The sequence below is a fragment of the Trifolium pratense genome, linkage group LG4 (assembly GCF_020283565.1).
Source record: "Trifolium pratense cultivar HEN17-A07 linkage group LG4, ARS_RC_1.1, whole genome shotgun sequence".
Classification (NCBI taxonomy): domain Eukaryota; kingdom Viridiplantae; phylum Streptophyta; class Magnoliopsida; order Fabales; family Fabaceae; genus Trifolium; species Trifolium pratense.
In genome coordinates, this window is record NC_060062.1 from 57,906,494 (window position 1) to 57,962,873 (window position 56,380).

Sequence of the window (56,380 nt, forward strand, 5' to 3'; positions counted from 1 at the left end):
AACCCATTTATAATCAACACTTCATAAGCTATTTCAAAATTGTTTCCTTTTTCTATAAATAAAATCACTACTTATAAATAACTTCACTATTTTTATTTTTTAAAAAACTACATTTTATTATTTCTTTAAAAATAAAGAATTAATTTCTAAAATTAAGATGCAATTTTATTAAAAACACTATCAATTTTTAATGATATTAGCTTCAAGGTGTATTTTGTTATTATTGATTTTAAAATGATTATTTTTTTACATTATTGATGCTTACATTTTAAATAAAAGATTACATTTTTAAAAAAATTATCGGTTCATTTTTAATGATATATCACTTAATTTTATATTTATCGATTCAATTTCAACACTGTGAAATTACCTTTTCTTTATGTTAGTTATGACTATTTTTGATGTTGTTGATATTATTTATAATTTAAATAAATGATGTTATTTTTAAAAAAAACTATTTTTTATTAGGGATCCATTTTTATTATTTGTCTCGGGCCTCCAAAATCTCAGAATCGGCCTGATTATATATATATATATATATATTCAATTGCTTGATTCAGAATCGACCAATCTGTTATAAGTGAATGAGAAATATTGCTCGTAACAATAGCACGGGTTCCCATATTCCAAGTGTAAATTAACATTTGCTGTTTATGGTGATTTGATTGCAACATATTGCTGGGTTTGGTGTAATCATTGGAGGCAGAATTATTGTCTTGTTCTTCTTATTCTGAAAAGATTTTGACTCTCACGCTATTGTTTTGGTTCAATCATCAGGTCAGGTATATAATTCATGAGGAAAGGGATATGATATTGATGGATAAGTCTTTGTGTCCTACAAGCTTTGAATATTTTGTTCCATTTTTACCTTTCTTTATTATTTATTCTGTTAATTATTTTTATTCCGTATCTTGTCAGGGAATATTCTTTTTACTAGTTACTAAATATTATCTGGTTAATTAATGTTTAGTTTCTATGTATCCCAATTTAAAGAAAATCTATAATTAACCTATATACAAAGTAAAAATGAAAAAATAATAATGAAAATGGAAAATTGTTCGTGAATAGAATTTTTTTTTTTGTTTTTGTTGAGGATAACATATATACTCTATCCGGTCAGGGACGGATCCAGACATAAAAAAATGGTGTGGCTAAAATTAAACACTTGTAATATAATTTTAAAGTTGATGTCGCACCACCATTTTTGGCTCATCTACAAAATCACTTGGATAAAGCTCAACTATTCTCAATAATTGTGCACATCTAAAGCTCCAAATGACAATGAGGGACTCAAACTTGGTGAGTGGTGGCTATGGGGAGGGTGGGTGATGAAGTTGATTGATGAAAAGGGAGAGAAACATATATGTTTTGTGTTCACTACTTCAATTGAAAACAATTCTTTTTTTTTTTTTGGATAAATTGGACATTTGGTCTTTTAACATATTTATTGGTTTCATATTGGTCTCTTAATGTTACAAATTGGCCTCTTAACTTTAATTTTGTTTGTCATGTTGATAATTTTCGTTAGTTTTTCTCAAAAAAAGTTAACTTTGTTTTATGTTATTCGTTATATGTACGCATAAATGATTTATTAGTTATATTTGTAGGCGTGTTAAGAAATATGATTACAAGTTCAGACATCTTTCTTAGACCAAAGATAAAGTTAACGTTTTTTTTCAGTAAAATTAAAGGAAATGATCAATATGCCAAACATAAATAAAGTTAAGCGACCAATTTGTAACTTTAATTAGTTAAGGGACGATTTGTAACGTTAATTAGTTAATGGCCCAATATGAAACTCATTTATGAGTCGTGCTAAACAGTACTCGGGAGCACTTGTTAAACATATTAAAAGAGGAAATCAAAGATAACTTTGTAGTAGTTTATTTTTAAAGTATTAAACACACAAAATACAAGATAAAATTTCCTTATTAATGTATTTAACTAGTATCCGAAGACAATATTTAACACAATATATATCTATATACATATTTATAAAAAAAAATATCAAAAAATCTGGTGTGGCTTTAGCCACACCAAGCCCCTTAGTCCATCCGTCCCTGTATCCGGTTTTAAATACAAGTAAAAAGTTATGAAACAAACCTGTGAGCTTAACTCAATTGATGTGACATTGTGTTATATGCGCACGAGTCTGTGTTCAAATCCCGAATACTTCACGTATCTGTTTTTAAGTTAGAATTTCTAGTCATGAAACTATACTTGAAAAAAAAAAGGTTATGAAATAGAATTATAGTTGGATTGTTGTGAAAAATTAATTTTTAGATTTATTAAATAATAGATGAATTTGGTCTATATTATAGATCAGATTCATTTATTATTTATTTTTTTACAAAAGATTCATTTATTATTTATTGTATCTAAAAAGTAATTTTTTGTTTATTTATACTTAAAACTGTAGGGAGTAATTGTGTTAGCTTGCATTGATGCTATGGGAAGACCCCATTTATATAGTGTTTACAATAGTGAAGCCAAGTCAACCTTTACTTAAGGCGCAAGTAACAAGCTTGCCAAGGCCAGGCCCAACCAGTCAAGCCCATAGGCGTGCGCGTGAGCTTACATACTCCTAACATATGCTCCCCTAATCTGAGCATTGTCTAATTCAGATTACAACATATCAAAACTACAAAACAATATGCAATTACAACCAGCTATAGTACACAAACATTAAGCTAAGCATTGGAGTTGGTAACATCACACACTCCAAGTTTAGATCTCAACTTCACAAAAGACTCCAGCTTGAGAGGCTTGGTCATAATGTCAGCAGTTTGTTCACCTGTGCTGCAATGTACCAGTTCTACTATACCTTGCTTTGTCAAATCCCTTAAGAAATGATATCTCACATCAATGTGCTTGCACCTGCCATGCAATATTGGGTTTTTTGACAATTTAATTGAAGAGCTATTGTCACAGAAGATGGTATTTGCACTTGTCTGCTCTTGCCCTAGTTGCTCCAATATCTTCCTTAGCCATACAGCCTGACAAGCACAGGAGGCTGCAGCTACATACTCTGCCTCAGTGGTGGACAAGGTCACAATTGGCTGTTTCTTAGAGGACCATGAGATTGCACCAGAGCCAACCTTGAAAATGTAGCCAGATGTGCTTTTCATGTCATCACTATCTCCTGCATAATCAGAATCAGTCCAACCTTCAAGCTTAATCACAACCTCTCCACTTTCATAAAGAATTCCATACTTCATGGTTCCTTTAAGATATCTGAGAATCCTTTTTGCTGCAGCTAAATGGATCTCTGTTGGCCTCTCCATATATCTTGCAATTAAACACACTGAATAGCACAAATCAGGTCTAGTGGCTGTAAGGTACATCAAGCAACCCACTATCTGTTTAAACTGAGTAGAATCAACAGTTTTTCCACTTTCATCCTTGATTAATTTGGTCCCAGGCACAATAGGGCTACACACAGAGTTACATGAATCCATGTTGAATCTAGTTAAGATCTCAGTGGCATACTTTTGCTGATTAATGAAGATTCCTCTGCTGTTTTGAATTACTTCCACACCAAGAAAGTACCTCATTTTGCCTAAGTCTGTCATGGCAAAATTGTCTTTCATGGAACTCTTGAATTCACTGACCAAATTATCATCATTTCCTGTGTATATTAAGTCATCAACATACAAGCTCACTCTCAGTATCTTCCCTTCAAGTTGCTTCACAAACAAAGTATGTTCATGTGAGCACTTTTCAAATTTTTCTCTACTGAAGTATGCTTCAATCTTGCTGTACCATGCTCTTGGAGCTTGCTTCAATCCATATAAGGCCTTTCTTAACTTGTACACTTGATTTTTCTGACCAACTTGATACCCTAAAGGCTGCTCACACTAGTGCAGAAAGGGGATTCCACTACCGGCCAAATAGGGATTCCACTACTGGCCGCGGCCGGTAGTAAATACACTCGTCGTTGTAAGTCAATACTTTCCACGACGGGTCTTTTTATACCCGTCGTGGTATGTCAGGTTTCTACAGTATTATTAATTAAATTTATGAGGATTCCACTACGGGTATTTACAAATACCCGTAGTGGTATGTATGAGATTCCACTACGGGTATTTTCAATATCCGTAGTGGTATGTATAGTTTTCATTTTTTTTTTTTATAGTCTGGGATTCCACTACCGGTATTTGTAAATACCGGTAGTGGTATGTGTGGTTTTAATTTTTTTTTTTTAGAATTGAGGATTCCACTACTGGTATTAACAAATACCCGTAGTGGTATGTATTGTTTCCAGTTTTTTTTTTTTAGAATCTGGGATACCACTACGGGTATTTAACAAATACCCGTAGTGGTATGTATTGTTTCCAGTTTTTTTTTTTTAGAATCTGGGATACCACTACGGTTATTTAACAAATACCCGTAGTGGTATGTATTGTTTCCAGTTTTTTTTTTTTAGAATCTGGGATACCACTACGGGTATTTACAAATACCCGTAGTGGTATGTGTGGTTTTCATTTTTTTTTTTTTAGAGTCTGGGATTCCACTACCGGTATTTGTAAATACCGGTAGTGGTATGTGTGGTTTTAATTTTTTTTTTTTAGAATTGAGGATACCACTACGGGTATTTACAAATACCCGTAGTGGTATGTATGGTTTTCACTACTGATTGTTATAAATATCAGTAGTGGTATGTTAGTTTTTTTTTTTGTTTTTTTGTTTTTTTTCGTTTTTTTTAATTCCTGTGCCTGCATATTAATATATGGCGCCCTTCCGGCGCATAAATTATACGTTCTTTTAGTAGGTAATAACGCAAAAGAAAATTGTCATAATTTCGAATATTATTTTCCACAATTCATTGTCAATTCCTAACAAGTTACACATTCAATACATTAAAATCACAAAACTTAACATTATCACTAATTATATCTATTCTAATTCCAAGCATACAGCCCCCTAATATACACAAAAATCAAAACTAGCTCTATCCAATTCCAAAACAGCAACTCAAACTACCAATTCCATGACAGTCCAAAACAGCAAGTCCAAAACAGTGGGATCTCAAATTCCTCATCACCCTGCAGAATTGGTTAATAACAGCAAGTCCAAAACAGCAAATTCCTCAAATTCCTCATCACCCTGCAGAATTGGTGATGAGGAATTGGTTAAACAGCAAGTCCAAAACAGCCCCCTAATATACACAAAAATCAAAACTAGCTCTATCCAATTCCAAAACAGCAACTCAAATTACCAATTCCATCACCTGATCTGCTTCCAAGACTCAAACTAAAGCTAATAACCAATTCCTCATCACCCTGCAGAATCTCAAATTTGACAGAAAGTGTTCAAATTTGACAGAATCTCAAATTTTCTCTTTTTTGCATAAAAATAAACAAGTGTAAACTAAAATTGCTGCAATGTATTGAATAGACCAATTTGCAAAAACAAAGTTCAAATAATGAACTATTCTATAACTCACCAGATAAATCTTAACCCTCCAATAACGACAAAAAATATGTTGACCAACGTAATCGCAATTCATACATCTCCTCAGCTGTTAACTCTTTTGGGTCATTAAATACCTACAATAAGTAAATAATAATATAAAACTATTCTTGACTCGGTTATAAAAAATTATTGATGTATAAAAAATAAAAATTATTACCTCCATCCAAGAATCAGTTATCTTAGCAGTGACAATGTCCAACATATTTTTCATTACATAGTATCCACAGTCATTTGAATTATATTGTTTCCTCGCCTACAAATTATATATAGTAACATTTGATCAAAAAATACCACACTTACTTATCAAAAAAGTAAATATATATAAAGTTAGAATACCACACTTACTTGTGGATAAAGCCATACGGTATTGTTCTTTCTATTGCCATTCGCCATTTGATCAACCGTAAAAACACTAATTCATAAGAAAAAAAAGCCGCATAAAATCATATAAAATTTGTAATAATTTATGTTTATAGTATATAACCAAAACCCCTAAAGTATAAACTTAATTACCTTGAAACAATTTTCTCCATTATTGGATTAAGTTTCCAATGTAGTGAACAAATAACAACCACGGTATTTATCTTTGGACAAAGTATTATCAACTGCCAATGTCCTCTGTACGCGTGCGTGGAAGAACAGTATTATATTGTTAATAACTATGAGTTATAAAAAATAAATAAGTATTAAAAAAATACACAAATTCATACAAACTTACCCATGGTTAAATGGTAATAATTGACACTCTTTCTTTTCATTTTCTAACTTATGCTGGATGTATTTCTTGCATTTACTTTGAGATATTCTCTGATCACTTTTTTTCCCAGCATCACCAACAATGTTCAGAAAACTTGGTTCCAAAATTCCATATACATTTGTGGTGTTGTTTTCAATGCATAAACGATGAATGTACCTGAATATAATTTTAAAGTTAGGAGAGATATATAACATATTAACAGATATTGAGATAGTAGTAAATAAGAAAGTACACTTACGAGCACCAAACACTTAGAGTACTCATGTCGAGCCAAATAAAACCCACCAACAACTCTCTTATACACTTGCAAGACATGAGAAAATTAGTACACATTGAACAATGAGTTAATTGTACATCCAAATGATCATCACCCTTTTTCAGAACCATGATTAACAATTTCTGAACATCGTCCATGTTATCTTCAGCCTCTGCTACCGGTGCAAGAGAACGACTTCCTTTTGCGCTTTCAGTGACAACAACCTCCTTGAGTTCATTTTGCATCTTGACCGGTGCAGGAGAACAACTCCCTTTTGCGCTTCCGGTGACAACAACTTGTTCAGCACAAGCTTCAGGTACCATGACTCTATTATTTGTATCAGAGGTTTGGGATAAACCCATGGACTTTAGTGTCTCCATAAGAGAATCTTGCATCATCTTACGCTCTTGCGCCAACTTTTCCTCAAACTTAGCTTCCAAATCTGCTTTAAATGCTGCTAGTTGCTCTTTGACATCTATACCTTGTCTTTGACGTGAAACCTTTGATCTTCCCCAGTAAGTGGTAATGTTATGTTTTTTTCCAACACCACGAACACTACCACCATGCTCAGGTGTTCCAATGGCTTCTGTTAGGACATCGTGACGTCCCGTTGGAACAAAGTCACCCTTTTTTGAGTCTTCAACAATTTTCTCCTACAACATGCACAAACAAAGTCACAATATAGTAAATAATTGTGTTACTTGAAGCAAAAGCATGATTATAATGTTACTTACAATTTTCTCAGCAACTTTTTTTACAGGCTCGGATGTGAATTCTCCCCCTTTCTTTTGTCGTGCTCTCGTCCATGTCTCATAGCGTTCCGGTGGAGATGGATGACGATCATCATCAGTTAAGCCAGAACTATCTTTCGATAAGGATTGTCTCTTTTCATTGATCATCTGCTCCTCGAGCCTCTTATACCCGCCACGGGATAATACATGTGGGTAAACATTCTTTGCATGATTCTCCCTACCCTTTTGACTTTTTTCCTATTATAAACTCAAATAATTAGTAATGTAAAAATCACATTCAGCAGTTTCAACAGACTTTTTTCCTATTCTTTGCAAGATAGTTTCAGAATCACAATCACAAAATCACAAAATCACAGTTTCAGCAGTCAAGACAGTTTCACAGTTTCAGCAGTTTAGGCAATGTTAAAGACAGAATCAGCAATTTTAGCGCGGTTTTAGCGCAGTTTTAGCGCGGTTTTAGCGCAGTTTTAGGCAATGTTAAAGACAGAATCACAGTTTTCAGCAGAAAAATGAAGTAAGGTGTTAAAGACAGTTTCAGCAGAATCACGGTTTTAGGCAATGTTAAAGACAGAATCAGCAGTTTTAGCGCGGTTTTAGCGCAGTTTTAGCGCGGTTTTAGCGCAGTAGCAGCAGTCAAGACATAAAAATCACAAAATCACAAATCACAAAACACAATATTTAACACAGTAGCAGCAGAAGCAGCAGTCAACACAGTTTAATGATTTTGAAATTACACTAACCTTAAAATCAGAGGTCTGTCGATACTTCACAAACTCTTCCCATATATCTTTTTTGATGTAAGGATACTTGACGTATGGAGGAACGTCATCTGGTTTGGGGTCTGTGATATAAGTTCTAGTCAACCGTGATTTAAAATCTTTCCATCGCTCCCCCGCATAGTGAAACCATATTTTCTTAAAATGATCACTCTTTTTTGCATCATCAAACTCAGGTATAACAAAAATAGCCTATAATATTTACATTAAAAAATTTGGTGTTAGCATAAGATGTATTTGATATGATAATAAAATATAACAAAATGTTGAATTTCAAATACCTTAATATCTGTCCACATAGCATTCTTTACTCCTTCAGGTATATGTTTCCACAACTCTTTCGCAATACTGCATCTTTCTCGAGTAAGAAGTGCTACGTAACTCTTAAAATGGGAGGCATTGTTACCATAACACTCTCCAGTTTCTAGATCAAACTGGAGAGGGATCTTTATACCCGTTTTACGAACGTTTTCAATTGCTTTCAACATAGTGGGACCTCTAACACTTTTTTTATTACTTTGACTAGTTTCAGCAGAGTTGTCGGTTGAATCAGCCATATCGTATCTGTTTACACAAAACACAAAAAAATGAATTAAGCATAAGACACAAAAACTGAGTTGTTGGTTAATAGCAATAACAACCAAAAAATAAATGTCGCAAATTAAAATGTCTCAGCACAAAACAAAAAAAAAAAAACTGAATTAAGCATAAGACACTTGCAATATAAATGTCGCAGCACAAAACACAAAAAACTGAATTAAGCATAAAACACTTGCATAAAACTGAATTAAGCATAAATGTCGCAGCACAAAAAATTCAATAACAATCAAAACAAATGGTGTTTTATTACTATGTGTTACAAAACAAGTGGTAAAAAAATGCAAATAGTGAAAGTAATGTCTAATCCCATATTCCTTCGTCATGATCTAAACGAATAGCTGCATGCACATCATCCTCTTCGTTTTCTTCAATGAAGGTAGGCACATCTGTTGAGAAAGGAGGAATTTCGGAAATATCAAGCTCTTGATTTTCATAACTACCATGCACATTTTTTCCTTGTAGAACCACCGACCACCGTTCATTAGAAGGATCTTTGACATAAAACACCTGTTTTGCTTGGGATGCCATGATGAAAGGTTCGTCTTTATAAGCTAACTTGCAAAGATCAACTAGTGTAAATCCTAATTCATCAATTCTCACACCATTGTTGATATCAATCCATTTGCATTTAAATAAAGGCACTTTAAACACAACGTAATCAACCTCCCAGATCTCTTCAATCACCCCAAAGTAGGGTGTAGATGCCATAACCGGATTTTTATCTTTGGAACTAGAGAAGTGCATGGACTCTGCCACAATCATAACCCCACTATTTTGCATGGTACTGCGGTCATCCTTTGATTTTGTATAAAAGGAAGTTTTGTTAATATCATATGCACTCCAAGTCAATATGTTACATTTAGGCTCATAGGACAACCACTTTATTGTATCGGAAACACTATCATCTTGGCAGACCTTTTCTTTAAACCACTCTGAGAATTTCTTATTATGCTCTCTTAACACCCATTTTTCATTCATCTTATCGTGCATTTTCTTTATGATGCTTTTGTGAGCAGACAAGTAAGGTTGAACTTCATCAGTGTTATTCAATATATACAAATGCGCTTGAAGAATTATATCAATATGCATGCTCTTGACATTTAAACCTTGCGTGCCCACACCGTCACATCTTCCATCATGACGAGACTTGGGAACCCCTATAGCATCCACTTCTGACAAATAGTTTGAACAAAACTCAATAGCTTCTTCTGCAATGTACCTCTCAACAATCGAAGCTTCCGGACGGTGTGGGTTTTTTGTATACCCTTTTAGGATCTTCATGTATCGCTCTATTGGATACATCCACCGTAAATAAATTGGGCCACACAATCTAATCTCCCTTACTAGATGAACAATCAAATGAACCATAATGTCAAAAAATGAAGGAGGAAAATACATCTCCAATTGACACAAGATAACTGCAGCTTCGTTTTCCAACTCGTCTAACTTCAATGGATCAATTGCTTTACAACATATTGCATTGAAGAATAAGCACAACCTGCATATAGCTTTCCTAACATTATCGGGCAATATCCCACGAATAGCCACAGGTAGTAGTTGTTGCATCAAGACATGACAATCATGAGATTTTAAGCCGATTAATTTGAGATCTTTCATTGATACAAGGCTCTTGACATTTGACGAGTAACCATGTGGCACTTTGATACTTTGTAAACACTTGCAAAAACTTGTTTTCTCGTCTTTAGACAAAGTGTGACACGCGGGAGGCAAATATGTCTTGTCATTGATTTTTTGTGGTATTAACTCTTGTCGTATACCCATCAAATCCATATCAAGACGAGCATGTGCACCATCTTTTGTCTTGCCTTTAATGTCGAGAAGTGTTCCAATTACACTATCACATACATTTTTCTCCACGTGCATCACATCAATACAATGTCTTACATCAAGACTAGACCAATATGGAAGATCAAAGAACACTGACCTCTTTTTCCATATACTTTTCACAACAGGCTGCTTTTTCCTTTTGACACTTTCACTTTCGGCTTTTGGCACTTTCGCTTTTGGCACTCTCCCTTTTGGCTTTTGGCACTTTCCGAAGACAACATTAATGTCTCGTTGTCGTTCATAAACTTCCTCTCCAGTTAAGGGCGTTGGAGCAACACCATTCTCTTGGTCTCCGTCAAAAGCTTTTCGCAATCTACGATATGGATGATAACGATTTAGAAATTTTCGGTGGCCAAGATAAACAGTCTTCTTTCCATTTTTCAGTTGCTTATAACATGTTTTTTTTTCACATATGGGACACGCATTATGCCCTTTAACGGAATACCCAGACAAATTGCCGTATGCCGGAAAGTCGTTGATGGTGCAAAACAACATGGCACGCATGTTGAACTGTTCACCAGAATACGAATCAAAAACATCCACTCCTTCCTCCCACAACACTTTCAAATCATCAATTAGTGGACTTAGATAAACATCTATGTCATTTCCTGGTTGTCTTGGGCCTGAAATCATCATCGATAACATAATATATTTACGCTTCATGCACAACCAAGGAGATAGGTTGTAAATCATCAGGAGAACAGGCCATGAACTATGGTTAGTACTTTGATTACCAAACGGATTCATTCCATCAGTAGCAAGTCCAAGTCTAAGGTTTCTCGACTCTTTGCCAAAATTTGGAAACAAAGAGTCAATTTTCTTCCATTGCAAAGAATCAGCTACATGGCGAATTTGGCCATCACATTTTCTCTCTTCTGCATGCCATCTAAGATTCTTTGCGTCATTTGCATTAGCAAACAATCTCTTGAACCTTGAAATTATTGGTAGGTACCATACGACTTTCGCGGGAGGACCCGTTTTGGTCACCTCATCATCACTAGAATCACCATCTTTCTTTTTGTAGCGAGACGCCTTACATGTCGGACAATGATTATAGTTTACAAACTCTTTTCGGTATAATATACAATCATTAGGGCATGCATGTATCTTTTCATACTCCAAACCCATTGGACACAATACTTTTTTCGCCTCGTAATAACGATTTGGCATTACATTACCTTCTGGAAGCATTTGTATCAACAATTCAAGCAATTCAGTGAAACTTTTGTCGGTCCACCCATTTTTTGCTTTCAAATTAAACAATTTTAACACCGCAGACAAACGGGTAAAATTTGTGCATCCCGGATACAATGGTTCATCCTTGTCACTGCATAAAGTTTCATACACATGCGCCCTCTTAAACGAATCTTCTCCAATATCACGCATCATGTCTTCTAGTCGATCATCGATATCCACACTACCACTTTCTCTATGGGACACACTTGGCGTTGCTACTACTTCACCGTGCCATATCCATTGTGTATAATTTTGACAAATCCCGTCACAAATTAGATGATTCATGATTTCTTTCTTAGTACGTTTTGGTTCTTTATTTGCACAATTTATACACGGACATAGAAAAAGTGGAGGAAATTCAGGAGGAGGACGTTCTAGTTCAGCATTACTTTCCGCAAACTGTAGAAATTCCATCACTCCATGTCTGTACTCAGTACTTAATCGATTAGCTCTCATCCAACTACGGTCCATACCTACGTTTCGAAATTTATGCATTCTAAGTTAAAGGAATGACTAGGTTGTTACTATTGCGAAACATTCTCTCGCCCCATTTTAATAAAAATTCATAGCCTATAACAGAATTTGCATATAGCAGAATTTTTACATAGTAATTTGAATTGCATCTAAGTTTATAGCTTCTATATATGTTTTGAAATAGAATCGGTACCTGTAGATGAGACCGTGATTGAACCTTCTAACTTCAAACAAAGAGGACAACACCAAAAAACAGCAACACCAGCCCCTAAACAGCAGCAGTCAACACGTAGGAGCAGCAACCACCGCCTAACACAGAAAACAGCTCCACCCCTGCAAAGCACAAGCATTGAAACCCTCAATTCATACATGATCTAAGAATCAATTATGTATTAATTCTACCTAAATATAAGTCAATTATTCAACCAATAAATACCAAAAGCAGACTATTATGTGTTAAAGTGAAAAGTAACTTTACTTAAGATCACCTTTGAATTCAACTAGTGGAAGAAAAAAACACAAAACCCTCCCAAAATTGGGTCACTATCAGTAACACATAGCATCAGGAAAAAAAAACACTAACCATTTTCTTTGTCACATAACAAACATTAACATAGAAAGACCAGAAGGAAAATTATCCTTAACTTTCTTCTAATCACATGTTGTCTATTTTCTGTTTCTGCTTAATACTTTTCACTTCTTTTAACCATTGTTTAGCTAGAGATACCATAACCATAAACAACTTACTAAGAGATGAAGAACAGGAACCCAAAACACATGAAAACGAATATCCAATTTAAAACCTTCACAATTTAAAACGTGAACTTAGAATATCCAATCTTCATTCAATGCTACCAAAATGTACTGAATGAGAAAAATGCGTGTTTTTCTTACCAGCAAATAACCATAAACAGAAAAAGAATGAAAACGAATACGAATGAAAACGAATACGAATGAAAACAAGATCAACCATAAACAGAAAACGAATGAAAACGAAAACGAATGAAATTTGGGGGAAGTTTGATTTATTCATACCTTTACCGAATGAAAACGAAGAGATTTGGAGGCGATTAAGCGTTTGCAGGTTCGTCGTTCCGTCTAGGGTTTGGAGAATGAAACCGCGAATGAAATTGGGACGATTGGAGATTGGAGAGATTGGAGAATGATTGGAGAACGATTGGAGAGTGTTTGATTTGAAGAAATTGGGACGATTTGAGGAACAAATTAGGGAGAACTAGAATTGGGACGATTGGATTGGAGAGTGTGTTCTTCTTCGCGTTTGCAGAATGAGGGAAATTGCGGGAAGAATGAAAAATATAATTAACACTATTAGGATTCCACTACCGGTGATAAGCTAGATCGGTAGTGGAAAGTGGGAATATGAAAAAACTAATAACACTATTAGGATTCCACTACCGGTGAATCCTAGATCGGTAGTGGAAGATAATTAAAACAATTTTGCACGTAATTACGACATTGCCACCGTGTCTACTTTCCACTACGGATTTAGCAAAGCCGGTAGTGAAATCCCTTGTCTCTGAACTTTCCACTACCGTTTTCAAAATATCAGTAGTGGAATCCTTTGGTCAAATGTATTTCACTACTGGTATTCACATACCGGTAGTGGTATCTCCAAACCAAAAGTCATTTTTCTACTAGTGTCAACATATACATCTTCACTAATTTCTCCATGTAGAAAAGCACTTTTGACATCAAGTTGATAAACTATCCAACTTTGGAGGCTGCAATGGAGAGTATAGTTCTTATGGTGTCCCATCTAGCTACAGGAGCAAAGACTTCTTTGAAATCTATTTCATATTTCTGAGAGTATCCTTTTGCTACAAGTCTTGCCTTACACTTTTCAATCTTTCCTTTCTCATTCAACTTTGTCTTATATATCCATTTTACTCCAATTTTCTTACTTCCAGTTGGTAACTCAGTTAGTTCCCATGTGTCATTCTTTTCTATGGACTCAATTTCTTGATCCATTGCCTTCCTCCATACCTCATGTTTCACAGCTTCATCAAATGTTGCAGGGTCATCATTATTGCAGAATACAGCTAGATTGTGCAACTGATCTTCTTCTTCAATCTCTTGACCAGTTACATAATCATTCAGATATCCAGGTCTTCTGATTACCCTAGGGGGCAACTCCTCTTCTGATTCATATTGCTCATCACTTTCACTATCTGGTACAGTGACATTTTGAGGATCTGCTTCAACATTTTCACCAGCAGCTGGTTCTTCATCTGTTTCATACACCTCATTTTCACTGTTCTCATACTGAGTTGCTTGAGCTTGAGAACTCTCACCCCAGTTCCAGCCCTTTGATTCATCAAATACTACATCTCTACTAACTATGATCTTTTTGTCAGTTGGATTGTACAGTTTATAGGCCTTTGATTCTTCACTCACTCCCAAGTGAACACACTTGATGCTCTTATCATCTAGTTTCTTCCTTTGTGCATCTGGAACATGAACAAATGCCAAACATCCAAATACTTTGAAATGTTTCACAGAGGGTTTCAAGTCACTCCATGCCTCTTCTGGAGTTATATCTTTTACTGACAATGTAGGACTTCTATTCAGCACATACACAGCCCACTTAACACTTTTTGGCCAGAATTTCTTTGGCACATTTTTGTCACTTAGCATACACCTAACCATATTCATGATTGTTCTGTTTTTTCTCTCAGAAACACCATTCTGCTGAGGTGTATAAGCTGTGGTAAGCTGCCTTTTGATGCCTTGATCTGTACAAAATCTGTTGAATGCTTCAGACAAAAATTCTCCTCCTCTATCAGTCCTTAGAGTGAGAATTTGACAGCTAGATTCCTTTTCTGCTACAGCTTTAAATCTTTTGAAACTTTCAAAAGCACTTGCCTTGTTCTGCAAGATATCAACCCAGGTCTTTCTTGTGAAGTCATCTGTGAAAGTGATAAAGTATTTATTGCCACCATTTGAAGCAGGGTTGATTGGTCCACATATGTCAGAGTGAACCAATTCTAATTTCTTTGTTGCTCTCCAATTCACTTTCTTTGGTATTATCTCTCTATGTTGTTTGCCTGTCATGCAATCAGAGCAAACTTCATTATCTTCTTTCAAGTTTGGCAGGCCTTTCACCATTTCTTTCTTAACCAAAGTATTCAGCCCTTTGTAACTCAAGTGACCATATCTCTTGTGCCAAAGTAGAGAGTCCATTTCATTGGTAGTTTTCATACACATAGGGACAAGTACAGTTGCATTAATCACATACATTCTATTACCAGACATTTGAGTTGACATTATCAAGCCTCTTTCTTCATGAAACACTTTGCAAGTATCTTTCTTAAACACAATGGTTAAGTTTTTCTGTTGTAATTGGCCTATACTTAGCAGGTTGTTTTTAAGCCCAGGTAGATAATACACTTCACTGATGACTTGAGTAATCCCTCCAATATACAACTTCAATTTTCCTTTTCCCATAACATTCATTCTAGAATCATCTCCTAATCTAACAGATTCTCTAAATGTATCATCAAATTCAAACAGCCATTCCTTATTTCCTATCATATGGTTGCTGCAGCCAGAGTCAAGATACCATACCTCAGTTTTTGTCTGAACTGTTGAGTTTTGCTTAGCCATCAAAAGAACTTCTTCATGCTCATTGAATTCAGCAAAATTGGCATCAGACTCTTCCCAACTGGGACACTCACTCTGATAGTGGCCCAATTTATGGCACTTGTAGCACTCAACATTCTCTTTGTTGCTACCTTGCCTTCCTCTCCCTCGACCTCGTGAACTACCACGACCGCGGCCTCTTCCACGCTCACCACGCCCACCACCAGTTACTTTCAAAACCTGCTCCTCATCTTTGTCACTTTGAAACTTCATTCTTTGTTCTTGAACAATCAAGCTGCTTTGTAATTCATCAATTGAAAGGCTTGTCACATCATTGGATTGTTCAATTGAACAAACGACATAGTTGAATCTTGATGTTAGTGAGCGCAAGATCTTTTCAACCACATCCGTTGTATCCATTTTATGACCTTGAGCTGTCATCTTGTTAACAATGGAAAGAGTTCTTGCAAAGTAATCATTGATTGATTCATTGTCTTTCCTAGCAAGAATCTCAAAATCACGACGAAGAGCTTGTAATTGAGCACGCTTTACCTTTGATGAACCTTGATACTTTGTACGCATTGCTTCCCAAATGTCACGTACAGTTCCTTTTTCAAGAATGGTCTCCATTATCGTGCGATCAATGGATTGAAACAGGAAGTTTTTGGCCTTGAGATCACGAAGCTTACTCTCATCTGCAGCACGTTGTTGATCCGCAGTTGCCATGAGAGGCGCAACTGTAACTCCATTCTCAACTACACTCCAAAATTCCTTTGATCGGAGAAGATTCTCCATTAGCATCGCCCAATGGTCGTAGTACCCATCGAATCTTGGAACACTAGGCTGCATGTAATTGCTAGATTCAGCCATGGATGAAGGAAAGAAACTGATTTGGGAACAAAGAAGATGATCAAGGAAAGAAAATGGTGTAACGGATTTGTAACGGTTTTGTAACTAACTATCTTTCTTGAAAACTGTGTTTCAATGTTCAATAGGTCCTTGGATTAAGGCCTACTGATACCACTTGTAGGGAGTAATTGTGTTAGCTTGCATTGATGCTATGGGAAGACCCCATTTATATAGTGTTTACAATAGTGAAGCCAAGCCAACCTTTACTTAAGGCGCAAGTAACAAGCTTGCCAAGGCCAGGCCCAACCAGTCAAGCCCATAGGCGTGCGCGTGAGCTTACATACTCCTAACAAAAACTAAATGAGTGTATATTACTAATTTAGTGGAAGCAAGTTGCAAGTTGGAAGTTGGATATTCTTTTTTCCTTTTTGTAATGAAAACAAAAATTCCTACATTTTCAACGGCAAACAAATTTTAGTACGGCAAGCAGCCACATATTAACTTCTTGGAGCATTTGTTTGGAGAAAGAAACAACATTTTTTTCATCGGGAAGTTGGTAAATTCAAGGGAGGTGATCGATAGTATCAAGAGAATATCTTAGGTTTGGTTAATTTACATGGAGCGCAGAGATAAAATGTTCCACTTTAATTACCAAATTACCAATTGGTTGTTAAATTTCTACTTAAGAATTTATTGTCAATTTTTGTTTTTAAAATTGGATTCAATGAAAATTAAAAAAAATATGGTAAAATTTAGATATTAGAGAGGATTAGGTCTTTCAAATCTCTTTATTTACCACTTGATAATTGCATTTAAAGACTACAATAGTGTTACATTTTTATATTGAATCTATAGTAAGAATGTAATTTCCCTTTTTATAAACTATATATTCTAATAATATACTCCCTCCGGTCCTTTTTATAAGGAACAATTTGGAAAAAAAATTTGGTCCTTTTTATAAGAAACAATCATTAAATTTATTCTTACAATTCCATTTCTACCCTTATTAAATTGTATCTATTCCAAAGTAATGCATTAATTAGAGTGACATATTCCCTAAGGATAAATTAATACGCCAAGGTTGGTTTTGGAATAGATTGTAAAATTTTAGAATTTTTATTAAGAAAGATGAGGTTTCTTGGTATGTGTGTTTTTTCCAAATTGTTCCTTATAATAAGGACCGGAGGGAGTATAATTGTAGCAAATCAATGTACACTAAGGGCCCGTTTGAATTGACTTATTTATTAGTTTATGCAAAATCAAATTACATTCTTCTTCTTCTTCTTTAAAGTCACTGTTAGAGTCATCCCATCACTAGTGCAGAAAGGGGATTCCACTACTGGCCAAACGGACTTTCCACTACTGGCCGTGGCCGCAGTGAATGCTGGCGTCGTTGTAAGTCCAGACTTTCCACGTCGGTTCTTTAAATACAGGTCGTGGTATGTATATTTCTTCTTTAATTATTATTTAAAATTTTGGACTTTCCACGTCGGTTTTTTCAATTACCCGTAGTGGTATGTATGGGATTCCACGTCGGTTATAATGAATACCAGTAGTGGTATGTATGGTTTCAAACTTTTTTAATATAAATCATGGGGATTCCACTACGGGTATTTACACATATCCGTAGTGGTATGTATCAGTTTTTTTTTAAAGAATTGGGGATTCCACTACGGGTATTTACGCATATCCGTAGTGGTATGTATGGTTTCCAGTTTTTTTTTTAAAGAAATGGGGATTCCACTACTGGTCATTGCCTTAACCCGTAGTGGTATGCTTAGTTTTCACGTCTGTTTATTATAAATATCAGTAGTGGTATGTTAGTTTTATTTTTTTTTTTTTCATTTTTTTGTAGCTTCCTGTGCATTAATTATATCGTCTACACTTTTCCGGCGCAGAAATTATACAACATAATTTCAAGTCACTGGTAGCTAATAACGCACAACAAAATTACTAGTAGCTAATAACGCACAAGAAAATTGACATAATTCCGAATATTATTTTCCACAAGTCATTGTCAATTCCTAATTAACAAGCTAACAAAGTTACATTCAACACATTAAAAGTCAATACTTAACATTATCACTAATCGAGCACAGCAGAATCAAATAAAATATGACAGACTATATATTCAACTCAGGAAACATCATATGGCACCTAGGATCCAAAAGGGACTTCCAAAAACTATGCTATTTTTCACCAAAAGGGCAAGCCTCCAACTTCTAGCTGTATGTACATCGTGATGACTTGAAGTTGAAACATGATTCGGGCAACAATCAAAGTCCGAGGGAGTCGAGACAAGAAACCACATAGCAACATCTTCAGTTGGTAGATACACACAGGTCTCTCTTTGCTCTGAGTGCCAGAAATTTCAGCCTTCTCCTCTATGCTAGCATAGCTCAATCCCAAGCCTTTAGTTTGCAAATCAAACAAGCTTATTGGAAAGAACTCACTAATTGGATATTTTGAAGCAGAGAAGCTTGAAACACAATTGAGCTTGGTAATGTCCCTGAGGAAAATATTGAATATGATATGAATGTGATATTAAAACTGAATGGCCAAATTAAAAATTTGTTACACTTTTCTAATTACTTCTCCATTCTCCTTATTTTTAACAACTATTATGCTAGGTCAGAGGTTTTTTCAGATAAGAAATTTGAAGATAGCAGTGACATATTTCCTGAGTCTGAAAATAGATTTGAAGACAAAATGCAAGCAAAGTAATGCAACAAATATGATAAAAAGATGGAGATTGCAGATAGTAGCTTTTAAGTAGAAAACACTTCTCCCTATACTCTCTATTGCAGCCTATGATGATTGCTTTTTAATTTGAACGGTTCCCATTCCCATCTAAATGGGACCCTGTTCTTTCTTTTGGGTTTGATGCTTTAAAAGAATTATAGCCAACTTTGGCAAACCAATTTGTGAAAGTTCTGTGAAATGGTGCCAATTTACAGCTCCAAGTCAATCTAGTGAATTATGTGACTATGGACAGAACATTAATTCTTGCTTCTTAATAATATAAAATCCTCACAACAATCCTAAGCAAGATTATAAACCAACTTTTATCGAATTATATGTTTAAAATAATTAAAATAATGCTAATATAATAGGACATCTCTTCAAGGTAAATAAAGACAACATACCATAAACTGAATTCTCCATAGATGTTTCGGCCTACAACCAAATGAGCACACCTTGGAACCCTCTTTAATTCCACAATGCCAGGGGACGTGGAACCATCAGCTGGAATGATGAAGTACTCTATCTTTTCACTGAAAAAATGTTATGAAGGGGTGAAAAGCTATGTTGTATGACCACAACCAATAAATATAAATATTTAATAACACTAGCAGCAAATAAGTTACAAACATTAATTAAAGAATAATACAGTTTTTTAGTGATCAACAACTGGAATAAATTTTACAATTACAGTGGTCTAACTCATCAATTATGTCTAGAAAATTAAATGCAATGAAATTTGGGAAGCTTTGTTTTTTGTACTAACTCTCTGGTTCCCAGGGGAAGGAGCCCCATAATTCAGAGTTCGGTCACGAGGTAAGTAAAGTCTGGCCAATTGGCAAGCTTTTAGCCAAGAAACAATTAGTCATAATATCCAAGTAACAAAGTTTCTCCAATATTCATCGAGAATTTCTGTGATAAGCACAAGCTCTACATGAGCAGATATCCATGGTCTCTGCTAAAATGCAAACACAGAAGAAACCTATCTGTATTGTTTAACAATCATATTCACTACAAATTAAAAACTTATAATTCTGAAAAGGACATAAGTGTCTTTAAGGAGCAAGAAAAATCAAAGAGAATGCGTTAAAATCACCTCCATGTTGAATTCATGACCCACCCTTGTAGTCTCCCACTCTCTCCAACAGAAACAAGTCGGTTAGCTTCACAAACCAAAATACAATGTAAATCTTCAACAGCTTCCAATGTTGCCAAAACTGATACATAACCACTTTCTACATGAACAATCTTCAAAGCATTCTTCTCGGAGCAGACTGATGTGCATGTTGAGCAACAACAATCAATTTTTCCTTCCCTGGGATTAAACAATATTTAGTTACTCTATCTACAGTATTCCAATTTATTACATATCAATTCAAAGCAGAAAAAAAAACAGTTTGCAAGTTCGCATTGTAGTAAACAACAGATTTAAAGGCTATACACGTCCTAGTTTACACTAACACGTCCTAGTTTACCTAATAAACCAAATTGAAGAAAAAAATTTAAAATATGAATTGAATTTAGGTTATAAAAAAATGAAGAATAGAGAGAAAAAGGGATTGTTACCGCAGATTGAAGCTTGTTACCGCAGATTGAAGCAAATTTGGAGAATGATAAAGGGGTCGCCGTCTAGGGTTTGGAGAATGATTGAAGAAATTGGCGATTTGGGAATGAAAATTGGGAAGAAATTAGGGATGATGGCGATTTGGGAAGAAATTGGGAAGAAATTTGGGAACGATGAAGAATGAGAATGAAGAATGAAGAAATTAGGGACGACGGCGCTTTTGTGTGTTCTCGCGTTCGCGTAAGGGATGGGAGAATGAAGAATGAGAATGAACAAATTAATTAATTAATGAACACTAATAGGGATTCCACTACCGGTGAATACCAAATCGGTAGTGAAATCCAATTAAAACAAATTTTAATGTAATTACAACATTGTCACCGTGTCTACTTTTCACTACTGATTTAAGAAAACTCGTAGTGAAATCCCTTGTCTAGGAACTTTTCACTACCGGTATTAAAATATCAGTAGTGGAATCCTTTGGTCAAATGGTTTTAACTACTGTTATTCACATACCAGTAGTGGAATCTCTTAACCAAAAGTCATTTTTCTACTGGTGCATATAGCCATCAAAACCTTCTTCTTTGGGAGTTTGCTCCTGGGTTTCTCGTCGTTTACTTGGAAGGACACCTTCCCCCTTAAAGCCCAACAAGTTTTGGTGTGCGTTCTGTTTGGTCAAATTGTTCAGTACATGGTAGGTAAGTTTGACATGACCCTAAGAGAGAAATTAGTTTTTAGGTGTTTGCAAATATAGGCACAACTTTGTTTTTAGGCGCGCACGAGAATATCTATGAACTTTTTAACCGACCCACATGATGGAATATCGATTCTCTGATCAACAAATGTTACGGTGTATGGGTGGCGTACGTAGGAGGAACACATGCATGTGTGGATTTGACTGTGGGTTCGTCACTTGTGAGATTGAGGACTGGGGTATTTAATGTGGGATAAGCAACCCTCAAAGCTGAAGCAACATGGGTAAACATGAGAAAACATGTTTTGGCAATCATAAGAATTTTATACCATTTACTTTCTACACTTTTGCAAAAAGTTCAAAAGGTCATGCATAGTAATGTTCTGTGATTCCTTGGCCTATGAACGTTGATTTTATAAGGATTAGTTTTGTCATTCAAAAATGGTTAGCAGCGTAACTTATTGCCAGTTTGCCCTTCTTTCATGTGTAATTATATTATATTTATTAATGATATGAAAAAGACGATATTTATCTTTAAAAATATAATAATTCATGAATGTGTATTTTTATATTAACACTACTACAAAAAAGAGCTTTAATAGCGCCTATTTAATAGCGCTTATTTAAAAAGCGCTATTAAAACATAGAAACGGAGCCTTATAATAGCGGTTTTAAGATGAGCGCTATTAAATATTTGAATCTAGGTATGCTACAATAGCGCTTTTGAGAAAAGCGTTATTAAAGCCGTCAGCAAGGAACTCTATAATAGCACTTTTTAAAAGCGCTATTAATTCGGATATCCTATAATAGCGTGTTTTTGCATAAGCGCTATAGTAAAGCAAATTAATAAATTAAAAAACTGTTATGGCTGGGTGTCGAACCTTTGACCCCTTGGTTGATGAATAATAAAAAAAAAAACAGATCAATTTTTTTTAAGAAAAAACTTATCTCCTACTCACACAACTGCATCGTTCCTACTCACAGTTCCTTGGTTCCAACTTCCAACTCTCCTCTTTCTCTACTCTAATTCCTGATCAACGCCATCTTGTCAATCCTCCATCTCCACCTTGCCGTCGAACCCTAATTCCTTATACCCTCGTTCAACCTCAATCTTCGTCGAACCTTATGTCCTTCGTTTCGGCCCAAAACACCTCCATCGAACCCTAAATTTCGCGATTCTCAGTATACCCAGAACGACAATTCTCTGTGTAACAACCTTATATAGTTATATCTCAACATTTTCATTGATTGGGTAACGACAATTCTATGTGTAACCCACTGTTTTGATTGGGTTTATCTTTTATTTTAATTTTAATTTCATTGATTCATATTATATGGGATTGTTAATTGTTGATTTGATTGATGATGATTGTTAATATTAACCAGTATTACTAGTATTTTTTAATTTCAAGTTGTGTTTGTTTTCTTGCCATTTGAATTGTGTCTGCTGCATGTTTATATTGTGATTTTGCTGTTGTTTCAGTGGTGTCAGAGGAGGTGTCTGCTGTTTGAGGATATTGTTGGTTTGTGCTTTAATTGGTTTGGTATGGCTGTGTGTTTTTGTTGGGTTTGGCCGAGGGATTGTGTCTTTTCTTCGTGTTTCCTTTAAATTGTTACGCCTCGGTTTGGTTTGATGTATTGTGCTTCTTGATAATGGTTGAAATAGTCATCAAGCTAATGTTAATGTGGCAGCCCTCTTTGAGCTTGATTCATTCCCCAATTGTTACTCTTTTGAATTTCATCTTTGATTTTATGTTACTAGTGTTGTGTGATCAAATTTTTTGATTACTGTAGACTGGTGATTTTATTTCATTCTGTGTGGTAGTAGTTGGAAGCTTATCCACTGATCTTTAAAAGCTAGCTGGCTAAATATACATTTGATAGCTTCATATACCACCGACATGGTACACCAATTTCACGGTTTCTATCATTCCTATGTTTTTATTTATATCCATATAGTTGAGGCTAACTCCTAACAAATATTGCGAACTTATTTGGTTTCAGATCATGTTACTATGAACTTTGCCAGAAGTGGAGGACATGGGATGTTAACAAATGTAATGAGGCATACTACTCCTATGATACTTCAAATTCACATTTGTTCAAGATACGTTTGTTAGATTTCCTTTAAGTCATTTTAAATGAGACTTTAGAATACAAGCTGACCGAAATGCATTGTGTTGTTGAACTTTTTCACTTCTATGCAGGGACGGACACATGTAGGGGCTGAGTGTGACTTTAGCCACACCAGATGTTTCCAAAAAAAATTTATATACTGAAAAGAAAGAAAAAAGTACAGAATTGTTAACCTCAAACAATCACATATTCTTTCTCTCTTCCTCTTCAAATTCTCAATAAGCAAGATCAGAAGTGTCTACCTCAAATCCTCAATCTTTCAATTTTCTACCAATTGTAAGCTTATAGGTGTGTTTGAAAATCTAAGGTAAAGTGAGTATTCCAATTTTCTCCTATTCTTTTCTCCTTTTTCAGCTGAATCCTAAAACCTCAATTTGTTAAAATTTCAATTTTCCCAATTTCTCATAAATGGGTACCTTTATAATCAATTGGTGTGAAGAACAATAGTTATTTAGTTGTGATTTTGATCTGTTATGTTCAGTAGGTTATTGTATGATTGCATTACTTTGTATTGTTAATATACCTTGAATTTGTTCCTCTAGCTTTGATAGTCTGCTTTGGTGTTTGATGATATGGTTATTTGTTTGGATAGTGTCCTGCTATATTATGCAAGTGTTGTAATGTTTCCTTACCATGAGTTCAACAATAAAAGAACATAGGCATCACGGGAAAATAACTTGACTTTACTCAATTTTGATCTTATTATGTGCATGGTTTTGCCCATCAACTTCAATTGACACCTATTTCTTGTGCTAAGACTTGCAAAGATGTTAGTGGTTTTTTCGGTAAGATCAATATGCTTGTTAATTTCATACAGTCTTCTAATAAGAGACAAAAATTGTTTTAGGAATCAGGACAAACAAGTAACTCAGTTTGCAAAATTTCTTTTATGTTTAGCCACACTGATATTAAACGTTTGGATCCGTCCCTGCTTCTATGTAATGTATAATATTTGCATTGATGTCAGGTTCTGCATGACTAGGCATCCCAGCGATATATTTGTTGAAATTTGTGAGATGTCTTTCCTTTCACAAGGTATAGGTTAATGACTTTCTTTATGGTTTTTTTATCACACCTAGCTGGCGCACTATTTATGTGGAGGATATTGCTTGCTCAGATTCTTAGTTCACAGTTTTTTTATAGTTAAGGTTTGCCTAACTAAAAATTTGTCAAAGCAAAGTTTTACTATAGTACATTTGAAACATATATTTTTATTGTGTTATGATCTTTTTAGGCTGACTTCTATCAATGAAAGAACCATCCCTTCCTATTTCTTTGTTCTGTCAGATAGAAATATAAGAAGACCCAAAAGAGCCATTATTTACCACTTTAGGCGGTGGGGGTGAATTGGGGGGGGGTTACATACAACCTAGGCAAAGTGGTTTATGATTGAATCTCAGAGGCATTCTTATCATTTGGTAGATCCAAGTCCATGGCCTAGTTCGGGTTCACTCGGAGCTTTGGCAACCATATTAAACAGAAAATCAATTGGAACACAAAATAAGAAAGGTTGCATCTTAAATTAAAATCTATTGTTCATATGATCTATTTGTATTGAATGAATGGAATGCTAATTGTCCAATTCAATAGCTATTACTTCAAATGTTATCTGACTTTGTTGCTATGTCAAAATTGTGGACATTATTATGAAATGGAAGCCTTGTATGAACTCTCTCCGGTTGACAAGTCTTAATTCATTACATTTTTATACCGGAACAAATGCGGCCTTATTATCATAGGTTAGTGTCCTGCTGTGTGCCATTCTTTTGCTAGAATACATGACGGTGATGTGTCTCTAAAGCCTAATGCATTCTTGTTTAAAGATTAAAGAATTATATACTTATGTAGGTATCAGCTGAAGATATTAAGTTAGTCTTGTTCTATTTACACAGCACATCTCCTAAATTGATTAAGTTAATCCATCCATTCATCATTTTCTGTATGTGGTAAGTTTTACATTAAATTTTTATCACATCATCTCCCCAATTAATTGCATTTCCATTCAATTATCAGCCTGAAAATAAATGTCTGACATTGCTCTCAATTTTGCTAAAATAGAAACACAACTTTGTTGCACAGCTGCAACAAGATCAAGTAATTTGGTTAATGTAGCTAAACTGAATTCTTAAACCACTATAATCCTGTTTGTTCTAATTAGGTGATTGGGTCTTCTAAAAGCTACCACATGACATGTTAATGCATGTTGGACTTATAGCATACAGTTAATGTATTATATATTTATGTTTAATTGGAATATAATAATTTTTTTAAGGATTGAACTTAGTAATGTTATGTTTACAGTTTTAAAAATTTGAGTCAAGTTTTTTTATGTTAGTGCAATAGTTTCCTAAGAATTAGTTTGAAATTCAATTCTAACTCAATTTTATGTTATTTTTTTTTACTTGTAATACTTTGGTTCCCACTAATCTCGTACATACTCTAGGGATATGTTAGATGTGGTGAAGAAGGAATGGGTTGTCTATATGATCACTAATGTGATCAACGGGCCAAAAGTACTAAGGTATGAAATTGAATTGATATAATATTTCAGTTTTTTGGCTCAATTCATTTGAGAAAACACATTATGTTTTGCTCAAATGGTTGATTTAAGCCTAAGTATAACAGTAACAGTCGGTTCTTGTTTGATTTTTTTGGTCTTTAAAGGAGCTGTTTTATATATGTTCATTTTAATATTTTTTTGCGCTTTTTGGATGGCTTGCTGCAGAATTTCTGCATTATAACTTCTGGTTAACATGAGAAAGGTGCATGCTGACTTGTTTGGAAAATAGCAGAGGGAAAAGAATGCAAGACAATTTGACCTCCTCAATTTGGTGGTGCTTTAAGGGTGAGTTAGGTGTCGTGGTCTTGGTTAACTTTTTCTTGCATCTTGATTTGCATATGATGTTATAATCATTTTACAGATTCAAACATGTTAGAAGGTTTTTTTGAACGATTAATGTTCCGGATAACGATAAGTTGTGATACTTTAATTGTTGCAAAATCACTAATTTTTGATTTAGCATGTTTTAGTCTCTATGATATGATGATTAGAATTAATCTGTTACTAAATATTGATGATGTTAGGGAATTGGAGATGGTGTTAAACTATGCTTCTTTGGCAACTATTTGGTTAGTTTTCTGCAATGTGGTCCTTTGTTTCTAGCTACGCTAAGTAAAGGCCTAACTAATACAAAGGTGTTGGTGGTTTTTTTCATCTTTGTTTTCTTTTGTTCAAATGTGAAAATGTTTAACTAGATTGACTTGTGGTTTTTTTCCTGAATTTTAACTCAACTTTGTTTTCCTTTTCCTTCTTTATTTTCTGACACAGAGCAAGAAGCTACTGCCACATAAGGAGATTGCTCGCACCTTCGTCGAAGACGTCAAGTAAGTTTAGACTCTTACTCTCTTTCTTTATCACTTCAAAATCTCACTTTATTTTGTTTGATTTGAGTGTGGTTAGTTCATGCATTTTGAAGTAGCTCAAAACCCTCTCAGCAAAGTCGCTCCCCTTCAGTCTAGTTGGGACCTCACAGGTGCCGCAGAGTTTGTTCTTTTTTCTCTGCTCTGCGGCAAATTTTCTGCTCTGTTAGACTATAATATCAGCAGGTGTTTTACTGGAGTTTGTGGCTGTCAATAATAACTCATGGTCTAGGACATAGGTATTTTTGGTGTATCAATGGTGTCTTTTTTTTTATTTAGTTAGTTTTGTGATTTTTCCAACTCATTGCTTACTAAGGCTTAGCAATGCATCTATATGCTCTGTAATTCTTATATTGATTATAGTTTAAATGCAAATTGTATTTGGATTTGAAGATATCCATATTGTATTCTAGTAATTTGTAATTAGATTTGAGTAGCATATTTTCTAATCAATACTTAGTATGGTACACTGTTTGAATGCCTTATGTGGTGTTTGATTACAATCAATGAAATTTGTTGGCTCTTTATTTTATATTCAACGTATAGCCTAATAAAAAAAATTGTTTTTTTTTAAAAAAAGGACTTTTAATAGCGCTTATTCAATAAAGCGTTATTATAGGTAATGCGGGCGCTATTAAAGCGTGTGTATTTGAAGAATTATAATAACGCTTTATTCTCGGGCGCTATTAAATATATCACCTATAATAGCGCTTCTTAAATAAATCGCTATAAATGCCTTCTCCGAAAGCTCTTCCAGGTAGAGTATACAACTTATGACAGCGGTTTTTTCAATAAGCGCTATTAAATGTAGACATATGATAGCGTTTTAAAATGCTATTATAGGCATCAAACCTATAATAGCGGTATCAGTAATAGCGCTTTAAAACGCTATTAAAAGTAAAATAAAGTGCTATTAAAGGGGCTTTTTTGTAGTAGTGTAAAATACTATATGTGTCTCTCTGTGTGTACACCACAAAACTAAAATGAAAGACCACTAAACCATCAAACAAATTGAATGTGTGTTTAGAATAGGATGTTCTTCAGGTAGATCAGATGGTGTTTGAGTTGAGCTTCAAGCACCAAGGGGAAAGTTACTTGCAAAAACGTTAGCAATTTAATGTTCAAGTCAATGACAACTTAAGAAGTGCATGAATTGAGTGAAATGTGTGTATCTTTTTGGTGAGGGTATTTCATGTAAGTGGAATAAGTCATAAACATCTCTTTTGGGTGTGATTTTATCCATTGTGGATAGTGTGGCATGAGGTACGATGGACCTCCAAAGAAGGTTGTTATATTGCTTGGTGTGACGTCATTGTGAGACGTCATGCTTAGCCATATTATGGGGAATATCAATGTAATTAGTATAAAGGATTACTTATCTTATGGGTCTTTGCCCAGTCCGAAATACGAATGATTTTTTTTTCTGCCAACAAATTATATATTTAAATGAAACGATAATAAATAATAATTGATTTCTCGTCTTGTTGCGGTGTTCGTTTGATAGATAAACTTCGGTCAACTACTAATTTACACAGTGATTAAGTTCGTCAACGATGCAGATTCGGAGGTATAGATTTTTCGGTTACTTTGATTTTATCACGTTATTTGTAGGAATGAGTAATGCTGTTTTATGCTATTAACTTGGATGCTATGAGTTTGTTCGCAGATTCATCCTTTTCGTTTTTAGCGGTATTGAATTTAAATTTGAATATGATGTACTCTCAATTTAAATGAATGGATATCTTTTATTGTAGTAAAAAAAAAAAATATACACCTACACTCGATTGCAGGGACGGAACCAGAAAAAATGGCTTTGGTTGACAAAAAATATAAACTATTCTCTCCGTTTTTAAAATGAGTGTAACTTTAACAAAAAATAACCGTTTTAAAATGAGTGTTAGATCTCTCTAATGTGTTAATATATTTTTTTTTTTTCCAATTTTTTCCTTTAATGATTATAATGTACACTACTTTCAAATTATTACTATATTTCATTTTTACCAATAGTTAGTTCAGTAAAGATGTTAGTGTTTAAGATTTTAAACACACCCATTTTAAAATAGGTGGAGTAATTTTTAGGAAAATGCTATGTATCTTAAGAGCACATGTTAAAGAAACAAATATGAAAAAATAACTTAGAAATTGTGCATTTAATATTTTATATATTAAATTTTTTATATTATTAAATTCAAAACTTTTATATTTAGCTACCTTAATAAAGGCGCATGTTAACATACTTATTTTGGTGCATCGTATTAGACAAATCTTGGACTTAAATTGGCAAGTTCAATTGTCACACACTTGGCGCACAAGAAATAGAAGCGCCGATTGACTTGCTAATCTTAGTTACTCTCTAACTCTAAGTTATTTTAATGTTCATTTTATCGAATCTCTCCTAGGAAACTTATGATTATTCTTTTTGACGATATATCTAGGGCTTGCATACCTTTCATTTAACTTTGTACTTTATTTTCTTTTGGGCATTAGACCCGTGCCTAATTTTTATTCTCACAGTTGAAAAACATCACAATATCATGTTATTTAGTATTACACTTCTTTTATTTTGTTTCCTAATTATTTTTTATCCACTTAATTATTGTCTATAAAAGTGACGTGAGTAAACAAAATTCTTACTGCTACCATGTGTTTGTGTATCAAAAAAGTGGCCAAGTTTTGAAAAGGGGGGGCGAACACATTATTATATTGGGGGGCGAATGAATTTACACTATATAGGGGTTCAAGTATTTTAATATCTCGGGGGTGGCGACAGCCCCATATCAGGGAAATGGATTCAATGCATTCGATTTGATGCAGTCGGTGCATTAGAGTCGTCTGATTAATATCAAACGGTTCACATTTAAATGCTGTTAAAATATTAAAACTCTGATCTTTAAATACTGACCGTCGGATCTTGATCGAACGGTCTTGATCTTACTGACTGCAAGTGCAGTCACAGGTGCCGACTGCACCGAATCCAGGTCCCCATATCAGTTGTACCTAGGTCCGTCCCTGCTCGGTTGTAGACTTTTTAAAAATAAAAATGGTTTGGATCACCTTGTTTTCAATTTATCAATCTAATTTGTTGTCATTCCCCCCAATATGTTGTCAAAGATTTACCGTTGGATAAACATTAACTTATTTTCTTTTTTGTGAAAATATTAATAGTTTGGTTCAATGAATTTTGTGTTTCTATATGGTTATTCTTTTTATTTACTAATTTAGAGATATTCATTTTTACAACAAGATATATAACTTTTTTCTAATTCTACATATAATGTTTAATTAGTAGTAAAAAAATTTAAAAAACAATATTTTTTTTACGTTAAAATAAATTCATTAATAAAAGTCTGACAACAAATCAAAAGTCAAGACCGCAGAAATACACGACATAACACGAACAATATGTATTTAATCCGGATAAAACGGAGACAATACACTTGTTTCATGAATAGCATGAAATTATACATTAAGAGCTTAATTAGCATTGATTGCAATTTTCATTCCAAGGTAGCATTGATCTGGAAAACCAGATATGAAGTAGTTTCCTCCCTTAGCAAGTGTAATTCTATCTGATCCAGAAGCATATAATCCAGATGCTCCTAGATTTGAACAATAATTGAATCCAGCCTCGTTCACTATGACCACGTTATGTATCAAAGGAACGTAATTGAATACTGCATGTTGAAAATCATTATATATTAAAACATCTCTTAGATAAAATAATTAGTCAAAAAAAATGTCTTAGATAATACTTCTACCGATCTTTAATATAAAAAACAAATTTTGTTTTAAGTTAATTGAATAATCGATGTATCTGATCTATATTTAATCTATATTATATATCAGATACATCAGTTATTTAATGAAACTTAAAATCAATAAGGGTGTAATTCATAGCTTAAAAAACAAATTATGTTTGAATTAAGTTAATTGAATAATCGATTTTTCTGGTCTATATTATAAATCAGATACATCAGTTATTCAATAAAGCTTAAAATACTTAATTCATTTCATATATTGAGGAGTAGAGAGGGTAATTCATAGTTATTATATTAATGCATTTCACTTCCATTGAAGATAAATTGAAAAATCAATAAGGGTGTGTTTGTTACACATAAAAAAGTAACTTTGGCATGCATGCAAGAATTTTTATATTACTATATCTTAAGGAGATTATGATACTTACCAAGTGTGTCACCTTCATAGAAAGTTTTTCCTGAAGGCCAATTTTGAACACCATAGTTCCAACCTTGGCTATCACCAACAATGTATGTATCTGCATGAATCATATTAATTAGAATGAAACACCAACATACATAGTAGCATTAAAATAATGCTTGCGCTATTGCCTCTTCCCTCACCCATATTTTAATTGAACTAGCACTTGAGTTAATTAATTTTGAGTGCTCACAACGGAGAGATGAGTGATGGATTTATAGCCTAGGGAAATGTTTGAAAATGGAAACTATACTTTATTCTTTATCTATTCATTAGTGCAATGTATTGAACAACATAAATATGGTAATTTGTTATTGATAATATTAATGCTCCATTTGGTACAACGGAAATAAAGTGAAAGGAAAAAAAAAATTACGTAAATCTATGAATGAACTTGGACTAACTCTAGTCCAAATTCATTTATTGGTTTACGTATTTTTCTTTCATCTTACTTTCTTTCCTTCATACCAAATGGATCCTAAAGCAATACAAGTGAATGCCAGTACATATCGGTCATCTATTTAACAAAATATAAATTCTTTTAGGGAAAAATCCTTTTAGGTAGTTGGTTACCTCCTTATAAGGGAATTAATTAACAAGCATATTTAAAATTTTCCATTAAAAAAAAATAAAATAAAATTTATTTTTTTATATTAAATTTACATTTTTAGATAAAAAGATACCCTTTTATTTAAAACAATTTCCTTTTAGAAAAATATAATAAAACATTAATTTTAGACAGTTGGTAACAACTTTGTAAGGTAATTGATATATTAAAAAATTAATTTTTTGAAAACAACACAAAAAAAGAAATTATATTAAGAATATTAATTTCTCCGCTACTTTTTCAGTGTTGTTTGGCTGTGAATTTAACGTTCTTATTTAACTGTCGTTTTGATCTTTTAAGGATGCGATTTGTCCATTATAGTACTCTTGGTCAATTACTCTTATCTTTTTCGGTAAAAATAATTAATCTTATATATTTAAAAACTAAAGTTTGTTACGAGAGAACGATAACATATTAATTTTTGGAAAGAGAAATGTGTCCCAAAAAAATATGAAATTATTGGTGGAAAAGGAGTTATAGTATAGTAAAACTGTAGTGGGCTAGTGGAAAGGGAAGTGGGTTGTGTAATTGTTAGTAAAAAGTGTGCGGGGGAGGGGTGCGTTAGTAAATTTGTAGAGATTTCCCCGCAAATGGGCGTTGAGATTGGTCCTCTTAAAGTGTGTGTGTGTGAGAGAGAGAGATAGAGAGAGAGAGAGAGAGAGAGAGAGAGAGAGAGAGAAAACTTCAAAAAGGTCCGCGAAATAAAGGTAAGAATTATGGTGTGTTGCTGACGTGAGAGAGAGAGAGAGAGAGAGAGAGAGAGAGAGGAAACTTCAAAAATGTCCGCGAAATAAAGATATGAATGATGGTGTGTTGCTCACGTGATAATTATTACTATAATTATCTTAAAAATATATATGACGATGTATCAAGTCTCGTGCATTCATTCGTGTGTCTATGCCCAATGACAATGTACTCGTGCGTAAGCACAAAATGAAGATGTAAATGATGATAAGAATGTTTAATAACATAACTTTAACTAACAACAACTAGTACCGCGTGCATTTAGAGACTAGGATTGCATCTCATGGATTATATGTAATATCTTAATTTTGTTTATGTTTGTTTTCTTCATGTTGTTGCATCGGTATGTTTCTTTGATAGTGTTTGATGATGTTCTTAACTGTTTTTTTTTTACGGGTAATCCGCCTACCTTTTTGGAAAATAAATAATTATATTTTTTTAAATATTTTGATTGGTGAAATGTTTAGTTATTATTTTATGATATTTTTTTTATGATGAGTATGATTCAATTTGGATAAGAAAAATTGACCCTTACAATTAACATTTTAGTACTCAAGGAGATAGCCATGATTAGTGCTTTTGCTTTTTTTTAAATTTTATTTATTTAATTGTTAAAAATCTGCCTGTTATAGAGTGTAGTCATCTTGAATATTGGTAATTATGTATCTCCACCACTCTTTGAAACTGAGGTTGGAGCCCTTAGAGAAATTGATATTAAGCTTTGATCCAAGCCACACCTTCGTAATTCTAGAACATTCACCAAAAGTGTGTGTAATAGTTGCCTCTCTAAGATTGCATCTTGGACAAATAATGCTGCATGCAGTGAATTTCTTTTTAGTACAATTCGCATCTGACAGGAACCACTTCGTTTATAATATGCCAGAACATTATTTGGTGTCTAGGAATCGTGTGGATTTTCCAAATTCTTGACCATATCTCATTTTCAATACTATTATTACATGGACCCTCCTGTCTTCTCTCTCTCCATCAAGATAGAGCTTGATAACCATCTTAACAGTATAGTTTCCATCTCTTGAGTGCATCCACATAATCTAATCTTCTTGGGCTTCACGAATGAGAGGGATTTGTTTGGTAAGCTCCCCTTTAGTCAACATAATTACATCCGGTCAATCAAGTCGTCGTTCAATTTAGGAGATTGACCAATTAGAAGGTCACTAACCTTATCCACCCTAATAAGATAGTTGGGTTTTTGTATGTTGGCTATATTTTGCAAAAATATCATTTAGCCAAAGTGTTGAGACATATGTGCTTACATCAAGTGTTGGGACAGATGTACACACATATTGGAACAACACCTGTGTGATCTAACTGCGTGTCAGCTTGCGTTATTATTTTATATTCAATCTTTTGAAGATTTGCTTGAAGAATTATTTCGTGGTTACTTATACAACAAGGCACCCATGGTCTATTTGTTTCTGAAGGCAGTTAATCACTGTCGTTTCGTGATCAAAATAAGTTTTAATTAAGAAAAGTAGTAACAAGGTAGTTAAACCTCGGTCGTCTCACAAAGACCTCTGATTTGATTATTAGCAAAATAAAAATGATGAATAACACAATTTAATGGGGGTTTAGGTTGGTTCGCAGAAGAATTGCAAGTAATGAGAAGACAATCAATCCATTAGCTTCAGGTACTTCTTTTGAATTTCTATCACAGGTTTCAAAAGATCATTCGTTCTATAAATTTATTCTTGTTTGATAGAAACTAACCGAACAAGCGTCGAGTAACTTCTATTCGAATCCTATTGATTAAGCATCAAAAAGTTCAATTAACCATGGTAGAACATGCGTCTATAACATAATTAATCTAAATCCGAATTTGATCAAACCTATAATTAAGGATCATAGACTTTATCAATATCTACTCAACTAACCTAAACAAGCGATAAATCAGTTAAGCAAACTATCAATGAATTGCACAAAATGAAACTACATATGATTAAGCATCATAAGACAAATCGATTCGCACAAGAATTAATATGAAATTGATAAAGAAAGAGATAAAACATAAAACGGATTTGACATTAAAATAGAACCTCAAGAATCCGTATAAAGTTTCATTCGTCAATGGATTGATCTAGAGTTTTAGTTCTCCATGACTGACAAGAAGCAGCCTCTTTTCTAATTTTTTTGCGTGAAGACTGAATATCTGAAACCCTAGATGTGTTTTTGCTTAAGTACTCAGAGAAAATTGGGCTTAAAAAGCTACGGGTCGAAAAACATAAGTATGACCCGAAATTACATTATTTTCATAAAGTTTGGAACATAAACGTAAATATTGGACTGTTTTGCGCTCCGAACTGGGTTCTGGCCTTTACATGAAAGTTGTAGCTCTTTCTCTTATCTTTCCAACGCATATTCGCACACCACAATCCGATACTCGTAGCTCAAGTTATGACCTGCGGACTGAGAAGGATCAACATGCAATTAAATCCGAAAATTAATCAAAGAAATACATTAGAGCTCAATTATGACCCAAAGTTTAGAAACATGGTAAAAAGTTAATATTAGGCTAGAAAAGCTTCGAATATGTCAGAGTACAAAGCCATAAAATATGTGCCAAAACGCACTGATCAAATTCCCCCACACTTATTCTTTTGCTCTCCTGAGCAAAACTCAAGTTTAAAGACTAAAGTAAAACTTTTTTTTTTGTTGAAGAGATAACAAAGCATGATATAACGTCATAAGCAATCAACACATTCTAAGATTCAAGTTCAAACCATGGATTGTATTTCAAAGATTGGCATAACTCCTGTATATCAACTGTCAATGATAATCAAGCGTGTGTGTGTACTGCCTATTACTGTCAACCAGAGTCATGACATGATCCTTCTAAAAAACTACACAGTCAGGATACTAAGCTACCTTTTCTTTCCTACAACTCAGAGTTTGAGTTTAGATTTCAGCTTGAGGGGAAGCTATTCTTTTCTTGTTCTCACAGGCTTTTTGATTTTTATATGCAGGGATACCACTTAAGTTCATTTTAGTTATGCTTTAGGTGCTACTCTACCTTTTCACCTGACGGGATCTCACTTGTAATGAGTCCAACCTGTTACTCCGAATAGAGCACCCTACACAGCATTTGTTCCTTCAGTTTAAGGCACAGGAACTCAACATATTCATTATTGTTCCTCCAGTTTCGGGCACATGAACTTATTCTATAATTAATTTTTTAATTTTTTTATTGTGTAGTATCCCATCATTTAATCTAGCCATGATCCTACAATCAAGTAATCTAGTTTTCCCCCAAACTTAGTCCTAATCATACCTCTTTATCGTATTCTATACTCAAACAACTTAGCTGATGACTGTGTATTTTAAAGATTTATCAAGTCACTACTAAGTTTGCAAGTTTTTCAGCAATTGTGCATTAAGGTGCAAAGATCATCATATCAAGTATGAAAACGAGACTTTCCAAAAATTTCACCAATCCTACAGCTATATTGCTCTAGTCCTAAAACATGTAACTACTCATAACAATTGCATGCATGTTAAATTTATTTATTTATTTATTTATTTATTATTATATTTTTTTTAATTGACCGGAAAATAAAATAAATAAATGTCCCCCCACACTTAAAACAGACATTGTCCGCAATGTATAACAATAATCATAAAGTGAGAAAAGGAAGGAACACACCCGAGGAGCTAAGCTGTAGCAACTAGAAAGTCCATGTCCGGCGGTTTTGGTGGAGGCCTTTCTGCACTACGAACACATGAAACAAGAAAAAGCAAATAACACGTGAACTTGTATAATAGTACAAAATCCGGTGGCTTAGGAGGAATAGCCAGCACATATAGTGAACCTGCATTAACAAAAGCATGGAAATCACAAAATCCACAGTTAACTGGTGAGGCAGGTAAAATAGGTGGAAGAGATGCATAAATGATGAAGGATGGCTGCTTGTTGTGCGGCTTAATCAGAGGTTCCATCAACAATTTTTCCGCTATGGGCAATGGTTGCTTGCAGCTAACATCCACACTTGTAGTGTCAAATTCAATTGTTATTGAATTCTTTTGAATTTCTGCACAAGTGGTTGTCGGCATCAAAATTTCTTCACTTACAATGGCTGCATTGATCTCACAACAAACATTACAGACATCACATTTAGAAGCAAAAATTTCAAAAGACTTATCTACTTCAATCGAAGTATATAATTCATCTATATCAGATTCGAAGGAATTTTGTGGTGTGATCTCTTCCATGCATTCACTTGAATTTATGTTGCTTATTTTGTGTTCATCAACAAAAACAAGTATTGTTTCAATGGGCTCACCTGGAGTTTCATCAACACTTGTATCACATTGCATTACCTCTAAGAGTGCGGCAGGTTGTACATCATCATGCAACATCTTCTTCTCTTGAATTAGATGGGCATTGGAGACTATTTTCTCAACTTGGACTGCTAAACTTTGAAGAGAGGATTGCATCCATTCATCCATTTGCTTATTATGTTCAGCCATCTGCTTTATCAATTCTTCCAAACTAGGTTGTGGCTCAACCACCAATGAATCAATTTGCTGAAACTGTGGATGTGACCAAATAGGCTGCTCAGCAGGATATGAATTTTGTTCTTGATAGTATTGTCCTTGAAAATTACCTACAAATTGGTCTCACCACAAAAAGTATCTAAAAATATAGGACAATCATCACTAATAAGAAAACTCGAAGAACAAATATTACACATCACAGTTGAAATATAATTTTGATAGCAAGATTGTTGTTTTCTTGCATCCAAGCAATTTATGATATAAGCCAACTGGTCCGATTAATCTCCCATTTTTTTTATTGTTTTTTTTTTGTCTAAATAAAATGAAGAGAAAAATAAAAACCGAGTCAAATAAAATCTAAAAAAAATTAAAAATAACACCTAAAATCTCTAAAAATCAAACAAATCTAAATATAATTTTTTGGGATTTTTTTAAATGTATGGAAAATTCAAAAAAAAATAAAAAGTGGTCTAAACGAAGGAATTTCGCAATTTCAGCCTCAATTTTCGTAGTTTTGTTCCTTGATTTTTTTCGGATTTGTGGACCAAATTTCGGATCAATCTGAGATATCAACCGAAAATTAATTATTTTTTAGCTTCACTACAAAATTCAACGTCAGAACCTGAAACACAACAAAAACTCACAAAACAAAAAGTGTTAGTAACGTTAGTTAGTTCTAAATTTTACTAATCCTAATCAAAGAGCCCCGGCAACGGCGCCAATTTAATCACAGTCGTTTCGTGATCAAAATAAGTTTTAATTAAGAAAAGTAGTAACAAGGTAGTTAAACCTCGGTCGTCTCACAAAGATCTCTGATTTGATTATTAGCAAAATAAGAATGATGAATAACACAATTTAATGGGGGTTTAGATTGGTTCGCAGAAGAATTGCAAGTAATGAGAAGACAATCAATCCATTAGCTTCAGGTACTTCTTTTGGATTTCTATCACATGTTTCAAAAGATCATTCGTTCTATAAATTTATTCTTGTTTGATAGAAACTAACCGAACAAGCGTCGAGTAACTTCTATTCGAATCCTATTGAATAAGCATCAAAAAGTTCAATTAACCATGGTAGAACAAACGTCTATAACATAATTAATCTAAATCCGAATTTGATCATGTTGGTGTTTTGATTGGCTACATTTTGCAAAAGCCAACCAGCCAGATGCTGGACTGAGGTGCTGTAGCATTATAGTACAGCATCCTGATGCTCTGTTTTTCGTGCAGAATTTTTATTTCAAATCTGAGTCAAGATTTGCTTCAATTATATATTTAGGCACGTGCGTCTGGGCAAAACGAGCCTTGCTCAGCAAGTTTTATTGAAGTCGGCTGAAGGAATGTTATTTAAAACAAAAATATAATTATATTATATTTTTGGCGTTTTTTTTGTTTGGTACAACATGAAACAAACAAATTATATTTTTTAAATTAATTTAGGGTTGGGCCGCAATTCCTACAGTTGTACATGTCTGAAGACCTAACTTGGACATCAAGACAATTGAAGACTATAAATATGTGAAGCCTCAAGCCTTTACAACTCATGTATTCTAAACCGTGTTGTTTACAAAGTGTGAGTTTTTAAGGTTTAGAGTTTGTGTCTTTTGTCAGCCTTTCTTGTGTCAATTTGATGCAAGTTTAGGACTGTGTTTTGGTTGTTAATTGTAAGCTACTCCTAAGCTTTGAAGCACGGAGCTAGCGTGTGTGATTCACTCAAAAGCTTTTAAGCAAGAGTGTGGTCTAGTTTCTAGGAGAGTGTCTCCATCTTGATCGTTATTATTGACAGCAACATGGTACGTGTTGTTAGAGGGAATTTGGGACGGGGTCTCATTATCTAAGAGGTTCTTAGGTAGGATTGCACGGGTAGTGTCTAGGTGATAAGTCAAGTGCCGGGTGTTGGTCGAGGGCTTTGAACTAGAGCTATTATAGTGGATTCATTCCTGGATTGGTATCCCCCAGAGTAGGTGACGTTGCACTGAACTGGGTTAACAAACGATCTGTGTTATTTATTATTCTGTCGTTTATTGCTTTATTTTATTCAGCGCCTGTCTTGCTGCAACATTTGTTATAGCATCTTGTGCAGCATTGTGTTCACTGCGTGCCAGATTTCAATTGGCATCAGAGCAGGCACCCTTTCTGGTTATAGGGTGAGCTCCAGGGAGAATGTCTGGCAACATGGACAAAGAAGGAGGGCTTGTAAGCAGACCACCACTTCTCGTTGGTGTCTCCAACTATGATTATTGGAAATCACACATGATTGCTTTCCTAAAATCTATGGATAGCAAAACTTGGAAAGTTGTTCTGAAAGGATAGGACCCCCCTGTGGTCATGGACAAAGATGGAAAGTGTAAGACCTCGAATTTCCACAAGCTTATTTACGTATTTTATCGTTTAAATATATGTTATTAATCGTTAAAAATAATTATGTGCTTGGTGAAATTATATGTTGTTGAGTCTTGGCGCAAGTTGATTTATGTTTGTTTGGTTGAAGTAGGAACAGATATGTGTCTTTTTGACCCCTTTGCGTTTTGAATTGGTTTTTATGGCCAACATGAGAGTTGTAGCCCTTTTTGCTTGGTTTTTCGCGTAGGTTTCGATTTCGAGAGTCGTTTGTTGTTGAGAGTCTTACCTTGTATCGTAGGTTGGTTTGGGAACCTTGAGTTTTGGTAGGTTGGATTCGAGTTTCGTTTAGTTAGTTCGAGTATCGTCGATTAACGACATTATTTGCTGAGATCGTGTCTGTTTCTCGCTCGAGTGTCAGAATTGTTTGGGGTTTGTTTTGTTGGTCTTCTTTTGAGAGAGCGAACGTTCCTGTGTTTTTAGAATTTCATTTTTCGCGTTAACCTATTTTCTTATAAAACGATCTAAAATTTGTCCGACGTTCCGAAATCTTTCGAACTCGGAATTCTTTTAAAATTTAACCCGAAGTTTTATATATCGGCGTGAGTTAGGAAATGTCTTTAAAATATTTTTAAGAGTTAGGGTTGAGAATCACAGTCGAGGAAAAATATTTCGAGTAACTTTTCGTAAACCATTTTTAACGGACATTTAAATTCTTAATTTTCTTATTTCGCGACTTTTGTCCGTGAGCGTAACGCGACTCGTCTGTGGAGGGTTTTAATCTCTAAACTTTATGAGAATATCTTTGTCACAAAAGTAAAAGATCTAATGGTGAGGATTCAATTTGCTTTTTGATCCAATGGCTAGGGAATGCCTAGGCTTTACTTGTGAAGGAAGGTCACATTGCTTTTTGTACTTAGCCAAAATCAAAAGATCACTTTTTCTTTCTCCTTTCTTCTTCTCTTTGCCGTGGCTTCTCCTCTCTTAAACCCCATCTTCATAAATTTTTCCTTTCCACCATTTTCATTGAAGATCAAGCTTGCTTTCCATTAGTTCTTTGCTAGCTTACTTCCTTCTTGAGGTATATCATTCTTTCTCTTTATTTCACTAGTTTTTCTCATGATTTTTCTTAACTCTAAACTCTATGAAAAATTTCTTAACTTGTGAAAAAGAGTTTTAATCCATGGAAAAGCTTCATTGTTGTTAAACTAACATGGATTAGGCTTTGTTTCTCTTGATTCCTTTAGCTATTGAATTTTTCATGGATTTCTCTCTAGTCTAGGGTTTTCGAAAATTCTCTTGATCAATGAGTAGTCTAATGACATTTTGTGCATAGGAGAGAAGTGTTTAGAATGTGTTTGTGAGCTAGAAAACATTGTCAAAAATCATTTGTGAGAAAAATAAAATTTTTGTCATAAAACACTTAGTGAATTTTATGAAAATTTCATGAATTTTGGGTGTGTTTGGAAAATGTTTTGGGTATGCAAGAAAATTATCTTAAGAGCTAGGTGATCAAGGCTATGGTTTTAAAAATGAAAATTTGTGGGAGAATGCCTTGATTTCTCAATTCTGGACAAACTGTGCAGGGGCATTTTCGTCCATTTAAAATTGTTCCAGTTCCAAAAAAACTTAACCATTTGATCCGTCTTTTCGAGACGAAGAGTTTGGCGTATGGTTCGTCTCGATTGGACAAGAATTGAATGTGTTATGGTCATTTTAGTTTGAAAACTATTTGGTCGAAAATTGTGTTTAAAAGAGTTTTACTTGAATTGGTGATCAATTAGGGAGGTCTCGAAAACACTATCCGAGAGTGTTAGAACGTATCCTTAGAACCCCTTTCGATTGTGTAGAATAGGTTCGTTCCTTTGGTTTTGTCGGAGAGTGACTTATGGTATTATGTGTATTATTTTAGGAAACGAGTAACGGTGTTTAATTGCGCGTTCGATTGTGTGATTGGAAACTTTTGCCGAGGTAAGGGCATCTTCTATCCATGACTTTAAATTATGTCAAAAGCCATGAAATATTTGATGTTTGAATTTGTTTGAAATGCATGTGAAATGTATTCATTTTTGGATGGTTTGTAGGGTTGCATTAGCATATGATGTGAAGTTATATGTTCATGCATTCATTGGTAGACATGTGCGTACAGTGAATGGCGTCACTAAATGTCTTTTGTATTTTTGAGTATTAGACTCGTAACGCACAGTGAATGACGTTACACAAGAGTCTCTTATCTATTTCTTTTAGTAAGCTTGTGATGTACAGTGAATGGCATTACTAGAATGTTTACGACTCCCTGCGGTGAGGTTAATTTCCGGAAATCATGCATGTGACGTACAGTGAATGGCGTCACGGTGACGTACAGTGAATGGCGTCTCAGTGGTGCACAGTGAATGACACCACCATTCATTAGAGTTTTGCATTAGGCTATGTGCGCATTTTATTTATTATGCTTGTGTGCGACTTTGTGGTAATTGCCTAATATTTGTATACATGTTAATTGCTCAATACTTGTATTTATGTTAAATGCTATTTGCCTATTTGTTACTGTTGGTGACCCTTACTTTTGCATGTATACATCGCGGGCTCCTCCCACCCCTAGATGACATTCATGAGCGTGGTGCCGTCGGCCACGAGGATGAGATTGATTTGGAGCGCTCTTAGGATTGTGGTGTTTGTGATGAGACGTTCTCCACCACATCCATGATCAGACCTAGAGTCTTAGTTCATTTTGCTTACGTATCTAGTTTATTTTGAGATGTAGTACCTTGACAGACTATTATACTTATGGTGCCTTAGTGGCCTTGCGATACATTAGGTTCACGTAACCGTCTTTGTGGTTCGTGAACTAATTGTATCCCTTTTGATATGTATATTATTCAGGTGAACACTTGCTTCTCGTAAGCCCTATATATATATATGATGGTTGGTTGTATATTATATTTTGTCTTGTGTAATTTAATTTCTTGAGCCGATTTCGAGTTACGCGCACTCTGATAAATTTTTAAAAGGCGTGTTTTATTTCGAAAAAAAAAATATGCCCTTGTTTGCTTCCGCATTGTTTTTATTTAAAAAATCGGGCTGTAACATTTTTGGTATCAGAGCTCAGGTTATTAGATTATCAAACAGGGAAAGTGTTCACATGAATAGATAGTCTGGAGTCGGTCGGTCTAGAGTTAGAGTTGTGTCAGTTTCATGAGTGTTAGAGTGTCTCCTTGATTTAGTCGTGTCTTTCACCAAACATAGACTTATATATTTAACGTTTGATTTTCTTGGACGTGGAACTCTGTGGAATTGGAAAAGGAGTAAATTAACAATTTGGTTGTCACAGGAACTATGCCTCCAAGACGGGCACCTGCTGCTCCTGCGACTGAAGATGACCGAGTTGAGCGGATGGCTAACTCGATGAATGTGATGGCTGCTGCCATAAATGCTCAGACTACTGCTAAGACACAGCGGGATTTGGAAAAGAGGGAAAGAGAGGTTCTTGCTGCGGGAACTCGTGTTCTCACAAGCTTTAGCAATCAGAATCCTCCGAAGTTTACCGGAGAGGGAGGACCTGCTGCTGCTGATTTATGGCTCCAATCTGTGGAGAAGATCATGGGGGCAATTCATTGTCCGGAAGAGGAGATGGTAACATTGGCTACTTATCAGCTCCGGGGAGATGCTGAGTACTGGTGGGGGAATGCTAGTCAGCTCATGGAAGCCGCTTTTGAGGAGTTCACCTTGGAGAACTTCAAGAGAAAGTTTCTGGCTAAGTATTTTCCGGAAACTGCTAGAGAGAGGTATGGTGAAGAATTCCTGAAGCTGGTTCAGGGAGGTTTGACTGTCGAGGCTTATGCTAAGAAGTTCGAGTCCTTATCTCGATTCTTCCGTTTCTTCAGGGATGGCATCGATGAAGCTTATATGTGCCGTCGTTTTCAAGGTGGGCTGAGGTATGAATTGCAAGATGCGGTAGTCCCGTTGGGAATCCGTCAATTTCAAGTGCTTGTGGAGAAATGTCAGGAGATAGAGGATATGAGGAGCAAGAGGGCTAATCGCCAGGGAGGTTTTGTTGCTGGAGGACCTAGTCGTCCGAGTCACCATAATTCTAACCGTGGAGGACGTGGGGTTAAGCCTTATAACCGTCCACAAGGTAACCGTGGACCGCCTATTGCTGGAAATCAAGGAAACCAAGAGAATCCGGGCCGAGTGAAGCAGTCTTGCTACAAATGTGGAGAGGAAGGTCATTATGCCAATAACTGTGGGACTAAGAGCCTCACTTGCTACAACTGTCAAAGGCAAGGACATTATGCTTGGGAGTGTCGTGCTCCGAGGAAAGAGGCACCACCGGCGAATGTGGCACAAGGGGGTAGACCTACTGCTAAGGGTCGTGTGTATGTTATGGGCGCTGAAGGGGGAGAACAAGCTGGTAATGCTATCCATGAGGACTGTCATATAGCAGGTAACACTTTAACAGCTTTGATAGATACTAGGGCAACACATTCTTTCATTTCTTTGGAGTGTGCTCAACGTTTGAATTTGGTTATTTCTCCGCTCATGTTTGATCTAAATGTTTCAACGCCTGCAAAAGAATTAATGGTTAATACTGCATGTCTGCATTGTCTTGTAGTAATTCAAAATAGGGAGTTTTTGATTAATCTGATCTGTATGCCCCTTAAGTCTCTCGAGATCATTCTCGGGATGGATTGGTTGTCTTACCATTACGTTATTCTGGATTGTGCTCGTAAGTTAGCGTTCTTTCCCGAGCCGGGAGTTGCTAAATATTTGTCTGCTAATAGGCTTGTAGTGTCTTTGAATAATGGAGAGACTGAGTTTGTGTCACTTGCTAGTATGGAAGTAAGTTCGGAAATTCTTGTGGGAGAAGTGCGTGTGGTCCAACAATTTCAGGATGTTTTTCCATCAGAGATTCCGGGTTTTCCACCAGTCAGAGAAGTGGAGTTCTTTATTGATTTGCATCCGGGTACCGGACCAATTTCTGAGTCTCCTTATCGTATGGCTCCAGCTGAGTTAGTAGAGTTGAAAAGTCAGATTGAGGACTTGTTGCAGAAAGGTTTTATTAGGCCGAGTGTGTCTCCGTGGGGAGCACCGGTTTTGTTGGTTAAGAAGAAGGACGGGAAGTCAAGGTTGTGTGTGGATTATCGGAAGTTGAACAAAGTGACCATTAAGAATCGTTACCCTTTGCCTCGAATTGACGATTTAATGGATCAATTGAAAGATGCATCGGTGTTTTCCAAGATTGACTTGAAGTCGGGTTACCACCAGATAAGAGTGAGGAATGAAGATATTCAGAAAACGGCTTTTCGTACGCGTTATGGACATTATGAGTATTTGGTAATGCCATTTGGAGTGACGAATGCACCTGCAATTTTTATGGATTATATGAATAGAGTATTTCATCCGTTCTTGGATAAGTTCGTGGTGGTGTTTATTGATGATATACTTGTGTACTCGAGGAGTGAAGAAGAGCATGAAGAGCATCTTCGGTTGGTTTTGCAAGTTTTACGCGACCGTGAGTTGTATGCTAATCCGTCAAAGTGTGAATTTTGGATGGAAAAAGTGAATTTTCTTGGTCATGTTATATCTAAAGAGGGTATAGCTGTGGATCCGGCTAAGATTGATACTGTGCTTTCATGGAAACAACCCGAAACTGTTACTGAAGTGAGGAGTTTTGTTGTTCTTGCGGGTTATTATCGGAGATTTATCGAGGGTTTTGCAAAGATTGTGGCACCTATGACGCAACTTACTAGAAAAGATCAACCTTTTGCTTGGACTGATAAATGTGAATCTAGTTTTCAGTTGTTGAAAGAGCGTTTGACTACATCACCAGTGTTGATTTTACCACAGTCGGACGAACCGTATGAAGTGTATTGTGATGCGTCGCATCAAGGGCTTGGTTGTGTGTTGATGCAACATAGGAAAGCGGTGGCTTATGCATCGCGTCAGTTGAAAGTGCATGAGAAGAACTACCCCACTCATGATTTGGAATTGGCTGCGGTGGTTTTTGCTTTGAAGATCTGGAGGCACTATCTGTATGGTTGTACTTTTGTGGTGTTCAGTGATCATAAAAGTCTGAGGTATCTGTTTGATCAGAAAGAATTGAATATGCGACAGAGACGTTGGATGGAAACGCTTAAGGATTTTGACTTTACTTTGGAGTATCACCCCGGGAAGGCTAATGTGGTGGCAGATGCCTTGAGTAGAAAGAGTGTATCGGCGTGTTCAGCTGTAATGGCAAGTCAACAAGAGTTACTAGAGAAGTTTCGAGATTTGCACCTTTCGGTTAAGTTTGCACCTGGAGTTCTAAAGTTCGGTATGATTACAATTTCAAGTGGATTTTTGGAAGAGATTGCAAATTGTCAAGATGACAAGTTGCTTATGGCGAAGAGAGATTTGATAGTACGAGGAACGACCACAGAATTTAAAGTAGGGCCGGATAATATTCTGAGATGTAATGGGCGAGTTTGTGTGCCAGATGTTAATAATTTGAGAAATACCGTTTTGGAAGAGGCTCACAAGAGTAAGTTAAGTATTCACCCTGGAGCTACCAAGATGTATCAGGATCTGAGGAAAGATTTTTGGTGGCCGAGTATGAAAAGGAATGTTGCGGAGTATGTGGCATCGTGTTTGACGTGTCAGAAAGCGAAGGTGGAACATCAGAAACCTGCTGGGTTGTTACACTCATTGGATATTCCGGAATGGAAGTGGGACAGTATTTCAATGGACTTTGTCACGGGTTTGCCTAAGACAAAGAAAAAGAAAGATTCGATTTGGGTGATAGTGGATCGTTTGACGAAATCCGCTCATTTTCTAGCTGTCAAGATTACAGATACTACGGAGAAGTTAACTGACCTCTACATTGCAGAGATTGTGAAATTACATGGAATACCTTCGAGTATTGTTTCGGATAGAGACCCAAAGTTTACTTCACATTTTTGGACAACACTTCATGAAGCGTTGGGAACTAAGTTAAGATTGAGTTCGGCTTATCATCCACAAACAGATGGTCAAACAGAGAGAACTAATCAGTCATTGGAGGACTTATTAAGAGCTTGTGTGTTGGATGAACGAGGAAGTTGGGACGACGTGCTACCATTGATAGAATTTACCTACAACAACAGTTATCATTCGAGCATTGGTATGGCTCCTTATGAGGCACTTTATGGGAGGAGATGTCAGACACCGTTATGTTGGTATCAAGGTGGAGAAAGTATGATATTAGGACCTGAGATGGTGCAACAGACAACGGATAAAGTGAGGCAAATCCAAGCGAGGTTGAAAGTTTCTCAGGATCGCCAGAAAAGTTATACGGATAAACGTCGTAGACCCTTGGAATTTGAAGCGGGAGAGCATGTTTTTCTTCGAGTTACACCTACCACGGGCGTGGGGAGAGCTTTGAAAGCAAAGAAGTTAACACCAAAGTTTATTGGACCGTATCAGATTACGGAGAGAATAGGAAAAGTGGCCTACCGTATTGCTTTACCACCGGTTTTATCAAGGATTCATGACGTGTTTCATGTGTCGCAATTGAGGAAATATATTTCGGACCCTTCACATGTTATCACACCAGACGATATTCAACTTAAGGAAAATTTGTCGTTTGAGGTTCCACCAATTAAGATTGCGGATAGAAAGATGAAGAGTTTGAGGACGAAAGAGATACCGTTAGTCAAAGTTATTTGGAACGAGGTTACCGGAGATGCGACTTGGGAGCTCGAGAGCAAAATAAAGGAGCAATATCCGGGATTATTTATCGACGTTTGAGTTTCGAGGACGAAACTTCTTTTTTGTTGCGGAGTAATGTAAGACCTCGAATTTCCACAAGCTTATTTACGTATTTTATCGTTTAAATATATGTTATTAATCGTTAAAAATAATTATGTGCTTGGTGAAATTATATGTTGTTGAGTCTTGGCGCAAGTTGATTTATGTTTGTTTGGTTGAAGTAGGAACAGATATGTGTCTTTTTGACCCCTTTGCGTTTTGAATTGGTTTTTATGGCCAACATGAGAGTTGTAGCCCTTTTTGCTTGGTTTTTCGCGTAGGTTTCGATTTCGAGAGTCGTTTGTTGTTGAGAGTCTTACCTTGTATCGTAGGTTGGTTTGGGAACCTTGAGTTTTGGTAGGTTGGATTCGAGTTTCGTTTAGTTAGTTCGAGTATCGTCGATTAACGACATTATTTGCTGAGATCTTGTCTGTTTCTCGCTCGAGTGTCAGAATTGTTTGGGGTTTGTTTTGTTGGTCTTCTTTTGAGAGAGCGAACGTTCCTGTGTTTTTAGAATTTCATTTTTCGCGTTAACCTATTTTCTTATAAAACGATCTAAAATTTGTCCGACGTTCCGAAATCTTTCGAACTCGGAATTCTTTTAAAATTTAACCCGAAGTTTTATATATCGGCGTGAGTTAGGAAATGTCTTTAAAATATTTTTAAGAGTTAGGGTTGAGAATCACAGTCGAGGAAAAATATTTCGAGTAACTTTTCGTAAACCATTTTTAACGGACATTTAAATTCTTAATTTTCTTATTTCGCGACTTTTGTCCGTGAGCGTAACGCGACTCGTCTGTGGAGGGTTTTAATCTCTAAACTTTATGAGAATATCTTTGTCACAAAAGTAAAAGATCTAATGGTGAGGATTCAATTTGCTTTTTGATCCAATGGCTAGGGAATGCCTAGGCTTTACTTGTGAAGGAAGGTCACATTGCTTTTTGTACTTAGCCAAAATCAAAAGATCACTTTTTCTTTCTCCTTTCTTCTTCTCTTTGCCGTGGCTTCTCCTCTCTTAAACCCCATCTTCATAAATTTTTCCTTTCCACCATTTTCATTGAAGATCAAGCTTGCTTTCCATTAGTTCTTTGCTAGCTTACTTCCTTCTTGAGGTATATCATTCTTTCTCTTTATTTCACTAGTTTTTCTCATGATTTTTCTTAACTCTAAACTCTATGAAAAATTTCTTAACTTGTGAAAAAGAGTTTTAATCCATGGAAAAGCTTCATTGTTGTTAAACTAACATGGATTAGGCTTTGTTTCTCTTGATTCCTTTAGCTATTGAATTTTTCATGGATTTCTCTCTAGTCTAGGGTTTTCGAAAATTCTCTTGATCAATGAGTAGTCTAATGACATTTTGTGCATAGGAGAGAAGTGTTTAGAATGTGTTTGTGAGCTAGAAAACATTGTCAAAAATCATTTGTGAGAAAAATAAAATTTTTGTCATAAAACACTTAGTGAATTTTATGAAAATTTCATGAATTTTGGGTGTGTTTGGAAAATGTTTTGGGTATGCAAGAAAATTATCTTAAGAGCTAGGTGATCAAGGCTATGGTTTTAAAAATGAAAATTTGTGGGAGAATGCCTTGATTTCTCAATTCTGGACAAACTGTGCAGGGGCATTTTCGTCCATTTAAAATTGTTCCAGTTCCAAAAAAACTTAACCATTTGATCCGTCTTTTCGAGACGAAGAGTTTGGCGTATGGTTCGTCTCGATTGGACAAGAATTGAATGTGTTATGGTCATTTTAGTTTGAAAACTATTTGGTCGAAAATTGTGTTTAAAAGAGTTTTACTTGAATTGGTGATCAATTAGGGAGGTCTCGAAAACACTATCCGAGAGTGTTAGAACGTATCCTTAGAACCCCTTTCGATTGTGTAGAATAGGTTCGTTCCTTTGGTTTTGTCGGAGAGTGACTTATGGTATTATGTGTATTATTTTAGGAAACGAGTAACGGTGTTTAATTGCGCGTTCGATTGTGTGATTGGAAACTTTTGCCGAGGTAAGGGCATCTTCTATCCATGACTTTAAATTATGTCAAAAGCCATGAAATATTTGATGTTTGAATTTGTTTGAAATGCATGTGAAATGTATTCATTTTTGGATGGTTTGTAGGGTTGCATTAGCATATGATGTGAAGTTATATGTTCATGCATTCATTGGTAGACATGTGCGTACAGTGAATGGCGTCACTAAATGTCTTTTGTATTTTTGAGTATTAGACTCGTAACGCACAGTGAATGACGTTACACAAGAGTCTCTTATCTATTTCTTTTAGTAAGCTTGTGATGTACAGTGAATGGCATTACTAGAATGTTTACGACTCCCTGCGGTGAGGTTAATTTCCGGAAATCATGCATGTGACGTACAGTGAATGGCGTCACGGTGACGTACAGTGAATGGCGTCCCAGTGGTGCACAGTGAATGACACCACCATTCATTAGAGTTTTGCATTAGGCTATGTGCGCATTTTATTTATTATGCTTGTGTGCGACTTTGTGGTAATTGCCTAATATTTGTATACATGTTAATTGCTCAATACTTGTATTTATGTTAAATGCTATTTGCCTATTTGTTACTGTTGGTGACCCTTACTTTTGCATGTATACATCGCGGGCTCCTCCCACCCCTAGATGACATTCATGAGCGTGGTGCCGTCGGCCACGAGGATGAGATTGATTTGGAGCGCTCTTAGGATTGTGGTGTTTGTGATGAGACGTTCTCCACCACATCCATGATCAGACCTAGAGTCTTAGTTCATTTTGCTTACGTATCTAGTTTATTTTGAGATGTAGTACCTTGACAGACTATTATACTTATGGTGCCTTAGTGGCCTTGCGATACATTAGGTTCACGTAACCGTCTTTGTGGTTCGTGAACTAATTGTATCCCTTTTGATATGTATATTATTCAGGTGAACACTTGCTTCTCGTAAGCCCTATATATATATATGATGGTTGGTTGTATATTATATTTTGTCTTGTGTAATTTAATTTCTTGAGCCGATTTCGAGTTACGCGCACTCTGATAAATTTTTAAAAGGCGTGTTTTATTTCGAAAAAAAAAATATGCCCTTGTTTGCTTCCGCATTGTTTTTATTTAAAAAATCGGGCTGTAACAGAAAGCCAACACTTGAACTAAAAGCTGAGGAGGACTGGTCTAAAGAAGAAGATGAGCTTGCTTTGGGAAACTCAAAAGCATTATATGCATTATACAATGGGGTAGACAAACACATCTTCAAACTGATCAAAAAATGCGTCTCAGCAAAGGAAGCTTGGAAGATTCTTGAAACTGTTCATGAAGGTACCCCTAAGGTAAAAATGTCTAAGTTACAGATTCTTACTACTCAGTTTGAAAATTTACGTATGAAGGATGAGGAAACGATTCAAGATTTTCATATGATTATTCTAGATGCTCAGATCTCTTCTAAAGAAGTTTGATATGAAAGTCACAGCTATGGAAGAAGCCAAAGACATATCTCAGATGAAGTTGGATGAACTGGTTGGATCACTCCAAACTTATGAAAGTGCTGCAAATGAAAGAATTGAAAAGAAAAACAAAAGCATTGCTTTTTCATCCAAAAATGATGAAGAAGATCTGGAGGAGGATGAAGAATCTAATGAAAGTATCTCTGAAGCTATGGAGTTGCTGGGAAAACAGTTCAACAAAGTTCTAAAACAAATGGACAAAAGACCCAGACCAAATTCTAAGAATGATGCTCCAGGCACTATGCGCAGCATTGTGAATCAAGGAAAACCTAAGAGTGATGAAAAGTCAAGCTTAAACAAGAATATTCAATGTCATGAATGCGAGGGATATGGTCACATCAGACCTGAATGTCCAACATATCAGAAAAGAACGAAGAAAGGACTAACTGTCAGTTGGACTGATGATGATGACTCAGAAGATGATACAACATCTGTGACTGCCAAACATATCTCAGTCTTAACAGGTACTATTACATCTGATACAGAATCTTGTGATGGAGAGGTAACCTACGAAGAACTTGCTGATTCTTACAGAGAACTCTGCCTCAAGAGTGGAGAAATATGCAGAGTCATTGAGAAACAAAAGGTAACCATCAATCAATTGAAGGCAGAAAAATTTGAAAATATATCAAAGATGGATGAGCTCCAGAAGAAGGTAAATTATCTATCCTCTTATCTTGATGAAGCTAAGGAAGTCATTGAAAAATTAAATGCTGACATTTGGCGTTTGAGAAAATTCTCTGACATGCTGTATAAAGATGATGATCATCTTGATAAACTTCATAAAGTTGATGGTCAACTAGAAGAAATCTTAGAGAAAAATGTTCTAAAGCCTAAACATATTGGGCTTAGTTATGAGAATGTCAACAAACACAAAGGTTACAGCTCAGATCTCACGTACATGCATCCAAAAGAAACTCATAAGCGAAAGATACCTCAACAGATGCTACAGCATCATAAGCAGCATCCCTTGTCAAAGAACAAAAGAAAAAATCACTCTTGGATATGTCACTACTGTGGTAGAAAAGGGCATATAAGACCTTTTTGTTACAAATTGTTTGGATACCCTAACAGGCATCATCAGCCTAAACCAGTTTCCACAACTGCCTCCACTCAACAAGAATGGAAACCTAAAGGTAAGAATGTGAAGACCAGTGATGGTACTCAACTTGAGAAGAAGATTACTGCTCTGGTTGCTCACACATCACTTAGAGCTTCATCAAGGGAAGACTGGTATTTCGATAGTGGTTGTTCAAGACACATGACCGGAATTGGAAAATTTCTTGTTGATTTAAAGTCTTACTCAACTAGTTTTGTAACTTGTGGTAATGGTACTAAAGGAGAAATTGTTGGTATAGGGGAGCTCAACAGTAATAGCTTGCCTAAACTAAGCAATGTGTTGTTAGTAAAAGGATTGACTGTAAATTTAATAAGCATTACTCAATTATGCGACCAAGGGATGAAGGTAAACTTCACCAAGTCTGAATGTTTGGTTACAAATGATGAGGGTGAAATTTTGATGAGGGGCGTCAGATCAAAAGACAACTGCTACTTATGGGTGCCCCAAGAAGAGGCAAATGTGTCGACATGCTTAATCACGAAAGAAGATGAAATAAAATCGTGGCACCAAAAACTTGGTCATCTCAACCTAAGAAGCATGAAGAAAGCTAAACCTGAAGAAGCCATCAAGAGCTTGCCAAATCTCAAGATCGAAGAAGGAAGCATTTGTGGTGAATGTCAAATTGGAAAACAAACCAAGAAGCCACATCCAAAGCTGCAGCATCTTACCACTACCAGAGTTCTTGAGCTTCTACACATGGATTTGATGGAACCGATGCAAACTGAAAGCTTAGGAGGAAAAAGGTATGCCTATGTTGTTGTAAATGATTTCTCTAGATATACCTGGATAAATTTTATTGGAAAGAAATCAGAGACCTTTGACGTATTCAAAGATCTATGTATTCTACTTCAAAGAGAGAAAAACAATGTTGTGTTAAGGATCAGAAGTGATCATGGAAAGGAGTTTGAAAGCTCTAGATTCTCTGACTTTTGTGCATCTGAAGGCATCATCCATGAATTTTCATCTCTCATTACACCACTACAAAATGGTGTAGTAGAAAGAAAGAATAGAATTATGCAAGAGTCTGCAAGAGTAATGTTACATGCAGAGAAACTCTCTCATGGTTTTTGGGCAGAAGCTAGGAACACTGCTTGTCATATTCATAATCGTGTCACCTTGAGATCTGGAACTACATCTACTCGGTATGAATTGTGGAAAGGTAGAAAACCTACTGTTAAGTACTTTCATGTGTTTGGAAGTAAATGTTATATCTTGTCTGATAGAGAACCAAGAACTAAAATGGATCCTAAAAGTGATGAAGGCATATTCTTGGGATACTCAACAAATAGCAGAGCCTACAGAGTATATAACTACAGAACCAAAACCATGATGGAATCTATAAATGTAGTAATAGATGATATTTCAAGTGAAGTTGTGAAAGATGATACAGAAGATGCTATGGCATTGTACTGTGATAACCTTAGTGCAATCAATATTTCAAAGAATCCTATCCAACATAGTAGGACGAAGCATATTGATATTAGGCACCATTTTATCAGAGATCTTGTTGAAGAAGGTATTATAACTCTTGAGCATATTGCCACTGAAGAACAACTGGCTGATATTTTTACTAAGGCTCTAGATGCGGTCCAATTTGAAAAATTGCGAGGCAAACTTGGGATTTGCCTATCTGAAGAGTTATAGCAATTATTGCAAGTGTGGCGTGCAGTTTTCTCTTCAACTTATTTAGTAATGCACGCTGTTATGGGTAATGTTGAAACATCTGAAGATTTGGTAAGAATTGTGTGTTTGTTGATGATAAGGATGTTTCTTGTGGTGAGAAAGTATTTGTCAGAGAAAGTTATGTGGTCTTCTCCCCTGCTGTGTTTAACATTTGTTGGTAATGATATTAGCACTCCAACTGAGGTCAAAGATGACTCTGTGTTGGAACATGTCAAGAAGAGTGTTCCTGAGAAAGATGCTGCACATGATGCTACAACATCTGCAGCACGGGAAAATTTGGATAACATCGTGATACCCGAGTCTCCAGATGATGTTATTGTTCCTGACAAAGAAAAGGGTTCTGAAGCAACTACTACTGATAATGTTTTTGTTCATGATATCTATGTGATCCCTTATGTTGATGATAGTGGTAAAACTATGTCTGTTCCTTTGAATGTTGATGAATCTGCTGAGAAAGATTCAAATGTTATTTATGTGGACAATCTCAACCTTACTGAGAGGACTCCTGCTTCTAGTACTAGGAGGTTAAGGAGCAATGTTGGTAAAGGTGTAGCTATTTCTAATGTTCCTGTCAAGACTGCTAAGGAAAAGAAAATCTATGGTCTTAAAAGACAGTGGAGTAAGATTACTGGGCCCTCTGAGCCAAAGAAGAAGCTTTTGAGGAGGAAGACTATTTCCTCTAGTGATTCAGAGTTTGAGGAAGACCAACATGCTACTGCATCGCCTGCAGCATCCTCAAAGAAGTCTATGAAGAAAAAGAGGATCCCTCAAGATGTATCCCCTGTACCCATTGACAACATTTCTTTTCATCGTTTTGAAAATGTTGACAGGTGGAAATTTGTGATAAAAAGAAGGCTTGCTGTGGAAAGGAATTTGAGTGAAGTTTTTTTTACAATGCCAAAAGCTTGTTGATTTGATTAATGCAGTTAGATTGATGAAAACTGCAACTGGGCTCCAAATACTCATTCCAATACTGTGGCTACAGGTTTGGCTAGGTTTATATATGTTGTAGAGACCAGATCACCTTTTGCCTTTGGTTCTTATATTCTTGATGAAACTGTTCTGCATGGTAAGTCATGTACTATGAAGATGCCTATAGTCTTTCCTACACTGATGTGTGACATTATTCTAGCTCAACATCCTGACATTTGTACTAAGGCTGGTGTTCCTAGTAAGAGAGGTTGTGATTTGTCTTTTGATTTTAGACTGTTTGAGGGTACACATGCTGCAGACTGTGCTGCATCATCTGTCAATCAGTCAACTGATGTTTTGCCTAGGAAGCAAATGATTGTTGACCTCAAGGTTTTTTTTCAATGTCAATCCTGGTGTTCTTAATGATATTGCAGGTGGTGATACTGAGGTAGAGGAGGAGGACTCTGACGCAAGTCCTTCTATGTGACCTGCTTATGCTTTATTTGCATGTCCTTTTGGATTTTAATTTGTTGGGCTACGCCCTGATGCTCTCTGGATTGTAACATGCATAATCCATGTCTTTGGGTCCGATACTCCAGGTTTTCTATGCCCTGATGGTTTGTATATGCACTTTATGAGTTCCTATGCTCTGATTCTCTCTGCACTCTATGTTCTCTATGATCTGATTACTCTGTGGAAATATGTATTTTGCTCCTACTATGTGATACTGACTTTATTTGTCAGAATTTATGGCTAAAAAGGGGGAGTAGTATGTTGTGCATGATGTGATGCATAATGCTATAGCATCTAGTATAGCATGTCTGTTCTATGTGATATGCAAGTTTTGAGGGGGAGTGAAGTTTATGCATATATTGAGGGGGAGTAGGTAGAATTTACTTTTCTACTACTTATGATATGCATGTTTACATAGGAATTTATTTTTCCTATTCTCTGTGGCGTTGCTTAATTATTAAGGAGTTTATTTCTCCGATCTTGAATCCACTATGTGAGAGTTTATTTCTCTCTATCTGTACTTTGAGGCTAGATGTGTTATATTCCGCTGTTGCATGCCTCTGATGCTTACGTGCTAGCTATCTATTCATCTGATGAACTTCTTTACTCTCTTTCCTAGTTGTGTGCGTATGTTGACTCGAAGGAAAGTTTAAATAGCTTAGCATCGTTCTACTTTCTTTCCTAGTTGTGTGCTTATGTTGACTCGAAGGAAAGTCTAGACTGTATTTCTCTATGCACTGGTCCAAGGTTGTTTTAGCCAAAATTTGCCAAAGGGGGAGATTGTTGGTGTTTTGATTGGCTACATTTTGCAAAAGCCAACCAGCCAGATGCTGGACTGAGGTGCTGTAGCATTATAGTACAGCATCCTGATGCTCTGTTTTTCGTGCAGAATTTTTATTTCAAATCTGAGTCAAGATTTGCTTCAATTATATATTCAGGCACGTGCGTCTGGGCAAAACGAGCCTTGATCAGCAAGTTTTATTGAAGTCGGCTGAAGGAATGTTATTTAAAACAAAAATATAATTATATTATATTTTTGGCGTTTTTTTTTGTTTGGTACAACATGAAACAAACAAATTATATTTTTGAAATTAATTTAGGGTTGGGCCGCAATTCCTACAGCTGTACATGTCTGAAGACCTAACTTGGACATCAAGACAATTGAAGACTATAAATATGTGAAGCCTCAAGCCTTTACAACTCATGTATTCTAAACCGTGTTGTTTACAAAGTGTGAGTTTTTAAGGTTTAGAGTTTGTGTCTTTTGTCAGCCTTTCTTGTGTCAATTTGATGCAAGTTTAGGA

The 56,380-nt window shown here is 35.4% G+C and overlaps 3 protein-coding genes and 4 long non-coding RNA genes across 8 annotated transcripts; 4 read left to right on the top strand and 3 right to left on the bottom strand.

The window, feature by feature from the left end:
- Nucleotides 1–5,208: 5,208 nt before the first annotated feature.
- LOC123881401 lies at nucleotides 5,209–13,467 on the bottom strand. The gene is made up of 12 exons (XM_045930082.1): nucleotides 13,210–13,467; nucleotides 12,368–12,507; nucleotides 8,298–8,580; nucleotides 7,981–8,208; nucleotides 7,223–7,477; nucleotides 6,471–7,141; nucleotides 6,194–6,388; nucleotides 5,989–6,093; nucleotides 5,821–5,887; nucleotides 5,633–5,728; nucleotides 5,447–5,549; nucleotides 5,209–5,282 (listed from the first exon to the last, which is right to left on the bottom strand). Exons 3-11 carry the CDS (start codon nucleotides 8,571–8,573, stop codon nucleotides 5,457–5,459), a joined length of 1,986 nt encoding a protein of 661 aa, XP_045786038.1. The 5' UTR covers nucleotides 8,574–8,580; nucleotides 12,368–12,507; nucleotides 13,210–13,467; the 3' UTR covers nucleotides 5,209–5,282; nucleotides 5,447–5,456.
- On the bottom strand, nucleotides 8,917–12,171 carry LOC123923020. Its single transcript, XM_045975671.1, has one exon. It carries the CDS (start codon nucleotides 12,169–12,171, stop codon nucleotides 8,917–8,919), a length of 3,255 nt encoding a protein of 1,084 aa, XP_045831627.1.
- Nucleotides 13,468–18,587: 5,120 nt separating the features above from the next.
- LOC123923260 lies at nucleotides 18,588–21,198 on the bottom strand. Its single transcript, XM_045975947.1, has 4 exons — nucleotides 20,952–21,198; nucleotides 20,462–20,680; nucleotides 19,770–19,898; nucleotides 18,588–19,132 (listed from the first exon to the last, which is right to left on the bottom strand). The coding sequence occupies exons 2-4, from the start codon at nucleotides 20,476–20,478 to the stop codon at nucleotides 18,820–18,822; spliced, it is 459 nt and encodes a 152-aa protein (XP_045831903.1). The 5' UTR covers nucleotides 20,479–20,680; nucleotides 20,952–21,198; the 3' UTR covers nucleotides 18,588–18,819.
- Nucleotides 21,199–22,211: 1,013 nt separating this feature from the next.
- LOC123924053 lies at nucleotides 22,212–24,435 on the top strand. The gene is made up of 3 exons (XR_006814570.1): nucleotides 22,212–23,527; nucleotides 23,628–23,680; nucleotides 23,831–24,435. It is a non-coding gene; the product is annotated as an uncharacterized LOC123924053 (long non-coding RNA).
- A 58-nt stretch (nucleotides 24,436–24,493) lies between these two features.
- On the top strand, nucleotides 24,494–27,613 carry LOC123923668. Of its 2 annotated transcripts, XR_006814461.1 has the most exons (4): nucleotides 24,494–25,705; nucleotides 26,203–26,280; nucleotides 26,485–26,604; nucleotides 26,844–27,613. It is a non-coding gene; the product is annotated as an uncharacterized LOC123923668 (long non-coding RNA). The 2 variants fall into 2 exon arrangements; XR_006814460.1 differs by lacking the exon at nucleotides 24,494–25,705 and having other exon boundaries at nucleotides 26,174–26,280.
- A 12,900-nt stretch (nucleotides 27,614–40,513) lies between these two features.
- LOC123923361 lies at nucleotides 40,514–42,547 on the top strand. The gene is made up of 3 exons (XR_006814366.1): nucleotides 40,514–40,677; nucleotides 41,509–41,567; nucleotides 42,199–42,547. It is a non-coding gene; the product is annotated as an uncharacterized LOC123923361 (long non-coding RNA).
- Nucleotides 42,548–48,308: 5,761 nt separating this feature from the next.
- On the top strand, nucleotides 48,309–50,342 carry LOC123923430. Its single transcript, XR_006814399.1, has 3 exons — nucleotides 48,309–48,472; nucleotides 49,304–49,362; nucleotides 49,994–50,342. It is a non-coding gene; the product is annotated as an uncharacterized LOC123923430 (long non-coding RNA).
- The last annotated feature ends 6,038 nt before the right edge of the window (nucleotides 50,343–56,380 follow it).

Excerpts from the sequence above, each read along its gene's own strand:
- LOC123881401 (XM_045930082.1), bottom strand. The coding sequence starts at position 8,573 with ATGGCTGATTCAACCGACAACTCTGCTGAAACTAGTCAAAGTAATAAA. Across the intron at positions 7,142-7,222 it reads AAAAAGTTGCTGAGAAAATT|GAGAAAATTGTTGAAGACTC; the intron begins GTAAGTAACATT and ends TGCATGTTGTAG. Across the intron at positions 6,389-6,470 it reads ACTCTAAGTGTTTGGTGCTC|GTACATTCATCGTTTATGCA; the intron begins GTAAGTGTACTT and ends AATTATATTCAG.
- LOC123923020 (XM_045975671.1), bottom strand. The coding sequence starts at position 12,171 with ATGGACCGTAGTTGGATGAGAGCTAATCGATTAAGTACTGAGTACAGA.
- LOC123923260 (XM_045975947.1), bottom strand. Across the intron at positions 19,133-19,769 it reads TATGGAGAATTCAGTTTATG|GGACATTACCAAGCTCAATT; the intron begins GTATGTTGTCTT and ends TATTTTCCTCAG.